Genomic DNA, 72,089 nt, shown 5'->3' with positions numbered 1-72,089 from the left:
GGGTTAAGTGACTTGCCCAGGGTCACACAGCTAGTAAGTGTCAAGTGTCTGAGGCCGGATTTGAACTCAGGTACTCCTGAATCCAGGGCCGGTGCTTTACCACTGTGCTATCTAGCTGCCCCGAAAACATACTTTCTAAGGGGTCAAAGCATAGAAACCTCCTGAGGAAAGGAATGATAATGGAAACTTGATGCTTAAAGGAGTAGAGATAGCTTTGGGGTTCAGAGGGGGAAGGCAAAGGAGATGGGAAACAGAATAAATGTATACAGAATAGCAAACAGGATAGTACAGCTAGATCACAGACATGAAGACCAGAAAGGTAAGAAGGGGCCATGTTGTGAAGGGCTTTAAGTGTTAAACAAAGGACTTTATATTTGATACTGTAGCCCCTACAAAACTTCAGAGCATGTACGTGTGTGTGAGTGAGAGACAGAGACAGAGAGAGACAGAGAGAGAGACAAAGTGAGAGACACACAGAGACAGAGACAGAGAGACAGAGACAGAGACAGAGAGAGACAGAGACAGAGACAGAGAGACAGAGAGAGAGTGAGAAGGGATTGACATGTCAGACCGATGCTTTGGCAGATGTGTGGAAGATGGATTATAGTGGAGGAGAGAGTCTTGAGGTCTGAAGATTTAATAGAAAGCTGCTGTAAAAGTCCAGGCAAGAAGTGATGGTGAGAGGGGCAGTTAGGTGGTGCAGTGGATAAAGCACCAGCCCTGGATTCAGGAGCACCTGAGTTCAAAACTGGTCTCAGGCACTTGGATACTTACAAGCTGTGTGACCCTGGGCAAGTCACTTAACCCTCATTGCCCTGCAAAATAAAACAAAAACAAACAAACAAACAAAACTGATGGTGAGCTTGAGCTAGTGTGATGGCTGAGTAATGTAATTCCTGGTATGCTGCCTTATAGTCATTATATAGTGAATAAATATAGCTGTTGATGATATGAAAAACAAGGGGGGAATGATGCATCATTATTAATTTCTATGGAACTATTACTGAGTAACAGAGAAAATGCTATGAAATCACCTACAATTGTAATATCGGTTGGGACATTTATTATATATTCCCAAAGGATGGCAACTCTGTGTGTGTGTGTGTGTGTGTGTGTGTATACATGTACAGGGAAGATAAAATAATGTGAATAACTTTCTGATAATCAAAATTCCATGTTCAGTCCTGATCTCTCCCTCCCCCTATCTTGAACCACATTTCTCAGGACTGTTTTTAAAATATGATTGCCAAGCTGATAGCTTTCTTGTGAAAGGAATGGTGGAGGAGTAGAGTCTGTTTTTCAAGATGATTCCTCCAGGGTTCCAATAGTGAGTGATTCAGGGCTAAGTATGATGAAAAGCTTCTTCAGTCCAAAGAATTAAAAACATCTGGGAGACGAGTATAATTCTGGAGAGAGGGGCTTCCCTAGAACATGAATATTCACACTCAGTTTCCTGGAATAAGCAAAATGTGAGCAAGCTCATTTTGATAGCCCGAGTGAAGATGAATCAAACATAAACATGAATAGCACTTATTTTTAATCAAATGTGCACAACCCAAAAAGGGATGATGATGAAGTGAGGGGAATCCTTGTTATTTCTCATCATTTCCTCCTAAATCAGCTAACTCCAAGGGACATTTTTCTCACTTTTTCATACAAGTACAAGAATAGAAGACAGCTATAATAATCAGGTTTTTAAGGGGCTACAATTTCAGCCAAACATACAAATGAAAGGTCTCTGAAAGCAAGATCCTTCTCTGGCATGAAGACCTCAAGAGACACCAAAATCACAAATCCAAACATGCACAAAATCCATTAAGACGCCATGGTTTATCTGAGAATTATTATTTTAAAATATGAAATTTAAATTGTTTTTATTTGAAACTACTTAACAAACACCAAATAAAATGAGCATCACCCTATATAAAGTAGAGCAGAAAGAGGGTCGTACATGAAATGATGATTCTGTTACAGACAACTTGTCCCCCACCCTTTTTTTTTTTTAGCAATATAAGAAATTCAACATTTAATTTTCAAAGCTCTTCATTTTCTTCTGGTCTCCCTTCTGTATTCTTCTGCACTTTAAAATAAAAAGAATGTTTCGGTGATCCTCTTTTCTTCCTTTGCAATCCTATTGCTAGGGCTTTAAGCTGCTTTAAAGGTTACTACAGACCAAGAAAGGACTTCTCAGACCATTAGGGAGATGCCCAGTATGAATCTAAGAACCTTGGAAATAGCACTGCCCCCTAGACCACTGGTCCTGCAAATAGCACAGACCCCACAGTCATCACTGAGTGGGGGAATTACTGTGGTCCTATCTTCCTTGCCACCACAACAACCACTGCATGGATGAGCCTAAGAGCCCTGAGACTGGCCAACCCCTTCCATACTCTGGTCCTGCTTCTAAGCCAACTCTGTCAGCTGTCCATCCTAGGAAGTAACTCCCATGGAGATGCCGCCTGGCCACTGCTTCTTCAGTTGAGATGGTCACAGCTACTCAAGTCTTGTCAAAGTACTTGTCAAGTACTGTCAAATAGTTTAGCATCAGAAATGGATAAGATTTTACTAATGAAAACGACATTAAAGAAGATGCATTATCATACACTTTGCAGCTACACCCTAAGGACCAAAGAACCTTTCCATTTAACTTGTAGCCAAAACATCCTATACATGGTGTCTCTCTGTATTAGAATGTGATCTCCCTGAGAGGAAAGACTGTCTTATTGAACTATTTGTATTGCTGGTGCTTAGAACAGTGCTTTGAACATAGTAAACACTTGATAAATTGCTTTTTCAACAATCAATCATTTCTCACCATTTTGTTTTCTCCCTTGCTACTTTTTAAACCAGAAACAATCTCCACAAATTTTGCCAGTTGGACCATATAGCTGTTGGCTTTTGTTTTGGTCTCTGTGTCTATAAGACTCATGTTCAATCACCTGAATTTTGTAAAGACGTACAAATTTTATCTGCTCTCACTCTGGAACCACTTCTCCTGGCATCCTCCCTCTGTATTGGGTTTTACTTTGATGATTTGCTCATGTAGAATAAATTAGACTTGAATGAGATTGCTCTAAAGGAGACATGGGCATGTGCCCAGTGGCCTGTAATATTACCCTCTGTGCTATATGCTGTTCTAGGGTTGGGAAGAAAGTACTGTTAGGCTTCTGGAAATTGCCCATAAGTCTGGCATCCTAGGAATCTGTCCAGTCTGCTTAATGGAGAGTTTCATCTTGACATAAAATAAGGAAATTCAAAGGATCTGCAGGCCAAGCTAATTCTAGGAAGCCAGTACTATAGATGGTGGTGCAATTACATAAGTTTCTGTGATGGTGCCTACTATTTCAGGCAGCAAACATTTATTAAGCTTCTAGTATGTTCGAGGAACTGTACTAGGCAGCAGAGGTACAAATACAAAGATGACCCCTCCTCACAAGGAACTTACAGAAGGTGACTATAGTGGAGTTTATAGCTTGGCAACTGTGATATAGTGGTGGTGATAGCTTTGGATCCCCAGTTCCTTGAAACATCATTTTCTATAGAAGGAAGGCAATGACAAAAGGACTTAGACTAAAGTGGGGGTTCTTAACTCCTAGAGGTTTGTAAACTTGTATTCTGGAAATATCCATGTAAAACAAACAATAGTTAGATAGATAAATAGATGAATAGATAGGTAAATGAATAAATGATGAAATAAATTACTAAATAAGTGAATAAGTAAATGAATAAAGGAACAAACAAATAAATAAATGGATGAATGGATGAACAAACAAATAAATTAGAGGATAAACAAACAAATAAATGGGTGGGTGAATGCGCAGATAGACAAATAAATAAATGAATGAATAAATTGATGGGAGGTTAAATAAATACATGAATGAATGAATATTCAAATAAATAAATAAATAGATGTATGTGTGCACACATGTATGTGTACATGTACACACATATTTAAATGTATATATACAAATATATATTTAAGAGATAGACATTGATAACCATTTAAATATGTTGAATTCCCTTTGTAATCCTATGAATTATATTTTATACATTTAAAACCACTATTATTAGGAGTGTGTAGGCTTCTGTAGATAGCCAAAGGGGTGGATGACACAAAGAAGGTTAAGAACTGCTGGACTAGAGGAATTTTCAAGTGTTAGATGGTAATGCATGATAGGAAGAGTGACTAATTTGAATGTAAGATCACAGATCCAGAGTAAGAAGAGACCTCAGAGTCCATGGACTAAAAAGACTAGGGTTCAAATCTCAGATCTAACCCTGACTATCTGCCTGGTAAATCACATGACCTTGTTAACCCTTAGTTTCCTCACTTGTAAAAAGAGGAGGTTGGATCTCTACAATAATCTTTAATATTCCTTCCACTTTGAAATCTATGATCCCATTCTTCTACATATAAACAGGGAGCAGCTTTAGTTCTCTCACATCATGGCCCATAACATCTGGCCTTGGTGAGTGATTCGCCAGAGATAAGTATTCTTGGTGCCTTGTCCTTGTGTTTGGCTAAGGCAGGGGATTTATGACTGCAACTTGGGTTAATGGGCTGTTCTGCATTGTGGTAATAGCTTATTGCATGTGTTATTAGGAATGATGTCATGTCCAAACCCTGAGGAATCAATAAGGCCGCCAGGACATCTGTGTGATTAAGCCAGTAATAAGTTGCCCTGTACTGGGTTGCCTGTAGATGGGCTTTCAAGACCATTTTGCAAAACCCTCTTTCATGAGCTATCACTTGTGGATGGATTTTGATAACTAGTATTGATCTACCATGTTTATGAAGTGCAGTGAGCACAGGGTAAATTGTGTAACTGCACCAGCAGTGGCAAAATAAATAATGCTCTTATCTATGGTATTGACTGTCTGGGATTAGCTTGGATATATAGTATTTCTCTGAAAGAGTCAATGTAATGTTGACTTTTGCTCTTTCCCAGGCTTAGATTCCAAGTTCAGGTTGTCTTTGGGTAAGATAACTCAGTGGCAAAAGATCAACTTTAAAATCTGCTTCTAATTTCCACGCTCCAACCCCACCCCCAGGAGGAATTTAACACACAGTTATCTTTAGCTGATGGATAGGTCATCCAGCTTCACATGATCCCTATGATACTACATTAGCTAACACCAAACACCACTAAGATATGTGCAGGGATGTTGAAGGGTAAAATCTCTTTCTCCTGTGCCTAGGACTAGGTTATCTCAGAGGACAGTTTGGCTGATGACCAGGGGCCCATAGGAAAATCTGTGTTTTGTACTTTTTAAAGGCAGTAGGGGTAGGGAGGGGGAGGAGTATCTGCTAAGAATTCTGCCAAACATCATGGGAATTTTCTCAGCCTACTTAATGAAGAATGTCTAGCCCTGATTGTAAAAGACATCAAATCACTAGAGAATCAACAGGTTCTATGGTCATTGAATGCCATTTCCAATGCACCGGGAGAGGTGTGTTCAGAATACAATAAATGTACAGTTCCCACATTCCCCTCTCAGACTGACACTAACTCCCCAACATGATCTTCATTTCCTCATTTGCATAAAGGGACAAAAGGCCAATTCAGATCCTCCAAGAGTTGAAAGTTCACAACTCTAAGGAACTTCAGGGAACTGGAAATAGTTCGATGACGCTGTAATTGTTACTATAATTTAACACTTAGGGAACACCAGCCATCTCTGATAAGTTTTCTGGAGCAGGGACTGTTAGATGTATTCATTCCCAATGGACTCATAACTTAAGTAAGAGCTTCTCCTTTACAGAGATGTTACATGGATGAATTAATGAATGTTTGTCTTTTAGAAGCAGAAAGTACAATCTAAAGACTTAAGAATTATTATTAGATGATTAAATGAGATCCATTGCTATAGGCATCAGGTCAGTTCAGCCACAATAAAGCACATATGGTGCATTATGAGTTTTCCCCAAAGGGCAATTAGCCTCTACTTTTCTCAGTTGTAAATAACAGAATTTGATCCTTTACACAGCTGCCAAAGTGATTTTCCCAAAGCCCAGATCTGCCTATGTCACACACATACCCGTGGCCCCCAATTAAAACCAAATCTTTTCCAATGGCTCCCTATTACCCCCTAGGATCAACTACAAACTCTAATATTTAAAGCTCACCAAACCTCACTATTCTTTTAATACACTACTTGCCTTTATGTACTTTATGGTCCACCCATACTGACCCACTTGCTGTTCCTCACACATGAGACTCTACTTTCTAAGGTAGGGTCCTAGGCTTCAGGTCAGGAATTAGAATTTGAATCTGAGTTCAAATGTGGCCTCAGACACTTGCTAGCCTGTGTACCTGGGTAAGTCATTTAGCCTCTGTCTGCCTCAGTTTCCTCAACTGGGTAAAATAGGCATCATAATGGCATCTACCTTACAGGGTTGTTATGAGGATCCAATGAAATAGTATTTTTTTAAAGCACTTAGCACTGTGCTTGGAACATAGTTACCTTTTATCCTTCGTATTAGATTTCCCTTCCAAGGACACTTTGTATCTGTTTTTTTGTGTATTTCTTATATGTGTACATGTTGCTTCCACTAATAGTCATCAACAAGCATTTATTAAGTTATGGGCCATGCACTGTGCTAAGAATTGAGGATATAAATGTGGGCAGAAAGGCAGTTCTTGGGGGCAGCTAGGTGGCACAGTGGATAGAGCACCGGCCCTGTAGTCAGGAGGACCTGAGTTCAAATCCGGCCTCAGACACATAACACTTACTAGCTGTGTGACCCTGGGCAAGTCACTTAACCCCAATTGCCTCACTTAAAAAAAAAAGGCAGTTCTTGCTTACAAGGAGCTTACATTCAAATAGGGGATAATAACACATAGAAGGATGCTGAAAAGTGGGGGATGGGAGAAGGCCGGACATGGTAAAGAAAGTGTTTGGAGAATCAGGAGTATAGCCTGGAGAAGAAGACAAGGCTGGCCTGGGCTTCCTCCTTAAAACAGAGGGTCTGGGAGCAACCGGCCAATCAGAGGGAGAGAATGAAGGGTAGAGGGTACTGCTAACATGAGAAGTAGTCCAGGAGCAGAGTGAGCTTCTCCGGTGAAGAAGTTTCTATGGCACAGTATATTCTTTATGAGATCACATGATATAAAATACATATATCAAGTGTAACATTTTCATTTTATCACTCTAAAATTTTCTTTCATTTTTATAATTGACAAGATGATAGAATATAAGTTCTCTGTAGACAGAGATTATTTCATTTTTGTCTAGATCCACAGTGCTTAGGACAATGTCTGACACTTGGTTAGAACAAAATAAGTGTTTGTTGTTTGACTGATGGACTGTTGGTATGATGGAAAGGCTTTCTGTGGATGAAAGTCATATGGAAAAAATTGATTGGTTAGAGGGAAGGACAAATGAAATGAACCCAACTTGACCTTGCCTTTTTTGATGTTCACTGATACCCTGCTACTTGTGTCTGACATGGATAAGCATAAAACTGAGTGAATTCATCAATCAACATATCTTTCGGACTGAGCCACACAGTCCAGTTCTTCCTACTGGTTTGGTCTGGAGAACGCTCTAGATATGGTTTATTTGATAGATTCACAGTATCAAGACTGTCTCTCTTAGCATGGGCTGGAGTGATCCAATCTCATGGGGTTGTAGATGGAAAACCTACAAGTCTCTTAGCTATTGGGTTAGTTAGTCCGACAAGAAGTCTGTCAGAGGATCTGCCAATTTTCTTCTTCAGCCCTTTTCTTGTGGAAGATATATTCATGGTCTTACCCTCCTGAAGCTGCTATTGGAGCATTTAATCCATGCATTAATCCATTCTGGGAATAGGTACACTGACAACAAACAGCTTGACAGTGATGGGGGGAAATAGAAAACCATTTTAAAAAAGCAGGTATAAGCTAAAAAAAAAAAGAGAGAGGCTATAGATATGAATGTTTTTAATATTTCTATCATTTCTATTTTTTTTGGTGGAAAGAGGCAAACCCTGTGATTCTGTCCTCAGAGGGAATTCCTTATGGGCAAACTTCTCCACTGAGGCAAATGCGGAACTTCTCTTTAAGGTAGAATCTTACCGAACTGTCTGGTACACTGAGAGATTACATGACCTGTCCATCCAAGGTTACAGAATCAGCACGTGTCAGAGGCAGGACCTCAACTCAGGTCTTTCTGACTTCTGTGCCGAACAGGTTCTTGGTTTGCTTACAGCCCAATGGCATAGTCTATAATGACCTTGAGTCATAAAGATAATGTAAAATTCTATTTAATATGTTGTTGAAGTAGAGGGAAATCTATTTTTAATGCATTTTAGGAAGATTTATATTCAAAATGATTTAACTAAGCTTAAGCTCTCAAAGGGTTAAGTGTCAGCCAAAAAACCCCACAAAACCCTCAGGTAAAATAACCTTCTCCCTAACAATGCTGCCCTAAAGAATTGTTAATGTATGTACTATTTCAAATGTATAATATTATTTCTTTTTATACCTTATGGCGTCTTATATTCCTGATTTAAAATTGCTTTAAATCAAGTCTAGAGCTTAATCTTATAGCTGTAAGCAATTATGACAATGAATGTATTTAATAAGTTTCTTGTTTTCCTGGACTATGAAAAGAGATAGAAAGAGCGAGAGAGAGCGAGAGAGAGCGAGAGAGAGAGAGCGAGAGAGCGAGAGAGCGAGAGAGAGAGAGAGAGAGAGAGAGAGAGAGAGAGAGAAGCTCAGTGGTTAGAGTGCTGAGGCTGGAATCAGAAAAAGCTGGTTTCAGATTCTGTGGCTGATACTTAGAAATCTATGTGGGCAAACTGCTTTTCCTCTCTGAACCTCGGGCAATTCTCTAATACTTGAAGTTGGAAAGACCAGTCAAATGGCAAGTTCTTGACATATCCATGTCTAAAGCTAAGAAATAAAGTTGACTTGACAATAGATAGTTGAATCTCAGGCTCTTTTAATTCTTAGTGCTTCCTCGCTAACATGACTATGTATTTACTTTGCATATATTTTGGTATTTACTTATCTGTATACATTTTGTATAAGCACAATGTAAGTGTCTATAAAGCAGTGGCAGCTTTTTTCTCTTCTTTTTTTTTGTGAGGCAATTGGGGTTAAGTGACTTGCCCCGGGTCACACAGCTAGTAGGGGTCAAGTGTCTAAGGCTAGATTTGAACTCAGGTCCTCCTGAATCCAGGGCCAGTGCTCTATCCACTGCGCCACCTAGCTGCCCCTCTTTTTCTATTTTTAATGCCTTGCAAAGTACCTTGCACCGAGAAGATGCTTAAATGTCCAAATGCCCAGTGTTCTTACTCCTCAATCCCCACCATGTATTCCTTCTTCAGTAACATTAGCCTCCTAGCTCATTCACCAACAAGATTCTCCATCTCCCCACTCCAGGAATTCTCTGTGGCTGCCTCCCTGCCTGGAATGTTTTCCCTCCTCTGTTCTAATGACCTCCTTTGCCTTCCTTTAAATCCCAATTAAAATCTCACCTTTTACAGGAAGCCTTCTCTCAACTCCTCTTAATTGTAGTGCCTTCCCCCCTATTCCTTGTCTCCTATTTATCCTGCATATAGTTTGCTTTCTATATATTAGTGTCCATGTTGTATCCTCTATTCGATTGTAAACTCCTTGAAGTCAGGAACTCCCTTTTGCCTTTTTTTGTATCCCTAGCTCTTAGCACAGTACCTGGAACATTATAGGAATGTAATAAATGTTCAGCAGTCACTTAATCAAACCTAGTGGGTATTTAATAAATGTTTCCTTTTTTAAGACCAATTTATTGCTTGTTGAATTTGCTGAAATAGAATCCTCTTCTTCAATGGAAGGCTTGCTTGGATGGTACTAGTGCTTTTATTTTTCAGAGTCTATATTATGTTCTAAACCAGAAATTCTTTTGGCTTCATAGGTCCCTTTTGCAGTGTGGTAAAACCAATGCACTCCTCAGAATATTGATATTAAATGCTTAGAGTAAAATACATAGGCTTACAAAGGAAAACTAAATACAGTGAAATACACTTTTCACAATATTTTTAAAAGTTTGTGAACCTCCATATTTTTTGAAAGTTACACGACACCTTTATTATACATCTAAAAAGAATAGCAAGTTGCACACATTTAAAAAAAGTTTCTGGATATCTTCTTTACTAAAGTAATTTTTCAGAAACTAAAGCAATATAATATTTGGCTGAAGTAACTGAAATATTTTCACACAGAAGAGAGATTAGGCTTCTTCTGCTTGACTCTAGAACTAGGACCTATAGTAGATGGAATTTACAGGGAAACAGCTTTACTTCTAAGGAGGAAAATTCTCCCCAAATGGCTTGGAAGGTAGTGAGTTTTCTATAAATAGAAGTCAGAAGTCAGACTTTAAAAAGTTAAGAAGGGAATGAGGGGAAAGGAAGTGGAGTACATAAAGCCTCTTCAAGAAGTTTAGTCACAAAATGGAGGGGACTCATGGAATGATAGGTAGGGGAGATGGATGGATCAAGTATTTTTTTTAATCATAAAAGTATTTTTGTTATTTTCCAGTTACATGTAAAGATAGTTTCCCACATTTGTTTTCATAGGACTTTTAATTCCAAATTTTTCTCCTACACTTCCTTCCCTTCCCCCTCCCCAAGATGGAAAGCAATCTGATATAGGTTATATATATAACAAGTGAGTGTTTCTTAATAATAATAATATCAAAGGAGTAAAATAAGTGTTTATTGACTAGGATTGGGGGGAACATGGGCATGGATATTTGTAGGCAATAGGGTAGAAACTGATAGAGAGGGAAAGTTTGAAGTGAGAGAGGAGGGATTGAAAAGGGGACAATGTGCTGGAAAAGACAGGATGGCATGGGATCACTTCTGCATGTAAAGGGGCTTTCTTTGGCAAGGAGAAAAGTCACCTCTTCTAATGAGACAGGGGTGAAGGAGGAAATAGTGGCAGAAGGCATATGAATAATGAGATAAAGAGGAGGGGAGAAAATAGAGCACTCAGTGAATGGCCTCATTTTTTTTTCAAAGAAATATGGGTCAAAGTTCTCAGAAAGGGTTGGAGGAGGAGGAGGGGCTATGAGAATTTTGAGGTGGAATGAAAAGATCTGGAAAAGCTGCTGTGAGGTGTAGTATAGTAAATCAGTTAGGGAAATGTAAAAGGATTGCCTTGCTGTAGTGAGGGTTCATTTTTATTATTATTATTATTTTGCATGGGGCAATGAGGGTTAAGTGACTTGCCCAGGGTCACACAGCTAGTTAGTGTGAAGTGTCCAAGACCAATTTGAACTCAGGTCCTCCTGAATCCAGGGCCAATGCTTTATTCACTGCACCACCCAGCTGCCCCCCATTTAAGATTATTTAACAAGTTTGTTATGGGCAGCTAGGTGGCAGAGTGGATAGAGTGCTGGGCCTGAAGTCAGGAAGACTCTCCTTTGTGAGTTCAAATCTGGCCTCAGACACTTACTAGCTGGGTAACCTTGGGCAAGTCTCTTAGCCCTGTTTGCCTCAGTTTCCTCATCTGTAAAATGAGAAGGGAATGGCAAACTGCTCTAGTGTCTGCCAAGAAAACCCCAAATGGAGTCACAAAGAGTTGGCCATGACTGAAAATGACTGAACAACAAGTTTGTAGTGGACCCATTCAGCAGTTTTGTGATTTTTCTTTAGCTTCAGTTAGCTAGGAACCAAGCCAGGAGATGGTGGGAGTTACCTGAGGCTGAGGTTTGGTAGGGCAAGATTAGTGAGAGGGTAAGGAGGCAAAGGACTAGAGAGAAGAGGAAAATGTAATGCTGACTTGGTTCACCAAGGGGTCAAGATGGGGAAGAAAGGAAAGTGTAGTCAGTATGGAGGTGATGGCCTAGAAATAAACTGAGTTGTGGAAGGATTGAATGTCATAGTAAGGATGCAGAAGAGGATTTGGGGTTAGAAGGCAGAGGAAGAAGTGTAATGACAGCAGACTGTAATCAGATAAGGGAATTTTCAGAGTTCATGAACATGGAAGTAGTGCATTTGTGGGTGATGGTAAAGTTAAGAGTCTAGCCATTATCTGTATTTAGCTAAGGTGGAATGGAAGAGTAAGTCTTGTGAAACTAGTAAACTGAGGAACTGGGAAGTAAGTGTTTGAAGGAGGGAGGTTAGAGCTAGATTGTGGTGCTTATTAAATGCCAGCAGTTTGTATATTGATCTGTAGGTTAATGAGGAGCCATTGAAGATTTCTGAGTGTGGAAATGACACAGAAACACAGATTTTTTGGGGGGGAAGGGACCTCAAAGGCCATCTATTTCAACTCTTTCATTTTGCTGAAACCCAGGGGAGGTTAAGTCACTTGCCCATGGTCATGAAAGTATTAAGCATCATTGGTGGTATTTGAACCCTGGTTCTCTGACTTCAGTCATTATTCCACATGAATCATTCCACTAGGAAAGACATTGTGGAGACTAAATAGTTCAACCCCTTTGTTTTATAAATGAGAACACTTAGGCTAAGAGAGGTTAAATTGCTTGCCCAAGGCCATGGAAGTAGGATTCATACTTGATTCCTCTCACTACAAATCCAGTGCTTTTCCCAGAATACCACCTTGCCAGACCAGAGTAGTTGAGAGAAAAAAAAAATTCCTGCAAATGTCTTTAAATCCCTGATCTCACATTTAGGGCTGCTATATTGGGTCTGTGACTGTATGTGTATGTGTGTGTGTGCTCATGCTCACAGATACACGTGTGCCATTTCTATTCATAAGCCTATTGGCATGGCCTCTCAGTAAACTACAGCCAGATAGCCCAGAAGTGATGACAGCTAATTATGAAATGCCATGTCTGATGTCTCCCTTTTATCTCATCTTGCAAGAGCCACGGAATCCAACAAAGCCCTCCAGTGGCTCTTCGTGATACGGGACAGGAAGTGTCAATATGGCAACAGCTGTTCTTGAGATAGTAGGATGACAACCTAAGGAGTATATTATGGGTTGAGAGAGGAAAAAAAGAGACTAATAGGAACCTGATGCAAATTTTCATCCAAGACAATTAAGCTCAGGTGGGAGAGCCTGTGGGCACTTTGGCAGCAAAAGGCAGGATTGTGTGGAAGAGAAGGTTCTGTAAATGTCAAACTGCTGATGGCTTTGATCCTTTCACACTTCACGGAACATCTAGGGCTCTGTTTTTTGTACTTCCCTTGAAGGTCACTCTTTCCCTCAACTATAGGTAGGGTTGGTGGTGGCAGAAGGAAAGGAATTCTGCTTATTAAGCTTCACAGTTGTAGATATAGATATCATGACACATGTGGGAATAAGGAAGAAGATGTTCACAGGCTGACTCGGTTCAGATGAGGCAATAGGACCTAGATCACATTCAGAAGTCTAGAGCTGGAAGGGACTTCAGAGTTTGGCTCATCCACCCCTTTCATTCCATAGATAAGGCAATTTATTTCAATGGAGGTGTACACAGGGAGTGAGTTTCAGGGATAGGTCTATATGGCCCTGTCAGTTCACTGGGTGGAAAACAATCAATAAAAATCTGAATTGTAAATCCCTCAAAGTGGTATAGTGAATTGAGCACTGGATTTGAATCTAGGCTCAGCTATTCACAAGCTGTGTGACCTTTAGACAAGTCAAGATACCCTTTGATGCTCAGTTTCTTGATCTGTAGAATTGGGATAAGAATTTGTATACCACCTATCTTTTTTTTTTAATTTAAAAAAAATTTTTTTTGCAGGCAATGGGGGTTAAGTGACTTACCCAGGGTCACACAGCTAGTAAGTGTCATGTGTCTGAGGCTGGGTTTGAACTCAGGAACTCCTGAATTCAGGGCTGGTGCTTTATCCACTGCGCCACCTAGCTGCCCCATATACCATGTATCTTAAAAGGTTGTTGTAAGGATAACATTTTGCAAACTGCAAAGCACCAAATAATTATAAGCTCACTTTTGTGAGTTATTATTTATCACTCAATTTTTTTCATTCATGGATGTAAGAAAGAAGGGACACTAAAAAGTTTGCTGATTAAAATTTTGACTTTTCAGCAGTATGATGCTGATATAAAATGTCAGTGACTATCATAGGAACCTCGTAAATTGCTGCATTTTCTTCATAGGGATCCCTTACTTTTAGACCCTTAATTTCTTTTTAAAAATCACTCAATCTATAAATATTCCTTAGCACCTGCTGTGTATTCGGTGCTGTGTTAGTTGTTGGGGAGGGGGGAATATAGTGGAAAATAATACCTAGCATTTATATAGCACTTTAAGGTTTATAAAACATTTCAATCAATAAGCATTTATTAAGCACCTACTATGTACCAGGCCCTGTGCAAACCTTTACAAATATCTCATTTTATCTTTGATGAGGAAACTGAAGCAAACAGAGGTTAAGTGACTTGCCTAGGATTATAAAGGTAGTAAGTGTCTGAGGCAGAATCTGAACTCAGTTCTTCTTGATTCCACATCCTTGGCTCTATTCACCATATCCCCCCTACTGCTTAACACAGCTGCCAAATACAGTTTTCCCTTCCACATGGCGACTTTCCCCATTGAGGTTTCACTATATCACCAGTTGGCATAAGAAATTAAATGGGAATTTTTGGATGCCACAGATGACACTCAAAGGGCAGCAGATGCTACAAAAAGTTTAGAAACTCAGAAATGCATAAAATATGTGTATAGTACTGTATAACATCAACCAAAATTTTACAATAAGGTACTGTAAAACACCCCATAAGTGAAAAAAAATTCAGACTTCTTCCCTGGTATGAAGAGAGGGCCAAAAAATTTTATGTGGATTTTCCAGATCATGGGGGTGCCAGTCTCCTAACCCCTGCAATGTGGAAGGGATAACTGTAGTGAAGTACAGAACATCATTATTGCTTTTTAAGGATTTGCAATAAAGCTTTGGACCAGACATAAAGAGATTAAAAGTTAACCAACAACATAAGGCAATATATTATTAAGGCTTAAAAGAAAGCTGCAGACCATGAGAGCTATAGAAGCTCAGAGAAGGGAGAAATTACTATGGCCTGTAGTCAATAGGAAAGGCTTCCCAGATTTGAATGGGGACCTGAAGACTGAGTAGATTTCAGATTGTTGTATAGGAAAATAAGGTAAATAATCCTGTGAATGCAGAAAAATACAAGGAGTGTTGGGGGACAATAATGTACAGTAAAGTGGCTGAACTTCAGTTCAGGTTCTGTGTTTGTCACATTAGCCTTGATGTAATGGGAGATAAGCCTTAGAAGAGAGGTTGGGGCCAGATCATGAAGAACTTTGACTCTTTTTTTTTTTTTTAAATTTTTAAATTTTTTTTAGTAAGGCAATTGGGGCTAAGTGATTTGCCCAGGGTCACACAGCTAGTAAGTGTTAAGTGTCTGAGGCCGGATTTGAACTCAGGTACTCCTGAATCTAGGGCCAGTGCTCTATCCACTGCGCCATCTAGCTGCCCCTGAACTTTGACTCTTAAACCAAGACTTTACCCAGTAGGCAATGAGAACCTAATGGAGATTATTTAGTAGGACAGTGATAAGATGAAAGCATAATTTGATTTTTATGTAAATATGCAAATGACCTGTGTGTGGATTTTTGTCAGTGAGGAGAAATTTCTGTTGCAAGAACTGTCCTGGAAATGAAGATTTCATCTGACCTATGACTTTTGTAGGCTAAGATTTAGAGCTCAAAGGGACCATAGACACCATTAAGTACAAGTGACTTATTTTACAGAGGAGGGTATTGAAGCACTGAAAAGGTAGAAGACCGGTCCATGGTCACGCAGCTAGTAAGTATGTAGGGCAGGATTTGAACCCAGTTCTTCTTGCCTTCAAGTCCAGTACTCTATCTCCTTTTTTAAAAAAAAATTAAAAATTTTTTTTTTCAGTATTCAGTTTCCTCAACCATACTGCCTAAATCACAAAGAAATTAAATTACACCCCCATGTCAAAGAGAGACTGTCAGAGGCAGGATTTAAATTTAAATTTAAATTCAGTTCTTCATGAATTCAAGTTTATTTATATATAATATATAAACATATATATAATATATTTAGATATAAACCTTATACCTATTCATATACATATATGTATATATATATATATATATATATATATATATATATATAGAGAGAGAGAGAGAGAGAGAGAGAGAGAGAGAGAGAGAGGGCTTGCTGCCTCCAGTATTTTATTTTTTTAATGCCTTATTGATGCTTTTTCATGGTTCAATCATCCTTCTCTTCCAATAAATCTTCTGTTGGAAGAGAAAACAAAGTGATCAAAGAAAACATCTATGTCTTACAAAGTTTATAATAATCCACACGCGATTTCCCTACTTCCCTCCAAGTTGAGGGGAATGCATTTTACTATTTATTTACTGGAAATAAGATTGGTCATTGCAATTGCTATGAGTTTAGTTGCCTTTTGGTGTTGTTTTTATTAATAGCATTGTGGTCATTGTGTATATTGTTCTGATTCTATTTTTTTTTCACTCAGCATTAATCCATACACAGCTTTCCATGTGTCTCTCAATTCCTTATATTTGTATTTCTTACAGCACCATAAAAATCCATTATATTTACATAAAGTTTACTCAGCCATTTCCCAAATCAATGGGCACTCCTTTTGTTTTCAGGTTGTTGAATATTTTGGTACATATGGGACCTGAAAGCAGTTTTAGGAAGATTAATTTGACAGTGATGTGTGGAACGGATTAGAGTGGGGTCGAGAGAGACCAGAGTTATGGGTACAAGTTACTAGGCTACAAATGCTATTTGGGCATGAGGTAATAAGGTATTGGCCCACAGGCTTTAAGTCCATATTGTATATAGCACCTGAGGCTGGTCATAACTTATATCAGTCCTTGACTTGCACAGGTTTTATTCTAGGGTACAAGCACAATTAAAGTTACTCAAAAGATACTTATTCAATGCACCCATGCATGAAATCTCTCCAAGGATCCTCTTGGGGGTGTCTTAAATCTTAATAGCTAATGACCACAGGAACATGGGAGGCTGACTCACAAATCCTCTGTGATACAGGGAGAAAGAGCACCAGATTTGTTGTTAGAAGGCAATCAAATCCTGGCTATACATTTAAAACAGTGACCCTGGACAAGTCACTTCACTTCTTGGAGCCTGTTTCCTCATCCATGAAATGAGAGGGTTAATTAGCACATCATAGGTGCTTAATAAATGCTAGGTGATGTACTAAATTAGATACTAAATTAGTGTAATCCCTTCATTTTACAGATGAGGAAAATGAGGCCTAAAGAAGTCAATCAGTTGAACCGAGGTCATAGATGTAATTAATAGAACTGCGCTAGGTGGCGCAGTGGATAGAGCACTGGCCCTGGATTCAGGAGGACCTGAGTTAAAATCCGGCCTCAGACACTTGACACTTACTAGCTGTGTGACCCTAGGCAAGTCACTTAACCCCAACTGCCTCTCACCAAAAAAAAAAGTTCCTTACCACCGAAGTCAATATTTTTCCCAATACTTTATGCTTTCTCCCTCTATGATGCTAGGTCCCCATTCCCCTCATTCCTATCCCTAACATTACATATTCCTAGTGGCAAACTGCGACTACCTCTTGCCATCCACCGGCGTCCCAAGTGGGCCAATAATATCAATTTATTATTGTTTAAAGCCTAGCTTCTTAAATTGTGGGTTGTGACCCCATATGGGGTTGTGAAACTGAATGTGGGGGTTACAAAAATTTGGCAACAGTTAAAAGTTATGTATATCTATTTTATATACCTATATACCCAGGGCTGCATAAACATTTCTCGGGTGAAAAGGGGTGGCCAGTGGAAGAAGTTTAAGAAGCCCTGCTCTGCTCTAAAGACCCTGGAAGTGTCCTTTCCTTCTTGGGCAGGCTTCTTTGGGGAGGCAGGGGTTGGGGGGGACAACTCAAGCACATTTATCAAGGCTGAATGAGATTCAAGCAGCTGACCATCACTGCCCACAGTCACAAAAAGAATGATGACCTTTAAGGGTGTTAACTGAGGAGTTCTTGCCAGCACAAACATGGATTCAACTTAAAGACAAATTATAAATTAATAAAGACAGAAAAGGCCCAGACTTATATAGCTGCCAAAATATACTATTCCCTGAAAAGATTCCTGAAAAGGATCTCAATTATCCAGCAAAAAATATCCTTCCAAATCTCTTTCCAAAGCTGAGATTCAGACTGGCTTAAATTCAAAATGTAAATCATTTCCCTTGCCTTGGCCAGGCCTATGTATTTCTTGGAATATGGATACCATTCTGCTATATTGCCACCTGCATTTTTCACACAGACTGCATTTTTCCATATTATCAATAATAGTGATAATTTAATAGACCCATCATCTACAGAAAACTGAGAAAATACAGGAGAGAGAGGGTGTTTTGGGGTGGGGATAAATAGAGTTTACTGCAAATATGATGGTATACAAACTTACTTTATAAAGACGCTCTCTTCAAAAGTACAATGTATTCCTATGGGCTGCTTTAAATAATACAACACATCCACATAAACACAAACACACACATCCACACAAAGGAAAAACAAAGAAAAAAAAAAAACTCCACCATAATGCCACCTGGAACCTATTTGTGGAGAAGCCTTAGCAATCTCACACCTATCAAAAGATGACAGGGACATTGGCACTTGAGGCTGCTGAGGAATGTTGAAGCATTCTGTCATCCTGGCTCTCAGACACTCTCTACTTACAAAAGGAACCTCTTGTGGTATTTTGACCCATTCTGTCTGGAAGCAACACTTGTTGCCTTAAATAGAGATTGAGTTTATCCAATGAATGTAAAACAACTTTTGCTTCTGAAGCATTTCCCCACCTATCTCCTGGTGCATTTTATATTCCCTACCTAATATAGATAGGCTTGACTTTACCTAAAGCCTGAACACTGCCTCTGAATTTGCATGTTGTACTCCCTGATCCCCTCTCACCCCCAAGCCAGAATTTAGCATTGTTCCTCATGGTATACGTGAGAGTTGAGTATTAGTATCTCTGGAGACTTGGACGATGGCAGACATAAGTTAGAATCATGGATGAGGGCAGGGTATCAGACATGGTACTCTTACATTTCTTCCAAGAAAAAACAACCCACCACCTGGATCATCTATGTCATTTTGAATATGAAATTGCTCTCTACTTACAAACACATCCATGAGCAGGTGTTCGAGAGTCACTTCAAAGTCTTCCAGTTTGGCTGCCAAAGTCATGATGGCTCAGATTGTCTCTCAGGCCCAGCTGGCAGCCTCAACCTTGAATGCACCTCAACCCTGAAGACTTATGTGGGCAAATGGACTCAATCTGGTTTCAAAGCAAAGCTGCTCCTAATGGACAGCGGAGATCACTGAGACAACACGGAGCATTTCAGGCTAAGGAGCTCAGGACTCTGTAGCCAGAAAACAAAACTAATGGAACAAAAAACTTGATTTCAATAGCACTGAGGGGCCAGCCTGCCTGAAATCACTGGGCTTGAGCATCAAGGACCTGTCTGCCCAGCCTTTCCAACTTTGTGGTCTGAGGCACTGTGGTTAAATGCAAGAAACCACACCAGGGGTGAAATGGAGAGAGGGAGATGGGGAAAAGAACAGGAATGGGGGGATAAATGGAATGAACCGTCTGACTCTGACTGGTATTTATAGGGCCACATGTTTTTGACTCAAGCCTATTTCTCAGTTCATTTCTGACCTTTCATAAATGACTACACACACAGGAGCGTATTGTGGAAGGAGGGCAGTGGGTCCCACAGAAGTTGGCTGTGACCAATGCTAGGGCAATTCACACAGATACACCATCAATAGTTCTTTGTGAAAAAAACATATCGGACCTTGTTCTAGACATGATGACAGAAAAGCTCATGGTCTTGTAAAAAACAAGGAAATGAACGTTGTGGGGGTACTAATTTTTTCCTCCGAATATTATTAGATCCCTTACACTCTCCCGCTCCCTATCTCATTCCCTTCCTACCCCACCCCCCAGTAGGAAAACATGATAAAAAATAAAATCTCATGTCAATTGCACGGGCTTTGCTGCAGTCAGAAGAGAATGAACTCAAATCACACACACACACACACACACACGCACATGCACACGCACACACACATCCTTTGCTTTTTCTATGCTTAAAGTTTGCTATTTATATTCTGAGAAAAAAATGGTGCTCAGATAGTCTGGGAAAATCTCTGAGAAAACACAAGGTTGTCATATCTAGAGTAGCAAACATGGTGACTGTAGTGATGATAATATTCTACCATCTATTACTCGTGACCTTGAGCAAAATACAACCTCTCTGGGTTACTTCCTCATCTATAAAATGAGGGGGTTGGACTAGTTGGCCTCTGAAGTTCCCTCCAGATTTAGGTATATGATCCTAAACTTGCTTCTGAATTCTGTGGAAATAGGTTTGTATTCTTACAGCACTTTACTCTTACAAAACATCTGTCAGAGAAGAAAGTCCTTCTGTTCTGTAGAGTCAGCAAATACTTCATGGACTTCAGAAAAAGTATAGATTCCTCTTGATTCTACAAAGTTAGGGGAAGATAAGACTGCTTCTGGACCAGATCAGTGATGAGTTATTAGTGAGGTGACATGTGAAAATGGGGGAAGACTTAAAGCAGGTGAAATTCCATCCCCTAAAATGACATGTATCCTGTACCCTGCCAATCAACAAAAAAGAATTGATTAAGTCACTATTAGGGGCTGTTTGATAGGTTCTAGAAGTCCAGATTTGAGGATCCAGTCAGTGTCTTCTGCCACAAAAGCTGTTTAAATGAGTAGCCTTAGGGTATAACAGTAAACCCTAAGCACTTAATTCATTTAAACACAAAAATGTGAAAATGGTTAATTCAATATCTTTATTTTGGTTGTTGATTGATTCCTTTTTATTTTCAAAGATATAGATTGACTCTGTCCTAGAATCAAAAATTTAAAAACTTCATGAGAGACAAGGAGAGAGAGAGAGAGAGAGAGAGAGAGAGAGAGAGAGAGAGAGAGAGAGAGAGAGAGAGAGAGAGAGAGATTTTGAGATTTGGTGGAGGATAGAAATGTAGCATTTGGGATAAAGTAACACCTTATTTATAAAAGTAGATTTGGTATCTGTCAAGGAGGTCCAAAAAAACAACCAGTGATAAACTTTACCTAAATATTCTTCAAGTTGTAGTTTTTAGTCTACTTTCAAACATCTAGTCCAAAAATCAGACCAGGCCCATGACAGGTGTCTCTCATTAGGCAAAAGCACTAGGGAGTGGACAAGCTGTGCTGTGATGAAAGGTTTCAATAGCCATGGATATACAGAAAATATATTTCCCCAATGGGCAAGTTCACACACACAGACATCCATGTAAGTTAATTGTTTTGCCAAGCTAGAAACAGACTCAGCAAACAGAGGAACAACTTCACCATTGATGACTCCAGTGCAAAAAGACTGCTTGCTGTGTGCTTACTGACATGTGCTAAACCTTAGACTATTGAAGGTCCTGAAAATGGCTGGTATAATCTCCAAAACTCCAAGGAAGTGAGGGAGTGATTTGTGAGCACAATCTTCTGTCTGCCTGTCTCTGTCTCTGTCTCTATCTCTCTGTCTCTCTCTTTCTTTTACTGTCTCTCTTTCCACTTAAGTGCAGTACAGTTATTCCTCCCACATCACAACTTTCCCCATCACAGTTTCAATATATTGCAGGTCAGCGTAAGAAATTAAATGAGAATTTTCGGGGAGTTTGCACATGCTGCAGATGACACTCAAAGGTCAGTTTAGAAACTCAGAAATGCATCAAATATTTGTATATTATTGTAAAGTACCAACACATTTTTTATCTTTTAATATCATAATAATTCAGACTTCTTCTCTGGTATGATGAGAGGGCCAAAAAGTTTTATAGGGATTTTCCAGGTTGGGGTGGGGGTGGGGAGGGGTGGTACCAATGCCCTTAACCACAGTGACATGGAAGGCATAACTGTATTATTTCTCTATTCCTATAAGTCTCAGTGAAACCTTTAAGATGTCAGGTCTCTTTACTGCTTTATTAATTCAACTTAAAAGAAATTTAAAAATATTAAGGTACCGAGGATTTTTTCAAACTTTTTGTTTTCATGAAACATGTCTGGGGCAGGCAAAGGACTATACTGAGAAGAACCTTTCTATTAGTCATCACTGAAGTGTTCTTGGCTCTCTGGAGAAAACAGTCTCACATCAGAGACAACAGATAAGTACTCCACCAATTTTGATGATCTTCTTTGAGAGATTTTCTTGAGTCACAAGACTGTTCAAAATACTCCACTTTCTTAGGATATAACTGCAAACTCTAACATATACTGCTTAAGTTCCAAGAAATGACAAAAAGACCTCTGCATGACCAAAGTTTATTCTCTCTCAGCTTGGTGGAAGCTTGAACAGTTGGTGGCAAAAGCTTTGGATTTGGGGCCGAAGGAGCTGGTTTTGAGTCTTAGCAAGTTACTGCTGGTGAGGCCCTGGGCAAGTGATTTTATATATCTGGGCCCCAGTTTCTTCATCTGTAATGTTAAGGAGTTAGGCTCAATGCTCTTTCAGTGTTCTCCTCATTCTCAATCGATGAGTATATGATTTTTCTCATCGCCTATTTCCTTTACTCCTAGCACATTCTACCGGATGCTAGTTTTCTATTTATACATCCTGTAGCCCTCTTCTTCACCTCTCTCAACAAAGGGTAAGTTTTTTGAGAGCAGAGTTTGCGTTGTTTTTATTCATCTCTTTAGCCTCAGCACCTATAGAGTGCCTTGAACACAGGAGATACTTAGTAAATGTCTATGGAATTGAATTAAATTGGAATACAAGACTTTGGTGGCAGGGAAGAGGATATATCCAAAACATCCCTTGATTAGAAGGTGATGTCACTTAAAGCACTTTCAATTGGAGGACTGCTGGGACAGACAAGAGGCTCAGTCTGAGAAGAGGGCACTGCAGGTGCCTGGGGTCAGTGACAGGAAATGTCTGTGAGTTTGGAAATATGGCTCAGAGTATAAGATGAATGCGAGTCAGATGCACTAAGTTGCTCCTTGAGGACAAGGACTAGGTTGCTGACTGTGGGGCAAGAAAATTAATGTAAAACAAGCTAGCAGCAGATCACATCTTTGGAGTCATACAGTTGACTAAAAGGTCTAGAGACTATAGGTTCGGGGGCAGCCAAATGGTGCAGTGGATAGAGCATCGGCCCTGGAGTCAGGAGGACCTGAGTTCAAATCTGGCATCAGACACTTAACACTTACTGGCTGTGTGACCCTGGGCAAGTCACTTAACCCCAATTGTCTCACAAAAAAAAGAAAAAAAAGAAAAAAAAGAGAATGTAGGTTCTTTACTGTCAGTTCATTTTTTTAAAAAACACATTTTATTTAATTGAGCCAAATATAGACCAAAAAGTATCTCTCTGAAAAAAAAGTAAGTCCCATGCAAATGTTAAAATTCTATAGGGGCAGCTAGGTGGTGCAGTGGATAGAGCACTGGCCCTGGATTCAGGAGGACCTAAGTTCAAATTCAGCCTCAGACACTTGACACTTACTAGCTGTGTGACTCTGGGCAAGTCACTTAACCCTCATTTCCCCACAAAAAAAAAAAAAGTAGATAGAAGATTCTATAGGTAGCTTTTATAGAAAACTTCACAATCCTCTGATTATTACTATCAATCAGGGCAAAAATGAGTAAATCCTACAAAAAAATCCAAATGGTGGAGAGATTCCATATAGATGATTTTGTTCCCCAGGTGGTCCTATTGGTATCATATAGATTGCCCCACAATACAACTTCTTCAAGGAGATCTGTCTGTTATTGTTGTTCGGATGTTTTTCAGTCATGTCCAACTCTTCATGACACCCCATTTGGCGTTTTCTTGGCAAAGATACTGGAATGGTGAGCCATTTCCTTCTCCAGATCATTTTACAGATGAAGAAACTAAGGCCAACAGGCTTAAGTGACTTGTCCAGGGTCACATAGCGAATAAGTATCTGAGGCTGGATTTGAACTCAGGAAAATGAGTTTTCCTGATTCTAGGCACAGCACTTTATCTACTGTGCCATCCAGTTGCCCAAGGAGATCTACAGTCACTCAAAAGAGATGTGCCTAAAAATCCACCTAAGAAAATCTGGGTGAATGGAAAGTATCACTTTTTTCCCCATAGCACATATCCAGTTAGTCGCAGATCCTGGTCATTTCTTCCTCCAAACATCCCTAGCATCCGTTTCCGATTCTCCACTTGCACAGTTCACACTTTGGTTCAGGCTCTCATTACTTCTTGCTTGTACTATTGCAGTATCCTCTAATTGGTCTCTTAGCCTTGTGTATCTAATCTATCTTTCACAAAGTGATAGACCTAAAGCGCAGGTCTAACCATTATTCCCCTGCTCAATAACTCCCTATGACTTCTAGGATTAACTATAAAAATTGACTGTTAGGAATTTAAGCTATTCACCACCTGGCTTTAATCCACCTAACAGTCTTATTATGTATTACTCTCTTCATGACTCTACAATCCAACAGAACTGGCTTTCTTGCTATTCATAGACAATATTCCTTTTCTCTTTTCCATGTCTTTGCATCCCTTCCACCTAATCTTTACCTCTTAGAATCTCTAGATTTCTTTAAAACTGTCTCTCAAACAATGTTGATGCTGTTGCTGTTCAGTTGTGTCCACTTCCACATGACCCCATGGACTTGTCCACTGAGTTTTCTTGCCAAAGATATTGGAGTAGTTTGTTGTTTCCTTCCCCAGTATGTTCCCATTTTATAGTTGAGGAACTGAGGTAAATAAGGTCTTCCTGATTCCAATCCCAGTGTCTAGCACTGGAACATGGTAGGCACCTAATAAATGCTTGTTGAATTTCCCTACTGTACTATAAGTTCTGTGAAGGCAGAGATGGAGTTTTGTCTAAACTTTGTTCCTAGCACCCAGCACAGTGATCTGCATGTACCAGGTGCTTAATCAGTGTTTTCTCAGTTGAACAGAAAACTCAACTCTCAAGATGACTAGAATAGTCAAGATAATTTCATAATTTGGTCTGAGTAAATATAGAAATCAAATGGTGAGTAGTGGACATGCTGTCACTCTGTAGGCCCTACTGTACAATGAGAAAGGAATGGGATTTTAAAAGCTTCAGGCTGGTCCTAGTAAAACAAGCCCTTTTGATGGCTGTATAGATGGATGCCTGTCTTCCATTCTTGATAATGCTTCCACTGTCTGCCTTAGCTCTCTCTAGGAGCACAGACATGTTAATTTAAAGGTTCATTTCTATAGAGCCCCTGACAGGCTGGCACTGCAGCTTACTGAGGGTAGTGGCTGTCAGCAGACCATGGAAGCTGCTTCTTGCATCTTGAACTGCCCATGTCTGTGGTCTAACACTGGCCAAATAGCTTGAACAACCAAACTTGTCTTCCTCTGCTCACAATGAATTTTAGATTTGACAGGGGCCCTGACAAGCACGTGGGGGACGTCCTCACGACAACTCCTTCAGTGGATTCTGATCCTTCCTCTCCCCCACTGACTCGGAGTCCCCTGCCCATTCATAAGGATGAATTCCAAGACTATTTCAAAATTAACAGACAGTGAAAATAGTGTCAGGCACTTGTACAGACGCTTTGGGCCCAGGATGAAGTGGAATACATAATGATTGGCCTGATCTTCTCTCCATCTTGCCACCTGTCACATGCTTTATCACTTGGAGCAAAAGAGCCTCAAAGGGGCCTCGGCGCTCACATCTACAACAGGACATGTGGTACGTGCCCAGAATTCCCACCTGGTTATTACGCTGCTCTATTGTACCTCGTTTCCAAGAAGTGAAAATAAGTCCATGGATGGCCACTCTATTTTCCTAAGAAAAATATAATGTCTATTTACAGAGGTTTCATGAGGCTTCCCAATGTGAAAAAAATAATCCCTAGCTGCCTAGAGTAAATTCTTTGATCCCTTTCAGAGTAGTTGGGAGAGGGAAGGAGATCTATGGGTAAAACACTTATTTGTAGTGGCTCAGATTGGAAGGACCTTCGGAAACTGGAGATACTGATGTTGTTATTTTATATTTGCTGTTTACAAGATGTTTTCCAATATGAGACCCTTTCCTAATGGATGGCCAGCGGCTGAAAATTTGGATGAAAGATAAAGTTTTCTCAGTTACTTTATTGCAAAGAAGGGGATGAAGCTGAAAACCATAGGGGAGGAGACAGGAACCCAAAGAGAGGACTACCTTTGTTGTTGTCATTGTTGTTGTTGTTGAGTCGTGTCTGACTCTTTGTTACCCCATTTGGGGCTTTCTTGGCAAAGATACTGGAGTGGTTTGTCATTTCCTTCTCCAGCTGCTTTTACAGATGAGGAAACTGAGGCAAACAGGGTTAAATGACTTAGCCAGGATTGCATAGCCAGTAAGTGTCTGAGGCCAGATATGCATTCAGGAAGAGGAGTTTTCCTAACTCCAGGCCCTGCATGCACCATCCATTGTGCTAGCTAGCTGCCCTGTGAAATCCATGTTACTTGGTCCCAAGTCCAGCATTCTTTCTGTTATATCACACGGCCAAAAAAATGATGCAGAACCATTCAGAAGACTGTGATCACTAAGCAAGTCAGCACAAGAATTCAATTCTGATCTCAGTTCTATTGACCAGTTTAATAACAGGCTGTTGAGAGACACAATGTTTCCTCACAAGTAGAATTCTTAGTGTATTGAGATTTAGAACTAAAAGAATAACCCTTAGAAAAGGGGTTCTTAGCTTTTTTGTGTCTTGAATCCCTAACCCCTTCAGCAGTTAGTTGAAGCCTTGGGACCCCCTTCTCCGAATAACATTTATAGATGCAGAAACTAAGATACATAAGATTACAAGGGAAGGCAGCTATATGGAAATGCGATTACTGAAATTAAAAAAAAATTCATGGACTCCAGGTTAAGAACTCCTCCTACAACAATTATTGCCTAGTTCAAACCCTTTCATTTTACACATGAGATAATTATGTCCCAGGAAAGGGAAAAGATTTGCCAGACGACCCAAATAGAAGAGCAAGGATTGAGAGGCAGCTAGGCAGCATAGCAGATGGAGCACTGGCACTGGAGTCAGGAGGACTTGAGTTCAAATCTGACCTCAGACACTCATTAGCTGTGTGTCCCTGGGCAAGTCACTTAACCATGAATGCCTCCAAAAAAAAAATAAAAAGAGCAAGGATCCCAATCCATGTTCTTTCACTCCAAATACAGTGTTGTTTCCTTTACTACATGTTGCTTCTCTATTTAAACTTCAGTTCTGGTCTTTCAAGGACACAGCAAACTTCACTGGATAGAGGCTGTCAGCCTTTGGCAACTTAAGTACTCATTTTTTCCCATGAACATCAAAATTAACTTTTACAAATTTAATCATCTTTATTCCTAGTTAGGCCTTACACTTTTAGGCTGTAGAGATGCACGGCTGCAAAGGCCTACTCTGGGTGACTTATTGGCATAAGTAAAATGCAACCCTTCAAGAGTTTAAAGAGAGTATCACAGTCCAACACAACTGGTGATGACCCACTTCAATCTCCAGCTGGCAGAGTACTCCATCTTTCACACAAGAGCATCAGAGCTTGGAAAAAATTTCACAGTACAGAGAGCTGAAGAATGATTGTGGGAGTCTGGCTCTTGGCCTTTAACCTTCAGTGGGATTAATGTAATTCCATCTCTGAGAAAAGTGCGACTTCTTCAAGACAATAATATAAATGTTTGCATAAGAATTACTCCAAATGGGAAATAATGGAAGACTGTCTGGATATGACAAGAGAGCCCTTCCTCCTTTAAAAAAAAGAAGAACCTGAGCTTCTTCCACCATTTCAAATCCCTGATCAAGTTTAGCTAGACGGATAACAGCAAAGAGGGAATTCAGAACTGGGGACACAGGATTTTCTTTGCACATCTAAGCAAAGTCAACCAGACAAGTTTCTCTATCTGCCACTTTCACTTCTAGGAGAGAAAAATCAGAGAATTACAGAATTTTAGAGTTCAGTAGGACCTTACAAACCTTCTTTGTTGTTATTGTTCAGTTGTTTTCAGTTGGGTTCAACACTTTGTAACCCTGTTTGAGGTTTTTTGGCAAAAATACTGGAGTGGTGTCAATGCCAGCTCCACCTCTAATTTAGCACATCATTTAACCTCTTACTTTCCTTATAAGCTTAGGGGTTGGAAAGACAGCATTATAAGATACAGAAGGAAATAGACTTGGATTCACCAGACCTGAGTTTGAATCATGCCTCAGTCATTAATTAGTTATGATTTGAGGGGCAGGTGAATGACCCTCAGAGCTTTAATTCTTTATATATAAAATAGGTAAAATAATTATTATTCCCCCTACTTTACAGTGCTGCTGTGAAGAAAGGGTTTTATAAACCTTAATGCATCCTATGCATATGTTATTAAAGTCATATCCAGTTCTAAATTTTCTTTTGGTCAATGGCTTTTAACTTGGTCATAGATGAACTGTATACATATTTCACAGTGTTAATAAATCTCTGAAGAAATAATGACTTCATCATGGTGGTCAATGTGAATATTCAGTCCATCAATTAAAATCCCTCCATCCCTTCTCATCTTATGTAATTTTTGTTCATGTTTTCCAATTCAATTAAAATAAATTCAGCAAAACTCTTACTTCATACAAGGAACTATGTAAGATATTGGGTATACAAATGTAGCCTGTATGTGTGGGAACTTCATCAGGCCAGTTACTGCCCAAGTGATTCCTACCCCATTGTTACCACCCCCCCACCCCCCACCCCCACTCAGTTGATGTAATCACAGAACATAAGGAGAAGATAATAGAGGTAAGAAGGTGTTAATATGTGCTTATTCTCTGCTATCCCTTTACAGAGTATAAAGATGCTTCCCTGTTTGAATCAAAAGGGGAGCTTGGCATTGGATGGAACAATATTGGTCATTCTCTTAGTTGTCCTCAAAAGGAGCAAATTTGTCAGACTTGATTTTCAATCAAGCAGGAATCTACCTTCCCCCAAAACACGTAAGAGAGCCATGGAACTAGGAAGAAGATGGTAAATGATAAAGGAATGTGGACCTTGACAACCAAAGGTGCAAGTAGAGGCATTAGGGATTAGGCTGCATGGGCCCACTAGACTTGAGCATGTTGGGATGGATACTATGCCACTGAAACTTCACAGGTCTCCTCCCAGTGATTATTTATTTACCTTCTCCCTTTGAACTTTTTCATGGAAGTCTAGAGCTTTTTCTTCTGGGCATGGAGAAAGTCTTTCTCAGAATTTTTTGGTCTTTGTTTTCAATTTTTATTTTTTCTTGTAAGCCCACGATTGCAATTAAATGTGCAAACCCTAGGCATGGGTGTATTTACAGGGAACACAGTTGGGAGGAGGCTGTTAAGTGGATCATCCAAGGAAAGGAGAAGGAGATCTAAAACTGTGGTGTTTTGCCAGAGTTCTATCTCAGGCTGTGTTCTCAGAGCAGGAAAAAAAATTGGAGAATTACAGAATCATTTGTTATAATTGCCCAAAGCAGAAAGAGAATGTTTATACCAAAAAAATCCATCTAGGAAATGAGTCAGTAGAAGGGTGGGGATGAAAAAGAATGGCTGAACAGCCCTGTTGTCCATCTCTCCACCTCTCTCCCTCCACTGCTCCACTAAAGATAAAAATGACAATCTCTCTCTTCAAAGGGTTCACATTCTCTTAGATAATATTACAGCATGTACACGTATCAGCTTAATGGAACTTAGGAAGTGATACGGGGCAAAAGATAGATCCAGATAAATTGCTATAGGAATATCTGGGGAGGGAGAGAATGTGTTCATTTGGAGAAATCAGAGAATTCTGCATGAGGAGGTGTCAGATGACTTGAGCACTGAAGGAAGGTAAAGGTTCTGGGAGGTGAGGAGGAAGGAGAACATTCTACCCATGGGGGACAGTTCTTGCTATGTATATATTCCCACAGGTCCTTCATGGAAGATTTATCCAAACACGATGGAAACAATCCTCTTATTCTTTCAATATATCATGAAAAAACCAAGCATTTATTAAGTGTTGATTATATGCCAGACACTGTATTCAGAACTTTACAAATATTATCTCATCTGATCCTGATAACAATCTAGCAGGTAGGTACTGTTATTTCCCCCATTTTACATTTAAGGAAACTAAGGCAGACAGAGGGGCGAGTGGTTAACTCAAGGTCACACAGCTAGTGTGTCTGAAGTGGGATATTAACCCAGATCTTTCTGTCTCTAGGTCCACTGCCCACCTAGCCATCACCATATGTACCCATGTACCCTTTAGATTGTCTGTCCTTTTAGACTGCTTTTCCCAGTCCTTCTCTACCTGGTCTCAATAGCTTCTTGTGTATAAGCTGTCATTCATGTCAATAAGCCAGCGAAAATGTTCAGAAAGTAAATGAGCAGCAGGAACCAAAGGAAAAGAAATGACATTCTTTAGCTATCTGTTTTGTTTTTTAAAATTAAATGGCATGGGGCAGCTAGGTGGCGCAGTGGATGGAGCACTGGCCCTGGAGTCAGGAGTACCTGAGTTCAAATCTGGCCTCAGACACTTAACACTTACTAGCTGTGTGACCCTGGGCAAGTCACTTAACCCCAATTGCCTCACTAAAAAAAAAAAAAAAAAAAAAAAAATTAAATGGCATCTACCACTATAAGCATCGACACCAAGGGAAAACAAGGAGGAACAAATCAACCAAACAACAGAACAGAATGCATTTTAATATTAGTAAAGGTAGTCAGGAGAAAAAAAGGTAATGAGAACCACCTGGTTAGGGTCTCTAGAATGGTTATCGAATCATCGATCTAGAGCTGGACCAGATCCCAAAGGCTAGCTGGTCCAACCTCCTCATTTTATAGATAAGGAAACTGAGGCCCAGGGAGGTTAAGTGACCCAAGGTCACATCAGCAGAACTTGAACCCAGAACTATCAACTCTTGAACCAATGCCCTTTTCATTATACTACAAGTAATCCTTCTTGGACTATTTCAATTATATCCAATTGTGCTCTAGTAATGGCTTCTGGTTTATATTTCTTACCAAATCTTTGTCAATGCTAGTCTTAAAAATAATTTTCTTTCAGAAAGTCTGGTTGAAGGCCTATCTTTATTACGGACTAAGTCCCATTCATTTGAAAACAACTCTTCCTTCAAAAGAAAGATTTCTTTCCAATAATAGGCACTATTATTTCCTTTAACAACAACAATATTCCTTAGAGGTAGCTTAGTAAAATGTCATTTGGCTTCTTAAACAGTGGTGGATTACCTGTTAAACCAAAAATTTATTGATCCAAGTGGTTTTAGCTTTACATTGCAAATTTCCAATTGGAACATAAACAAACCATTCATGGAGAGATGGTTGAACCATTTACTAACTGAAGAACAGATTGAAAGGCAATTTGAAAGAATCCTTATTAATGGTTCCCTTATGCACCTCCATATTATTTACACTGAACACACCTGTTCAGATGCATAACAATGAAAAGCAGATCTAAGCAGAAAGAAATTGGCCATTCATCCAAATCTCACCCTTAACCAATTTTCCCTTTGGCCTTGAATATGGATATCAAAGCAGAGAAAATATCTTGAAAGGCTTTGGACTTTGACACCTGATCAGATGTGGATTGTATGAAATTAACAACATTTGTCAGCTCCTCAATTTCAAATCTACCAAGCTCATAAAAAAGTCTTATAAACGATCAACAGTATAGGCAGTAAGCATTCTCAGAATCTCCACTGTAAGCCAAGATATACGAGACCATCAGCTCTAAGTATGGCTCTAGATTCCCTCGTGTCTTTGTTGAGCAAAGCTTGTTACTAATGGTTTTTTATCAGGAATCCTGATCCTAGAGCCTTACTGAATTTATGATTGGGTATCTGTTTGATTTTGTTACTAATCTCTGTTTATGTTTCCCATCTGTTCTCAAGGTCACCAGCTGTGTTTGGACACACAATCATAACACCAACATTTAGGCCACACATTTTGATCATATATGAGAGATACCATGGACATAGCAAATTTTGAACACTTATGGAAAATTACCAATTATCAACGAAAGGGTACAGTTAGCCTTTTTGAACTTAAAAAATTCCTCTGTAGAGAAATGAAACACACTACTAAATAAATTAAATATTTGTTGATCTTGTTTTACACTGTAATTATAGTAGGTTGAGATTATCCTTTACTGCAAACTGTGAATTCTTTATCATGAAATGTTCAAAATTATGCATTGTATGGGGCCCTTTTTGTTAGAATGTGTCCTGGTGCTTAAATGATTGAGTATTATTGCTTTATAAGTCCTATGCCCCACAATGATAGGGTCAGTAGATGACAAACATGTGAGATAGTTGTTGCTATTTATGGAAAAAGAATGTTGGACCTAGAGTCAAGGGACCAGGGTCAAACTCTGTCTCTAACACACTACCTTTTATGACCTCGTGTAAGTAACTTACCTCCTTAGGTTTCAATTTGCTCACCTGTAAAATGAGGGGATTGGACAAAATGGCCTGTGAGGTACTTTCTAAATTTGAATCTTTGATCCTATGAAGAAATGTTGTCTCTAATACTTACTAGCTACGTGATCCTGGGCAAGACACTTCTCCAAGACTCAAATTGCCTATCTCCTAAGGTTGTTTTGGCAGAAAAATATTCTGCAATATGAAAAATGAATGAATGAAAAAGAATTTAATGAGTTCTTTTTATTTGCCAAGCATTATGTTAATTTCTGGTCATACAAACAGAAAAAGAAGAAAATGCTCCCTCAAGGAAGAAGTCAATACATCTGGGAGAGAGTCCAGCTACAGGGTAAATGGTGTGTTTTTTTCAGTCATGTCCAACTCTTCATGGGTTTTCTCATCGAAAATATTGGAATGGTTTGCCATTTCCTCCTCCAGTTCATTTTGCAGATGAGGAAATTGAGGCAAATGGGGTGAAATGACTTGCCTAGGGTCACACAGCTAGGAAGTGTCTGAGGCTAGATTTGAACTCAGGAAGATTAGTCTTTCTGACTCCAGGCCTGGCACTCTATCTACTCTGCCAAAATGGTGAGGTCCAGGAAATCCTAGGCTTCTAAGGAGCACATGGTATGTCTTACCCACAGGAGTGTTCTACCACTACTGGGAAGATTGGAGTGGGTGTAAAAGTCAATGTGAGGAGGGGATTCTATTCTGTCCTGCAAATAGATACTTGCTCTTACACCCACTACCAAATAATTTTCTCTTGGGTGAGAAGGAAGAATTATAATTTTGTTCATTCTTAGGGAATGGTTAAAAGTAAGTGGTACTTACAAAACAACTATTTTAAAACTGTATCCTACTTTATAGATGGGGGAATCCAACATATGTATTAAAGGGAAATGACTGAACTTCTATCCTATAACTGAGGTCACAAATTCATACACTTATTAGAAATAAAAGTAGGGGTGCACTAGCACTAGCACCAGAACTGGTTCAAGAGAGATGACTGTTAAATTTTCAATGTGAGCATTTACATATCAGAAATCAGCAAACCACAAAGCAGGGATTGACTGATTGTTTTGTTGATTGCCTAGCCTGAAGAAAGTGATGAAGAAAATGTGCATAACTATATTTTATGTCCCTTGTTCTCCCTTCATGTGCTGATTGTTAACTATCAACACAACCCTGGTTGAAAGGGACCTTAGAATCAGATGACCTAGTTCCTTTGAACTCATTTTGAGGATGAGGAAACTATGGGCCAGACAAGTCAAACAACTTGACTTCACCAGAACAAAGATGAGACCTGAGTTCTGAGGTTTTTTCTATCCTACCATGCCATATACTAGTTCAGGTTTCTACTTTTCATGGTCCTGAAATAAAGTCTCATGGTATAATAAAATGGAGTGGAGAATAGGATGAAGCCCAGTGGTTTCAGTGTTCATGCACAGAGGTGTTCAATTTCACGAAGTGTTGATAGGGTGGTAGAGGAACAAAAATAGCCTGAAGAATGGTTAGTGAGGCGAAGTCGTGGGGAGATGTCTGTTATCAACAAGCGAAAATATCTTTTTCTTTGCTTCAGTCAGCTGCAGAAGGTCTTGTGTATGGAATTACTGTTCTACTTTCTCTTAATTAAAGGAATTATATGACTCCCTTGTGAGAAACCAAAATGACTTATTTTATCATAATGGAGCTTTTTAAAGGAAGACCTGCAGTATTTTGTGAAAATCATGGAGAATGCGTAGTTACACTCGATCCTTTCTTATTTTTTATTATTTCGGCTAAAATGGGCCAGTAAGGACAAATGCATAACACTTCTGCTTTCTACAAATAAAACAGAGCTCTTTCTGTCTTCCACATTCTTCAAAGATATTTTTATTTAGGACAGTTCAGCTTAGCCTTTTTCTCATGCCACACAATTCAGAAAGTCTTGCTTCATTCTCGTGTTTGAAATTTATGTCCTCCAGACAATTTAGAATCATTGGAAGTTCAACCAAGCTAACTGCTGCTTCTTTGAAAGGGTTTTGATTGAGATGTATACAGATATTATTAAGATATTCTCCTGTATTATTTTAAGGCAGGGTAAGTAAATATATCCTCTGTGACTTCTACAACTTTAGGACAAAATAATTTTGGTCAAGCCCCTGGTTTTGATTAAAAAACCCAAACCAACAATACTGGAGGACAGTAGGAAGGTGGGGGAGGTATGCTGATACAATTCTATCTATTATTTAATCATTTCTTTCCCAATTTCAAAATGATTGGAGGGGCATCAAAAACATTTTATTGATTTTTTCCCCTGAAATGTTCTGAGATCCCTGACAAAAGCAGTATTGTGCTAGTCTGGGTAGAATCAGAAAATGAAACTATTTTCATTCTCCAAAAGGAGGGAAATGAAAAGTACTGCCAGTAAGATGTACTTCGGGTTCTTAGGAATGTTTTCCTTTTAAAGATGAGGGTCCAGTTAAATATCAGGGAAGGGTGAATATAATCCTTTAGAGATTCAATACCAATCAATTGAATGAGGCTCTGATAGCAGGGCAGACCAAGCACTGTTTCCGTTTTGGCACTGAGTATTAATAATACACACAGGTGTCCTATGTTTGCAGGTGGGGATGGGCGGCATGTAGTACAACAAGAACCACAAACTCTGAATGCTGAAGCCCCACTGTCACTTAGAATAACTACAGAAGACAGGGCACTAGACCTCCAAGAGCAGAACATTTCTGGAACAAAGGCAAAAAGTTAACAATGAGGACAATGGCTGTGGGAAATAATCCTGTTCTTATCCAATTTGATGTTTCTGGGTTATTGCTGTACAAATTCAATTTCAACTAAAGTAACCAGAAAACCTTGCCTATGTCTTCTCCATCTGCTTTGCTAATCCATGCTCGTTGTCTTCTTCCTTTTTTTTTTTTTTTTTTTTTTGCGGGGCAATGAGGGTCAAGTGACTTGCCCAGCGTCACACAGCTAGTGTCAAGTGTCTGAGGCTGGATTTGAACTCAGGTCCTCCTGAATCCAAGGCCAGTGCTTTATCCATTGCACCACCTGGCTGCTCCCCTCATTGTCTTCTTTAGAATTCTTTCCCCAAGTCTGCTTCCCCCAGGAAGCCTTTCCTGATAAACCCACTAAAGTTACTTCTTTGACTTTCTTCAGCTTGCCCTCAGGACTTCCATTGGCAATGTTCATTTCTATGTATTAATAATATTTTATAAATGTTCTCAAACTATTTTCTTTCTTTCTTTCTTTCTTTTTTTTTGGTGAGGCAATTGGGGTTAAGTGACTTGCCCAGGATCACACAGCTAGTAAGTGTCAAGTGTCTGAGGCTGGATTTGAACTCAGGTCCTTCTGAATCCAGGGCCAATACTCTATCTACTGTGCCGCCTAGCTGCCCCAAACTATTTTCTTGTCTGTATGATGTCTTCCCAATTCAATATTCAGCTTCTAAAGGCCAGAGAGTATACATTCTGTCAAATTTCACCTTCCTCTTCCTCTCACTATTAGCATTCAATGATTATTGTTTGATAGATTTGGTGGGAAAGAAAGTCTGCCAATAACAATTGAGAGAGACTACAAAGACAAAGGCAATCTACCGTATGTCTCTATTGGTTGCCTTGATTTTTTTCCTGCCTTTGCTAAATCCATTTTCGTGCCTCATATTTCAAGTACATTTCCCTCTTTTCAGCCCACCACCTGGTTATCACACCATTCTCTGACCCACCTCTACCCCAGTTTAGTTGACACTGTGCTACTTGCTCTAGAAGCTGCTAATCACCCATCCCCCCACCCCTTCCTAACCCATCTCCCATCTGAAAATGGTCCACCATCTGGTACTGTATATTCATGTGTAGCGATTCAGACATTGCAAATGTACCTCGTGCATCTCTGCTTTTTGCCTCCTCTTTGTCTTCCTCAAGCAAGAGGGGGGGGAAAGCCAGTATTATAATTCATGCTTTCTTTGTAAATCCAACAGAAAAATAAAACATAGTGCTTGGAGGGCTATTAGAGGCAGGAGTGGTCAAGACATTCTCTCCCCCATCCCCCAAGTAGCAAGTGAATTCTTTATACTCTTATTTAGTCATGCTAAATCCATCAGACTGTGTTTTGTTGTAAAACCCTTAAGCCTCAGTTAGTGAACTGACATCTTCCATATCTCTTCTGGCTTGAAATCGCTCGACACTGGAAGCCACAAACAATAAAAATGGCAATTGTCTCCCCTGGCCAGCTTTAGGAGATGAAGCATCGGAGATCTTTATAATTAAGACATTTCGGTTTGTAGGTCAGAAGGGCTTATGTAATGAATTGTCAACTCAGATGCTAGACTCTCAGTTTCTGCCTCAGTGGTGGCGAATGAAGCTGAGGGCCCACTGCTAAATCTGTGTGCAAATTCCAATAAAAGCAGGCACATTCTTAATTAAGTGAACCTGATAGAGGAGTGCTTTATTTCCCCAGAATAAGCTGAGTATCTTCAGACATTGTATGTTGCTCGTGTAATGGCTTTATGAGAAAATGTCATGTTGACAAATACGAACTAATAATAAATAATGGGAACTTAACTGCTCTTCTTTATCACTTCAGCTCAAGAAATTGAATAGGGAAGGGTATAACAGAGAAGGAACCAAAAAAGAAAGCAAAACAAAATAAACATATCCAAGTGAGTTGTCAGCTGGAAAGGCAAATGTTCTTCTCTTAATACACTATGGATTTCTTTTGCACTTTTTCCACAAACAAATTCTCTGGACAAATTCAGGACATTATTTGCAGAGGTGGAGGACAATGGACGTAGGCTATTGCTTATAGTCATACTTGTCTTGATTTGTTGAGCTTATTTTTTTTCTTATCTTTTCTCCCCACTGTTACAGGGAATGTTGTTACAAGAACTGTTTCACTTTTGTATTTGTACCTGATCGGTCAATTGAAGGGATAGCCTGATGGATGAGAAAGGATTGCAGATACATTTGGAAATTAGATGATATTAAAAACAAAAGATATCAATAATTTATTTAGAGGAAAGAAAGAAATGAAATAAAGGCTGCTTATATGGATGTGATAAAACAACCACCACCAACAACAAAACCCCAACCCTGCCCTTTAGGAATAAAATTTCATCTGTTCTTGAGAAGCAGTATTCAGTATTCTACAAGTGAATTCATCCCTTCAAGCTTACTTAGGAGCAGATCATTTCATTCTGATTTTTTTTCCCATTAGGTTCAACTGAGGAGAAGAGATTGGCAAAGACCTGGCTTGGGGGTGGGGGGTGATATCTCTTAACACCTCTCCTCCCTTTCCCCCTGTTTTTTCCAAACATATGCACACACATACACACTTAGGAATGGTGGAAATAGTGAAGAATTCTGATGGTTTTCATGGGGAACATATGTAGAACACATGGAAACAGTATGTTTATGTTCAATCTGAGATTTGAACTTGCATGGTGCTCAGTCCGCCTATAAAATTTACTTATGCCCTTTGATTTTACATCACAATGATTTTTGGAAACACTCCTTTGGACCCCCAGGTCCGAGAAGAACCCTCCCTTTTAATAAAGAAAAGCAGTGTAGCAAAACACTCAGTACAGTAATGGGGACTGACAATGTATACAACATTCTTTCCTACTAATCCCTCACCTCTTTGCTAAGAAGCTATGTTTTATTATCCAATACCATGACCAGTTTTTCAATTTTTGACTCCTTTTTCATGGGTCAGTTGAAAGAACATGCAGTTTGAAAACCATATCCTCAAAACCTTAAGTTTCTTATTATGGAAAATAATTTCCTGTAGTTTTTTTTGGGGGGGGATGTTATTAGAATAAATGAGAGATGGGCAAAGAGCACAGAAGTCCAAGAGAGAAAATATTAAAACCCTTTCCCTCCAAAAAATCTCCAAGCTTACTTTCCAAAAATTTGAGCTCCCATTTTTAAATAGTGATAGAAACTAGAAAAACCATATAATTACATTTAATCAAGTTCCAAAGATGGAAGTCAAAACACCATTCAGCATTGTCCACAAACTTTAGCTGGGTCACCACAGAATGTATCCTGTATCCTCTCTGTCTGTCTTTCTGTGTTCCTCTCTGAGTCTGCCTCTCTTTTTGTCTGTCTCTCTCTGTGTCTGTCTCTTCATCTCTGTCTGTTTCTCTGTGTCTGTCTCTCTCTGCCTGTCTGTGTCTGTCTCTCTCTGCCTGTCTGTCTCTGTATCTCTCTCTCTCTCTCTCTCTCTCTCTCTCTCTCTCTTTCTGTGTCTGTCTGTCTCTATCTCTCTGTTTCTGTCTGTCTCCCTGTCTCCATCTCTCTCTCTCCAGAATAAGAAAGCTCTTAAAAGAATTCTGTAGGCTCTATGGCATCGAAATAAGCAAAAGTTTAGCACTGAGTCTTTTTGGTGAAGGAACATATGCTTTGGAGCCCCCCTCCTGAATGTAACGTCACCAGGGAGCTGTCTGCCTGCATATGATTATATATATCTAGCAGCTAAATCATAGATCCCAATGCAACATTCAGTACTCAGAGACCACATGTGGATTTTTAGCTTCCAAAGTAATTATGTAAAATGTCTTTCCTTTAGTTTAGAAGGTAGGGGGTAGGGAAGGTGCTTTGGCCTAATAATATGGGGGGCAGTATGTGTGGCAGAGAGGCTTCTAATTTTAGTTTCAAAGGATTACAGAATCTTAGGTCTGGAAAAGGATCTTTGAGATGATCTGGCCCATCTTCAGGTTATGAATCAAGAAACGGAGGCTCAAAGAGATCACACGTCTTGACCAAAGTTATAACTGGTAAGCAACAGAGCTGGGATTTGGTCCCAGGACATTTGAATCCAAAGCTAATACTCTTTCCACCAGGCCATGTTGTAGCCAAGGCACAGGGGAGATTATTTAATATGTCATCATTTTTTGATGAACAAAACAGAACCCAATTTATCAAAAGAAAAAACCAACAACCTACTAAATATGTGTGGATTGAGAGTGAGAGCAAGCTCAAGTAGGCTGTAGCAAGAGTAATGAAAACGTAATTTGGCTCCATATGCTCATTTTTGAGCTAATACCAGTCTAGAGAGAAGACAAGCGCATATTTGAATGTCTCTGAGAAATGACTTTTTGGGGGAAGTGGAGTCGGTGCTTCAGGACTCAACGTCAGGACAACGGTAATAACAGTTTACCTTTCTATAATTGGTGTCTCTGCCACCAGTCTTTTCTGTCAGTAAGTCAGGCAGTAAACATTTTTTTAAGGGCCTGCTATGTGCTTGGTTCTATCTTAAGCTCTAAAGATACAAAGAAAGGCAAAAGATAATTCTTGTTCTTACAGAGTCCACAGTCTAATAGGGGAGACAACATGCCAACAACTACGTGTGAACAAGCTGCATACAGGATAAATTAGAGATAATTAACAGGGGGAAGGCATGGCTGCCAAAGTGCTATTTTAAAAGCATGGTTCTGACTCGACCATGTAACTTCCCTGCTGTGGGAACCCCCAATGACTCCCAATGAGCTTGGGGGTATAGTGGGACCTTGGATGCATCTCCTCTGTTTGGCATTTTAAAGTCCTTTATAATGTGCCTCCTCCTTACCTTTTCAGGCTTACGCACATTCGTCTCCCTCACTCATTTTTTTTTTTTTTTTTGGACAGGGCAATGAGGGTTAAGTGACTTGCCCAGAGTCACACAGCTAGTAAGTTTCAAGTGTCTGAGGCTGGATTTGAACTCAGGTTCTCCTGACTCCAGGGCTGGTGCTTTATCCACTGCACCACCTAGCTGCCCCTCTCTCACTCATTTTTATCACAGCTAAAATGCTGTTCCCAGCATGCAATATTCCATCTCCTGTCCCTCCATCTGTGCCCAGGTTGTTCCTCCATGCCTGAGGCCTCGCTTCTCTCCTCTACCTGGTAGGAACCCCAAGTTCCCTTTAAGGCCGAGCTCCAGGGCCACTTCCCCTGAGAGGCCAATGTGATTTCCTAGCTGCTAGTGCCACCTAAAAAGTATGGTGTATCTACTTTGTCAGGCAGTCAGGAAATCAGTAGGCATTTATTAAATGCCTACCCCTGTGCTAAGTGCTGGGGATAACCAGAAAAACAGTAACAGGCCCTGCCCTGAAGGAGCTCACAGTCTAATGAAGGAAATAACAACTTTAAATAACTAGGTCCCCATGAGATTACATGCAGGGGAAAGGGAAGGTCATCTGAGAAGAGTAGGCACCAGCAGCCCCTGCACTAGGAAAGACCTCTTACAAGAGGTAGAAAGTGTGAGTGAGGAAGGACAACATTCCAGGTTTGTGGGATAGATGGGAGCAAAGGTAGAGAGGAGTGTACAACTATGTGAGAAAGGTGTTGTGTATATTACTGTCCCCACTTTATAGGTTAAAAAAAAACCCTGAGGCTCAGAGAAGTTATATGACTTGTCAGTGGTCACCCTGTTAGTATCAAGGGCAGGATTCAAAACTGATTCTTTCTGAAGCCAAGTCAAGACCATTACTCTCCCAACAGCTAGAGAGCTTAAGTGGCAGTTAGTTGGCACAGAGCATTGGGCCTGGAGTCAGGAAGGACTGAGTTCAAAACTAACCTCAGGCACTTTCTAGATGTGTGACCCTAGGCAAGTCATTTAACCTCTGTCTGCCTCAGTTTCCTCAACCATATATAATGGGGTTAATAATAGCACAGACCAGCCAATGTTATTGTGAGGATCAAATGAGATAATATTTTTGAAACTCTTAGCAGAGTGGTGGCACACAGTATCACTTAATAAAAGCTCTTGCCCAGTCACTCAGCTAGCAAGTGGTAGAGTCAGAATTGCAAACTAGTTCTGTTCACTTAATGCAAATGCTCTTTTTATTAGTCCACACTGTTTCTTAAGCAGGGAAGGCCACACAATTAGGCAATAGGATGCCTCCAAATTGGTGGAGGTGACATGGGTTAGCATCGGCAAGGGCCAGAAGGAAGCAAATGGCAGATCATGACATTGACTGAACAAGGTATCCACAGGGTGATATGGCATCAGATCTTAGTGCTCCAGGCAGGAACTCTCAAAATTTATGCCAGGGGGCGGCTAGGTGGCACAGTGGATAAAGCATTGGCCCTGGATTCAGGAGGACCTGAGTTCAAATCCTGCCTCAGAAATTTGACACTTACTAGTTGTGTGACACTGGGCAAGTCACTTAACCCCCATTGCCCTACAAAAAAAAATTAATTAAAAAAATCAAAAACTTGTGCCAGAGTATGAGCATGCAATAAAGACAGAGGAACAATGGTGTGCAGGGGCACGAAGTGCTAGGCTTACTGACAGGAAGATCAGGGTTCAAATTCTCTTTGTAACATTTACTAGCTATGTGACTCTGGGCAAAGCATTTAACCTCTGCGGGGCTCATCATTCTTGAATGTAAGAAGGGGTTAGGTGGTTCCAGCCATTTATTCTAGGGAGATTTTAGAGAACTACAGGAAAATGGCACCAAGCCAATCAGGTCAATATGTATATTGGGGTCATATGGCCAACATAATGTAACAGAGCTGACTGAAATGTCGGAACTCCTAATAATTCTTGTGCATTTTCTGTCATACCATCGAATAAATCTTTGTTTTACAACATCTTGGAGTGTTTCTCACTATCTCAAAGGTGTCATGAAATTATTTTTTTTCTCAAAAACATGGCATTTCTTTTAATTTTCCAGAAGAGATGTCACTATATACCATCTTATTTTGGTGATGAGGGAGATAAGGAGGAAAGGGAAGAGAACCTTGGTCTTTCAAGACCTCATGATACCTAGCCAGTCTTCATCTTTCACCATTTTTGAGCATGATATTTTTGGTTTGAGTTAGGCTACTTTCATTCATGCTGCCTTTCTTTGCTCATGATGTTTCCTACTCTGAAGTACACTCACCTTTTTTTCAGTGTCAAGTCCAGTGGCTGTGTTAGGCCTTGCTCAATTGTTTTCCTTGACCACTTGGACCTACGTGAATTTTTCCTTGTTGAAGAGCCATTACATTTCCTGTCAACATCCTATTATTTGTGGCATCCAAGTGAAGTGGAGAGAATACTGGTCTTAGAGCTAGGAAGATCTGTGCTCACGTTGGGCCTTTGACACAGGCTCTCTGGGATACTGTGGCTAAGTCACCCTACCTCGAAGTGCCCTAGGCAACTCTCTAACACTATCAGGCTACCTTCCTCAGTGGAGAAAGTTGCTTATTTGAGAATTCCTTGGATCAATGGATTCCTTCTCCCTCTCCCTCTTGCAGTTTACAATTTTATTTTTCCTTAATTGATTCGGGTTGTGTGCATCAGCAATTCCCAACTAGAAGCTCAGCTCCTTATGTTTCTTTTCTTTTTTTTTTTTTTGGTGAGGCAATTGGGGTTAAGTGACTTGCCTAAGGTCACATCGTCCTTATGCTTCTTTTGTATTCAACCACCAACCTTACCACCTCCCACTCTCAGCACTGTGCTAAGCACATAGTAGGTAGTTAATAAAATTTTTTGACTGACTGCCAGATCAAATATCCCAATTCCAAAAAGGCTAGGGATCCCTGCACTAAGCAATTCCAAACATTTGCCTGGATTAGCCGTTTACCATCTGGTATTTATTCTACTACCAGAGCATTTTAAACTCCTCCCAGTGTTAATGAGGGTTTCCTGCCTGTCACAGTGGGATGAGGAGAAGGCTCCAGTATCAAGACAAGGGTATTAGCACACCTGCTCAATTTATTTATGGCATGGAAAATGGTCCACAAAGCAAAGTGATGCTCCAGACAAAGAGCCAGCAAAAGGAATTTTTATTGTCTTCCTGAGGCTTTGGAGCTCAATCGACTGGTTCAGCTGCTTAAGAGATGATGCTTTGAACCAATGCACTGGTCTCACCCTGGGACCTGGAAAATCAAACCATACTCTTCCTGCTGCTTCAGTCAGTGTGAATGGTAAAGATTTTACAGTCAAGATTTCACTAGCAATTTCATTGCTAAGTGCTTAGAGACAGAGTTTGACTCATCTCTTGGGCAGCTGTAGGCCATCCAAAACCTGGTAGCTATGATTATTAATTTTTTCATGGCTTAAAACATTCACAGCTACAAGATATTGAAATCTTAAGAAGGGGCCATTTTTGCACTGGTCTTTTCCCTTGATGATAATCTTATCTCACTGAAAGAATTTATATTTCTATAGTTCAAATATGCTTTTTTTTTTGCTTGTTTGTTTTTTGTTTTTGTTTTTCGGGGCAATGAGGGTTAAGTGACTTTCCCAGGGTCACACAGCTAGTAAGTGTCAAGGGTCTGAGTCCAGATTTGAACTCAGGTCCTCCTGAATCCAGGGCCAGTGCTTTATCCACTGCACCACCTAGCTGTCTCCCAAATATGCTTTTTTTCCTTTTTTTTCCCAGGGCAACGGGGGTTAAGTGACCTGCCCAGGGTCACACAGCTAGTAAGTGTCAAGTATCTGAGGCTGGATTTGAACTCAGGTACTCCTGAATCCAGGGCTGGTGCTTTATCCACTGTGCCACCCAGCTGCCCCCACCAAATATGCTTTTTAAAAAATTGTTCTTTTCCAAATTCTCTGCCCTTCCATTTCCACTGACAGGGACAAGGAGTTTTGTTTATCCTTTAGAGCACAACAAACATGTTTCACTTACAAGTATAGATCCTTCTGAGTGAGCTTAAGAAAGTACACAAATGGGTTTAAGCATTTTGACTTTACAGAACTATCTACTACAAAAGAAACAGCATCCTTATTTTATTACTGAAGAAACCAGAGGTCATCAGTTGGGCAAAGAAGTACCTGAAGAGAGAAGATTAGATTTTGAGCTGAGTGATGATAACTACAACATAGAGATGGCATGATGCATAAAATGCTGGGTCTGGAGTCAGGAAGATCTAAGTTCAAATCTGGCCTTAGGCACTTACTAGCTATGTGAACCTGGGTAATCCATTTAACCTCTGTTTGCCTCAGTTTCCTCATCTGTAAAATGGGGATAGTAACAGTATCTTCCTCCTAGGGTTAGGATAATTGAATAAGATAATATTTATAAAATGCTTAGCACTGTGCTTGGCACTTAGTAGTCTCTATAAATGCTATTCTTACCATCATTATTATTATATAGAAAGATTGATCCAGGATGTTAAAGTGAGAATAAAAAAGAACCGCTCTTTAAATTCCCTAGCAAAATAAATGAACAAAAATAACATCAAGGAGAGGATAAAAAGCCATTATAATACATGCACATACACGTGAAAATAAAGTCAAGATCAAAATTAAAAATCAGTAAAGAAAAATTTCACCATTATTTAAAAATAATATTGTAGAGCATCTGAATAAGTTACCAGAAGCAATGGAAATGAAAAAAAAATGACTGTTCCAGATATCTCCAGTTGTTGTTCAGTTGTGTTTGACTCTGTGATCCTATTTGGAGTTTCCTTGGCAAAGACACTGGAGTGGTTCACCACTTCCCTCTCTAGCTCATTTCACAGATGAGGAAACTGAGGCAGAGTCAAGTGACTTGCCCAGGGTTACACATACAGAAAGTGTCTGAGGCTGGATTTGAACTCAGGAAGATGACTCTTCCTGACTCCAGGACTGGCACTTTATATACTGTTCCACCTACCTGCTTCCTGACATCTCCAGAGGCATGTTCAAATGAAAGTACAAGTGGATGGATAATGGCCCATTTAAACAAAGTATGTATTGACAATCCTAAAACAATTATGAAACCAAATACAAGATCTTGAAGAAAGTGTAAAATCAGATTAAAAAAACATAATAACCATAAAAATGAGAGGAAATCATAAAGAACATTACCAATATAAAAAATGTGATATGAAACCTTTAAAAATCCTTAGAAACAAACTACAGACTTATAGAAGAAAATTGTTCACAGTGCAAAGCAACTAGAAATAGATGCTCAAAGAATTGATGGGTTATTCAAACTATTCAAAAACATGAAGGCCTGAGTGTCAGACCCTTATCACAACACAAGAATCTCAGGAAGTCTGAAATCATATAGATCTAAATTGTCACAGCATTTTTCTGAGATTTGGCTATTACAAAAACAATAAAATCTAAATAGAAAGAGGACACAGGATCCTCCAAAGAAAGTTTCCAAATTTAGGATACCTAGACACATCATAGTTAAACCTCCATAGTATAATGATAAAGGGGGAAAAGTACAAGATGCAAGAAGTGAAGACATTTAAATAGGAACACAGATTAGAATTACAGCAATCTTGGCAAAAAGGATTCTACAGCATTGCAGAAATTATAATTTTTGTTGTTGTTCAGTCTTGTCCAATTCTTCTTGACCCCACGGCATAATAGACCAGAAGGTCTCCTCCACTATCTCTCAAAGTCTGTCCAAGCTCATATTCGTTGTTTCCATGACACTATGTACCCATCTTATTCTCTGCCATATCCTTCTCCTTTTGCCTTTAATCTTTCCCAGTATCAGGGGCTTTTCCAATAAATCCTGTCTTCTCATTATGTGGCCAAAGTATTTAATTTTAATGACAGGCAGGAAACTATAACATAATGTTCATAAAAATAAGAAGGGCCACAAACCTAGAATCTTCTACTTAACAGAACTCAACATGATCTCTAATGATGTATATTTGAGAAGTAAAGAGACCCTGGGAAGTTTACAAAGAGACACATAAATCTAGTCCCATTCAAACAATTCAATTCAATGTGCACTTACTAAGTGCCCCCAATCAGCTGTGTGCTGAGCTATCCACAAGGCATGCAATGACAAAAATGAAACAGTCCAAGGAAATATTTATTCCAAGGAAATCTTCTAGCAACAAATAAACTTTCCTGTCACAAAGATAAGTGTTCAAAACAACTGAGATAAAATAGTTGCTAACAAAATGTGAGAAGCCTTAGGATATTGTTATCTGTTAAAGGGCTAAAGGTTTCAGAGGTATGTTTACAAGAATTGGGGGAAAACCAAAGGAGGAAGGGAAGAAGGGCAGGATAATTCCTAAGGCAAGCTCCTATCTTTAATAAATGGGAAATCTATATTACAGTAACCCAGAAAATTGTTTAGTATAAGAAATACTTTGTTTATAAAACGAAAATAATATTGATAATAATAATAACAGCTTATTTATATAGCACTTCAAGGTTTGCAAAGTGCTTTAAAAATATTAACTCATTTCATCCTTATAAAAATTCTGGAAGCTCACTACTAATATTGTCTACATTTTACAAATGAGGAAACTGAGACACAGAGAAGTTAAGTAACTAGCCCAGGGTCACACAGCTGGTAAGTGTCTGTGGTTGCATTTGAACTCAGGTTTTCCTGGTGGTGTTCTGGTAAATGTTTAACAACTGGCTCTCCTAGGGGAAAATAATGTACATATGACACACTTTTAATTTTAACCTGCATTATTAACATCTTCATTGCTTTCTTAAGTCTAGACAATTAACAAAACAATAAATAAAATCCTAATTTGTAGATTTGCAGATTTCTGAGGCATAAAAATGCACATTACAAATTTAACATTCAGCTCTTAAGAGCCAGTATTATTAAGTAGTTCCAACACACTACTCTTGGTCCTGTGCTACTTCTACCTAGTCATAGACCCCTTTGGCAATCTATTAAAGCCTACACATCTCTTCTCAGATTAATGCTTTTAAATGCAAAAATAAAATACATAGGATTATAAAGGAAAACAACTATATTGAAATAGTTAGCGAAATAATTATATTTTTTAAAAAACCCTAGAAAGGGACTTTTACCATTTCAGAATTTTCCCCTAAAGTAAACCCTGACCTCCCTTATCAATACAGTATTGTCTATATGGACTAATTAGGAAGGTTTAAAAAGTATCCTGATCTAAGTTTAGTACCTGGAAGTTGCATAATTTTCCTAAATCATAGATATCCCTCTTCTTTTTTAAAATTTTGATTCATATCTCAACATACACATGGGGGGGGCAGCTAGGTGGCGCAGTGGATAAAGCATTGGCCCTGGATTCAGGAGGACATGAGTTCAAATTCGGCCTCAGACACTTGACACTTACTAGCTGTGTGACCCTGGGCAAGTCACTTAACCCTCATTGCCCCACAAAACAAAACAAAAAACCCAAAACACACACATACACATGCCCTCACATTTATTTGTACACATACAGGCATCTACTTTCCTCAACACACTCTTCAGAATATTCCAAGTAACAACTAGAGAAGCATGACTATAACAATGCAAATGGACATACCAGGAACAACAAAATAACCTATATTAAATGTGAGATTATAAAGACCAGGCTTGGTCCTAAAGAAAGCCATTAGAAGACACTCTCCTCTATAGGCCCCCACCCCACCCCGCCATCTTTTGTAAAAATGTATCTGGAGGGGCAGCTAGGTGGCATAGTGGATAGAACACGACCCTGGAGTCAGGAGGACTTGAGTTCAAATCCGGCCTCAGACACTTAAAACTTACTAGCTGTGTGACCCTGGGCAAGTCACTTAACCCCAGTTGCCTCACCAAAAAAAAAAATGTATCTGGAACACAATATTTAATGTCAACCCATTGGTTAGTTTTACTGAACTGTACCGACCTGCCCCCCCTCCCCCTTTTTTTCTACTCTTTGTAATAAGGGACAGCTCTTTGGGAAAAGGCACCAATAAAACATATATTTTAAAAAGAACTAGAAAAGCTTTACATAGAATTCTTAGCTTGTGTTACATGAGGTACAGCTTTTTAGGGAAAAGCATTTTCCCAGCAGCACTGAGAATGTTTATAGCGCAATATACTGTACAGTAGCTGACCTTGGAATATTCACCTCTCTGAGACATAAACTTTTATTGGGGTTAATTGGGGAGTAGTTTCCGGCTTCTTTCAAGGCTGATGAGAATAAAATAAGCTTGCCTTACTAAGTCAGTAGCCTTTTTGATATATTGTTTTCATGATTTGTGGGATTATTATTCCCTTGACCCAAAACACATCACTTCTGTTCTATTAGGCTGGCATCCATATTACCAAGGATTTCTGGCGCCCAGGGGCAGAAGGTCACTGATTTGCTTGTCTATGTTTGCTGAAGAAGGAAATGATATTAAGCATTATTCCCTGCTTTGTATCCTCAGGATATTATATAATTTGGCAAAAACATGGTTACAGGTCTAGGGCTTGGACATTTTATTTCTACTTCTGCAATTAATTACTTGGTAATTGAGCATATTACTGAACCTTTTACTGCCTCAGTTTCCTCAGCTGTAAAATGGAAATAATGATGTCTGTCTACTAAAGACTTGTGAAAGATTCTCAATAACCTAATACAAAACATTCTAAATGGCTAAATCTCCATCATTCCAATATTTTCTCTAGCTGACTTAGTGAATAATTTTCTCATCCACTTAACTAAGCCCAGGAATTAAATGTATCTTCAGCCAGCAGATTCTTTAGATCATTTATTTCAGACAAGATGCAGTATGATGGGATGGAAAGAGCCCTGGAAATGGAATTAGAAGGTCTAGGGTTGAGTCCTTACTTGGATACTTACTAGCTTGGTGACCTTGGGCAAGTCAATCACTTTGAGCTTTTACTGACACATAAAATGGGTGAATGTAGAATGAACAGCCGGGTATAATGGATAAATGGATCAAGAAGATTTGAGTTTGAGTCTTGAACACATACTTACTAGCTGTGTGAACATAGACAACTTACTTACCATCTCAACACCCCAGTCCATTTCTTTGTTTGTTTTTGTTGGGAAACGAGGGTTAAGTGACTTGCCCAGGGTCACACAGCTAGTAAGTGTCAAGTGTCTGAGGCAGGATTTGAACTCAGATCCTCCTGAATCTAGGACTGGTGCTTTATCCACTGTGCCACCTAGCTACCCCCAGTCCATTTTCTAAGACTAAGTTACTTGTTGCTTAGTCGTGTCTGACTCTTCATGATCCCATGGACCACAGCATGCCAGGCCCTTCTAACCTCTACTTCTCTGCATGTCTGTGCAAGTTCATGTTCATTGTTTCCATGACCCTTATCTAAACATCTCATATTCTGTTGTCCCCTTTTCCTTTTGCCTTCTATCTTTCCCAACAGTTGTACTTTGCATGGAAGAAAGGAGTTTCCCTGCCTGAAATCTACTCACAACCCTGAAATCACAAGTCTGGACAAAACCCAAAAATGATGATTAACAATAATTAAGTCTTAGGGGTTTTACAAAAATAAAATAAAATCATACATGTAAAGAAGCCCTGTAAACCATGAATTGCTAGGGAATTACAGAATTTCCAAGATGGAAATTAGCGTTCCCTTCTCTGAGAGCTGAATTTTAATCCACAGACTGGATCACTAGCTGCAGAATAAGGGAGAATTATTTGTACCTACAATATGAAAATACTGCATTTCCCCCCAGTTCCCGAGAGGGTTCAAGCTTCTTTCAGTGGGCATCCATTTTGTAGTATCTCTTTCCTGCTTTTCTGTTAATTTCCAATCTAACACAGAGTCAGACTGATGCAGGAAGAAGAATGTGTAAGGGTAGGGGGATGGTGGTCATTGAATTGAGAGATTGATTGCTGGAGCCAGTTTCATTCACCTTCTTTGATTTCAAGACAAGATCTGTACCTAGTACTCTACAGTAATTACTCTGCAGGGAAAAGAAGCAAACCCAGCATGCACCAGAGTGAGCTGCTCTTACTAGGAAAAGAGCTGAGATACCTGAATGGCAGCATGTGATAACCCACCAGTCTGATTTGACTTTCCATGTTCCATGCATGGAAATACTGAGTGTGTGGGCTCTTCCAGACTGGTTTGAGTGAAGCCAGTCAAAAGAAGAGATGTATCCAAAGCTGAACAGAGCTCTGCTGGTGACTGCAAGCCACACTCAGAACGGAAACCAATTCTCCTTGAGAAAAATCATAAATCAGGTCTGTAACTTAAGACGGCTGAAGGGGAAGTCTATCTGATGTACTTGACCTGTATCCAGAGTTCAACTTAACACTGGTCTCTATACAGAATCTGCTTTCTCAGCTGGAATGGTTAAATTCACCCGTCATACATCATTCCTTAGTTTCATAAACACACAAGGAAACCTGGGTGAAGAATCAACCTTGTTTCTGAGGAAAGAACACTTTGTTTTCCTTTTAAAAATTAATTATACTTTATTTATTTTGACATTTATTTTTTTAAAATTTGAGTTTCAAATGCTCTTCATTCCTCTCTGCCCCTGCTCCCACCCAATGAGAAGGTAAGAAATAGAATATCAATTATAAATGTGAAGTCATGCAAAACAAATAAGGAACACTTTTGAAATGCTTTTTGAAAGGTTAAAAATGCCTTAAATATTTTGTTGTTTATCATTTCATTGACAGCATTTTTTTAACCTTTTGAAAATATTTATTTCAAAGATATTCCTGATTTTAGAAAGTAAAACAAAATTTTAGAGTAGGCGAAGTTTCCAGATTGGAGAGAAAACTGGTAGTGTATTACTGTGGGAAAGAATATTGTGACTACTGCAGTTACAAGACCTGGATTCAGATCCTTTCTCTGAAGCTTCCTACCTGTGTGACTTTAGGGAACCCATTTGATTTTTCTTGGCCTGCTTCCTCATTTGTAGAAGGAGGGGTTAGACTAGATGACTGTTGACATTCCCTCTAGCTTTGAATCTATGAGGCTATGAATTAGTATTTGTTGTTCTTCAATCATATCTGACTCTTTGTGACCTAATTTGGTATTTTCTTGGCAAAGATACTGGAGTAGTTTGTCATTTTCTTCTCTGGCTCATTTTACAGACGAGGAAATTGAGGCAGGGTTAAGTGACTTGCCCAGGTTCACACAGCTAGTAAGTTATCTGAGGCTGGATTTGAACCCAGGAAGATGAGTCTCCCTGACTTCAGACCCAGCACTCTAACCACTGTGCCACCTAGCTGTCCCGTTTGAATTAGTATTAGAATAATGATATTTATGATTCTGAGTGGCCAGAATTAGAGACAGGGCAGTCAATGGGTTTGAGAACTGAGAGCAGAGTCTGACAGAAGAGGAAGAAGGAAGCAAGGGAGGTCTAGTAGGCTCCTGCTCTTAACAGACAACTCCGGGCCAGGGATTGATAGTAGGACAATGAAGGCCTATGACTGGCAATGAGCAAATTGACTCCTTTAGGGAATGAGTCAACCTGATCATCATACGATAACTGACTTTGCCAAGACACTTTTCTTTCTGCAAAGCTAGGGAAAGGGATCCACTTATTCAAAGTTGCATCTTTATTGACAAAAATCATTGTAAGGTCTGATTGGGAGCAATGGTGAAACTGAGGCATAGAGAACATGCAAAAGGTGTTTCTAGAGATGGGGCTAGAGAGGGCTCTCTTTTCTTTTCTTTTTTTTTTTTTTTTTAGTGAGGCAATTGGGGTTAAGTGACTTGCCCAGGGTCACACAGCTAGTAAGTGTTAAGTGTCTGAGGCCGGATTTGAACTCAGGTACTCCTGACTCCAGGACCGGTACTCTATCCACTGGGCCACCTAGCTGCCCCGAGGGCTCTCTTTTCCATAAAGCTACCTCTTTCACACTGTCTGAAGCTATTTTCTTCACTCTGTCACACTCGCCCAACATGAGTTCTCAACAAATTCTTAATGATGACAATCATGCTTAAAATTTCACCAATAAGACATTTATTTGGATCAACAATTGTATCGCTTAAAATGTAATTCAGCTAAGTTCATTTAATGTAGGGAGATAGGTGTTTTGGGTGCAACCATTAATGGAAGACAAAGGTCACTAACTCCATCCTGCTCATGAGGCTGTCTAAAGTAGAGTTCTAGGGACCATCTGTATGGTCAGTACTGGATTGATGGGAATGTCAGGTAAAATTAATTTTTTTACCCCAAACAAAAGAGGGGATAGACCTAACAGAATGATGCAGAAGCAGAGACTTAAATAATAGTCTTGATTGGGGCGGGGGTTCTACTGTTTGGATGGGTATGGCAGTAGGTCTGACTCATAGAAGAGCTCAAATAGCCCTGAGGTTAGGGCTACCCTACAAAAGACTCAGATTATTTCCCTTTTGGGAAGAGGTTGAACAACAGCTACAATTTAGTGCACAACTAGCAGAAGATACCACAGTAGAGAAAACTATCCAACAGATGACATCAGCAGCTTGTGGGAGAGTAAGAAACCACAGTTTCAGGGGCAGAGAACTAGTTCGGCTGGGACAAAAATCTAGAGCCACAACTTGTACAGGATATGTGTTTTTCCTTTCCCACTTGTGTTTCCTTAGTTTATTCTCTAAAGGGGTTATTGTGCTCAGCTTTCTCATTTATGATCTCTAGATCTGCTCTGCTTCTTTCTGGTGATGGATATATGGGAGTAGCTGGTACAATGAATAGAGCCTAGGATGTGGAATCAAGAAAAGCTGAATTCAAATCCTGCCTCGGACATTTACTAGCTGTGTAAACCTGGGAAGATCACTTGACATCTCTTAGTCCCAGTTTCGTCTGAAAAATGAGGATAATAGCAGCACTTACCCTACAGGGTTATTGTGAGGATCAAATGAGCTAATATGTATTAAGCAATCTGTATATCTTAATGTACTTTATAAATTCTATTATTACTATTATCATTATTATTGTTCTAGCATATGTTGTCTATTCTCTTTTATGAACTCATAATCTCCTTTACCACCTCAGCTTCTGCTAGAGAACTTCAGTATACATGTTAATCTTCCCCCATACTACACTAGATTTCCCGATTCTTAATTTCCCCTATTCCTCCTTTCTACTTCTAGTACGTATGGGATGGTAACACCCTTTGTTTTGCCATCATTTGCAATTGTTCTACTTGCACAATTAAACAATTAAATATTTTACCTAAATATGACCTTCTATAATTCCATTTCAAGAGCACCTAGGTGGCACAGTGGATAGAATGCCAGGCCTGGAGAGAGGAAGACTCACCTTCCTAAGTACAAATCCAGCCATAAGACATTTACTAACTGTGTGACCTGGAAAAGCCACTTAATCTTTTTTTTTTGGCCTCAGTTTCCTCATCTGTAAAATGGTCTGGAGAAGGAAATGGAAAATCACTCCAGGAACTTTCCCAGGAAAATCCCAAATGGGGTCACGAAAAGTCAGACATGACTGAAAATGATTGAACAGCAAAAAATCAATCCATCTCTTTCATTCCTGCTACACTTATTTTTCATCCTCACTAATATCTCAAATTGTCCCCCCTGTAATGAGTTATTATCAGGTCATTACTGTTGCTGTGAATTCACTTTCCTCCCTTCCAATTTTGACAATTTAGTTAATCAGTTCAACTTTATGCTATCCTCTCCTCTGCTCTTGAATACTCTGTTCCCCTGTCCTATCTCTGTGCAAAACTTCCCAAAACAAATACTTGGATTACTACCATCATTTGCCTCCTTCACTCTTATTCACATGTTTCTGAACAATGTGGGAGAAAGTAGAACAATCATGTTGAGAGGACCCTCACTACAGCAAGGTGATGCTTTTACACTTCCCCAATTCATTCTTTTTTTTTTATGAGGCAATTGGGGGTCAAGTGACTTGCCCAGGGTCACACAGCTAGTAAGTGTTAAGTGTCTGAGGCCGGATCTGAACCCAGGTACTCCTGACTCCAGGGCCGGTGCTTTATCCACTGCGCCACCTAACTGCCCCCCTAATTCATTCTTTATCCTACTCCTATAGTGGCTGTTCCAAACTTTCTCTCCTCTCCAAGCCTCCCATTCTATCCCTATCCCACATCCCACACACAGAGTAGAAAACTTGCTTTTTACTCTACTGAGAAAATACAGACTATTCATTATGAGCTCCCTCTTCTCCCCTTCTCTAGGGCAGCTAGGTGGTGCAGTGGATAGAGCACTGGCCCTGAAGTTGAGAAGACCTGAGTTCAAATTTGACCACAGATATTTACTACCTGTGTGGCCCTGGGCAAGCCACTTAACCCCAATTGCCTTAAGCATCCAGGGCCATCTCCAATCATCCTGATAACATATCTTGCCACTGGACCCAGACGGCTCTGGAGGAGAAAGTGAGGCTAGTGACTTTGCACAGTCCTTCCTCACTTAAATCCAATTCATTGCAAGTCATGGCATCTGTCATGGTCCTTTTCAAGAAGAAAGGACAAACAACAACCCCTTTTCTAAATCTTATAAACCCTTGACATAATCCCAGTTCTGCCCTTTATTACTTTAATCACTGATGAAGGGGTGGCCCCTCCCCCTGAAAAGGTCAACCATTCTACAAATACCTTTGATCCTCTTCCTGACTTTTATATCAGCTTACCCCTATAATCACCACCCCTCTAATTCTTCAATATTTCCCAATTTACCAGTTCTTTCTCTGCTGCCTCCAAACATAGCCAGATATCACCCAACCATAAAAAAATCCTCAGTAGATGCTACAATAATTTCAATTGGTCAGTCTCTATATCTTCTTTCTTTTTCACCCAAAAGCCTAGGGGAAAATACTTTCTTTACTTGTTTCAGCACTGCCTCTCCTTCCTTAAACCTTTGCCATCGATAACTCTCTCCTAAATCAGTGGAGATCTCTCAATTACCAAACTGGATAGCTATTCTCAGCCCTCATTCTGCCTGCTCTTTGTAGCCTCTGATACTGTTAAACACTCTTTCCTTCAGTCCAAAGAGCAGTTGTAGATCCATTGGCTTTGGTCAGTTATCTCAGCTTACTCAGCCCAAAGCAGCTGACCAAATCCTCCACCATTCTTCTACTCTGCTCAGTTAAAGCCACAGGGGCTGGGCTCTGCCAAGTGCTTCTCTCTTCAGGTGGCTGAGTTGTCTTGTCAGTCTTCTGATCTTTGGTTTCTCATCTTCTGTCTTCCTCTGGTTATCTCTGGCTCCTTATGCCTTGAATCAGGGCCTCCTTTTGAGGAAGATCTTTAATTCACTTTAAAAAACCCAATGTCCATATTTCCGTTGCACTTAACACAAATAATAAACACTTGTCCCATAGTCCCCAAGCAGTTCTGTGATTTAAAGTTTCTCAGCTTTATTCTTCAAAACCCTGAAAATAGTCACAAATAGACTTGTGCCTTGCAGCTACTTTCAGACAGGTCCTCTCAGTAACGTTTTTTTTTTTCCCGAGGGGGAGTTTTCTTTCAGATTCTCAAAATTGTCTCAAGGTGCTTTTCTCAGAGGAATGTTGCCTTTTCTGCCCCTTTTGGCAAATAACTCGTACCGTCTTCACCTTACATTTTTATTGATGTCTGCTTATGAGGTGTCTGTCTTTTGGGCAATCTTACTATCTCTATTTTACAGATGAAGAAACTGAGGTTGAGAAATGTGGTAATCTTGCCCAGGGTTACACAGCCAATTAAGTGTCAGAGGCAGGATTCAAACTCAGGCCTTCCTGACTCTAATTACTGCACCCCCTCCCCGTTCTCATCTCAGGTGGGGTCATCATGAGGCAGAGTCCCTTTACTTTGAGGTCAGGATCCCCTAGGACATAAACCTGCCCTATAGCTAGTGTTCTCTGGTAGAAGAGGGTATCTCCCATCTGGGGCCACAGATGACATAGAATTATGCATTTTTCACGAATCAGAGAGTTTTCAGAAAACTCATTTCCCCTTCCAATTTGAATTCTCTGTAAATTAAAAAAAGATATTTCCTTATTTGTATTCCCCTTCTCCAAATACCTAGATTTTCTCTTCACAGTTGAAAACACACAGTCTAATTTTCAACATTGTTAACAGCAGCAGCAGCAGCAGCATCCTTAGTACAAAGGGCTATTTATCAGCTATTTTGGGAAAGGGGAGGGGATTTTATTTTAAAGAACAGAGGAAATCATGCCAATAACTTAGTTGTCTGTGCTCCTTCCCTGCTGAGATTCCATATCACTGTCTCAGATCGCTACATATTCATCTTTTTTTTAAAGAGGTGATAGAGATAACTGAGATATTTTGAATAATGAAATTTACTTGTGGAAAATAACTTTTTCCCTCCACTTGCCCTGTGCAACTCCCAGTGAGACATATTTTGTCAGAGTGGAGCTAGGAGCGCTGCATTGGGGGGGGGGGGCGGGGAGGGAAATGAAGAGGGAAAGAGGAGGGGGAAAGATGACAGCTAGGTAAAATAAAGTAATGAGGAAAGAGATAATGATAAAGAAGCAGGAGGGAAAACAGTAAAAAAGAGAAGCAGTTTGGAATGTTAGCCAAATGTATGGTGATAGATATGAAGATGAGATTTTAGGCTTAAGCTTTTAGTCAGTGTGACTCATCTTAGCCTTATACTGTCAGACCTTTTTCTGAGTATTTTTGAAAACGTTAGGTATGTAAGAAGGGCTGCCTTCCTCTACACATGGAGTATAAGATTTGAAACACATGGGAAAGGCACTCACCCCACCTCAAATCCAAAAAGTACTTTCTCAATCAACTACACATGACACCTAAAATACCATCGAGAGCCCTAGACCCACAGACTCATAGAATTTTAGAATCAACAGGGACTTCATGAATCATCTAGCCCAAATGTCTCATTTTACAAATGAAGTAACAAGGTTAAATCACTTGCCAAGCTCAGTCATAAAGATATTGGTTCATCCCATTGAGTTAAGATATTATTTCCAGAGAGATCCTATAAAAATACAAATGTCTTACTTAGGAGAGAGTGTTTGTCTTTTGTCTTTTGCAGGGGTGGGGTAGGGGAAGAGTCTGAACCTTTGCTTTCATTTGTATAGGGAACTGCTAGCAAGGAAACTCCTACCAAAGCAAGTCAGTAGATGCATCAATAAACAGCTATGAAGCACTAGTACACATGCCAGCTAAGGCTGAGGATAATAAAAAAGGCAAAAGACAACCCCTGCCTTCAAGAGGCTAACAATCTAATGGAGCTCAGCCTATAGCTGAGTTGTGCAACTTAGAATCTTTAGGGAGTTGCCTGGGACACTGAGAAATTAAATGACTTGTCCAGAATCATACAGCTACTAGCATAACAGCAGTGGGTCTTGAGTCTAGGTTAACTTGTTTCTAAGGCCCAATCTCTATGGTGCTTCTCAATAACACCTAATGGAAAATAAGCTCATCCGGTTAATAGATTGTATTAGGGAAGCAGGTTAATCCAAGCAAGTCATTTGAGGCAGAAAGTTTAGTCATTGGGGGCAGTTAGGTGGTGCAGTGGATAAAGCACTGGACCTGGATTCAGGAGGATGTGAGTTCAAATCTGGCCTCAGACACTTGATGCATTAGCTGTGTGACCCACGGCAAGTCACTTAACCCTCATTGCCCCACAAAAAAAGAATGTTAGAAAGTTTAGTCATTAGTATATGGACAGGCAGGGGCCAGAGACAAGAAGGCCATTCAGGATCTGCAAGTACAGGTTGTACCATGATGACATCAGGGCTTAAAGGGCAAAATAGGCTGCCAAGGTCCAAAGTCCTGCAAGAATAAAAAAAATGGGCGTGCAAATTATTTTGCACTTATCCAAAACGTACATTTCCAATTTGATTCAATATCAAGAACATAATTTTTTTTTTTTTTTAGTGAGGCAATTGGGGTTAAGTGACTTGCCCAGGGTCACACAGCTAGTAAGTGTTAAGTGTCTGAGGCTGGATTTGAACTCAGGTACTCCTGACTCCAGGGTCGGTGCTCTATCCACTGTGCCACCTAGCTGCCCCAAGAACATAATTTTGAACCTGGGTTTGAGAATATCCCGCCCCACCCCCCCCCACACCCCTGGTCTTCTGAATAAACTTCACTGGAGAAAAGCACCTTGACTCGTTATGGGAGGAAGGGGAAAGGAAGGGAATAAGTATTTTTATATAGCACCTACTATGCACCAAGGATCATATTAAGTACTATCTAAGTGTGATCTCATTTGATCCTTATAACAATCCTGGGAGGTAGATGGTGGTATTAGAGGGAAATGAGGTGAATGGAAGTGAAGTAACTTTCTCAGGCTTGCACAGCTACTAAATATCTGAGGTTGAATTTGAACGCAAATCTTCCTGACTCAAGGTCCCCCTCCCTCCCCCATGCTTTATGCAACACTTAGCTACCTATGGTTTGCCACACGGGAAATCATTGCTCATTAGTTTGAGCACATTTTTTTTTGGTAGAAGAGGCAATGTCTGAGGTTTATGGGGATTGTCATAAGATTGTTGCTGATCAGAGAGGTGGGAGGACAATTTACCATTTTGTCCAATACTAGTCCTTGCTGCTCAACTGTAGGTGGGGGAGGGCAAAAGGGAGTTTTTCCTTCTGCTGCAAGGCATAGAAATATGTGACTCAAGTGATGAAATCTCAGGAGAATTTGAAATCAAATCATTGATGTCTCGGGGATATGGAAAATCATGCTTGGAAGTTCTGTGTAATTTGTGAATCTAATATAGATTTTCCTTAGCTTGTTTGCTCTTCAGCCTATCACTTCCTCTGGTGACAACACTAGGTATATCTCTCTAGAGTTTGCAAAGCACTTTTCCAGACATTATCTCAAATGTCCTCAAACATTTGAAAGAGCGTCCCAGGGAAGATGGATTACACTTGTTCTGCTTAGTTCCTGAGGGAGCTATTAGACTTTGGCTCAACATATACAACTTCCTAACAATTTGAATTGTCCAAAAATAGAATGCAATACCTTGGTCAGTAGTGAGTTTTCCATCAATGGAGGTCTTTCAACAGAATAAAAAAATGATGAATGGCCAATTATTAGGGATGCTACAGAGGGAGTTCATTATCATTGCTTTATGATATTGGACTAGATTATTTCCAAGGTTCATTTCAATATACAGGGAATCCTAACAATAACCCTATAAAACAAGCAACACTGATATTACCTCTCCTTGCCCCCCAAACCTTTTCCACAGGAGAAAACTAAAATACAAAGTGATTAAGTGATTTGCCCAAAGTTACAAGGCTAGAGGTAAGAGAAGACCTTCTTTCAGAAATAAAGTAGCTCTGAATTATCCAAGCCCATAGACCTGAGGAGTAGAAGCCTAGCAGAGAGGATAGAGATTCTTCCTTGAAACCATTAATACATGCCTTTGACACATACTGACACTAGTGACCCTTGATGAGTCACTTAACTTCTCCATGCACCTGGCAAAGCTTTAAGACTCTAAGTTGCAAAGAAGGCAAAAATCTTCAATGTATGAGGAAATTTTCTCACCTGGGAGTGCCGTAAACTAAGAGAATCACAGTTCCAGTCCTTATGCCTATCCATAGAATAAATAAAGAGAAAAAAGGCAACTTCAGTCTGGATCAAGTTATACTATCACAAAATCCACTTTAGAGGAACAGGTTTCATTCAATTGAATGAGCATTTTTGTGTGTTAAGTGCTGGGAAGACAAAGACAAAAACGAAACAGTTCCTGCCCTCATCGATCTTATAGTCTAAAAAAAATGTTTTTTTTTCTAGGACGGACGATGGCAAACATGTACACAGAAAATTAAATACAAAATAATTGTATGGGGGATGGAAAACCAGTGGAGGCCTCTATGGAGGAAGTGGCAATGAGTCTGATCTTTTATGGGAGTCATCATTTCCAAAAAGTGAGCACTGAATGAATAATTATTGAATGTTGTTGATTGAGTTTCACCTTTTTTTTTTGCTTTCCCCCCATGGAGGGAAGGAGGGGGAGATCAGTGAAATGACCAAAAAAAGGAGTGGGGGGAGGAGCAGCAGCAGGAAAAATGAGAGACCTGGATAATTGCTAAACAGGATAACAAGCCACTGAATAACTTTAAGCGACCTTAAGCAGAAAATAGCCACGGCCACAGCAAACCAAATAAACAGGAGAAATGGATTCACAGCAAATCTGTAGAACATAAAATCCTATGTGGAACAAAAGGATTTCTGAGTCCTGTCACAATGCCCACAGGGATTAATACATTGACAGCCTGTGCCTAATGAACCTAAAGAAACTGAAATTCTTCATTCAATTCTGAGCATCAATTTAATCAGCATCAGGTATTGCCAATGCCTAGTGGGCCTTTTTCTCCTTTGCTCTTTGACCTCACTATGAGCCCTCTCATTTTCTCCTGCTGAAGTTTTCTCAGGAATTAGTCTATTCTGCTTGCTTGTGATTTATATAGAGCCAACCAGGAGATGGCCCCTAGGAGAGTGGAGGCCTGGGGGAAGGTGTGGAGGAAATCATATGTAGGGATGCCATGGACCTTTTAATCAAGTCAAAAGGATTACTATGTACCGGGCACTGTGCTAAGTACTGGGGATACAAAGAATTAAAAAAAAACCAAGCAGAATAAAACAAAATTCACAGTCTCTTTCTTCAAGGAACTCACATTCTAATGAGGAAGACAATAAGTAAATATGCCTATCTTATAGGCATATATATATCTTACAGGAAAATATATATTTATGTAATATATATATATGCATATGTATATATTTGTGTGTGTGTGTACACACAAATATACACATACAAACACAAATTCAAAATTGTAAAAAAGCCAACAAGGAAAGTAACACCTTACATAAATTGTTCAGTGAGCATGTCTCTAGCATACCTAAGAGCCTTCACACATTTCCTTCAAGGCTCTTATAATTTAATTTGGATATAAGAACAAGGGGAGGCATGGCAAAGTAGACAGGGAGCAAGCTTCACAGTTAGGAAGATTTGGCAAGTTCAAGTCCCTTTGAACTCTCAGCCTCTTGAGAGCATGGAGTCAGTCAAAACTTGCATTGTGTAGCCATTATAGTAGCCATCATCACACCCCACAGTGAATGACAATTCCAGAAATGTTTGATGAAATGAGGTGATTTTTGGAAATTAAGAAGTGTTAAATTATACAGTTGGTGGTCTGGTTGTTTCCACTTTGTTGTTTTTTAGTTGTGCATGACCCTATGTGACCCCATTTTTGGTAGAAAGTGGTTTGCCATTTCAATCTCCAACTCATTTTGCAGATGAGGAAAGTGAGGCAAACAGGGTTAAGTGACTTGCCCAGTGTCACACAGTTAATAACTGTCTGAGGTCAGATTTGAACTCAGGATGATGTGAGGGCTGGGCACTCCATCCACTGCACTATCTAGAGTAACTATTTAAAGAACAGATAAAGGAAGTAGAGCAGTATCTGATCAAATTAAAGAGTTCTACAAACTTACAACAAAGTATGAACAAGTTCCTCAACTTTCCTGATAGAAGTAGAAGGCCTTCGGCATTGGATGAAGGTGACTAGGTAATGTGGGCTTGAAAAAAACAAGACAGCCAGCTCTGACTAAAAACCCTGAATCAGGAATGGGATCTTATAACAAAAAGAACATGGCAGTGTCCAGGGGAACAGTGAGTCCAACAGAGATATCCAATCCAGTTGGGTAAAGGAGATGAGAGTGCTGAAACATGCTGTCCCCATGCAGATGAAGAGCTCATGGACTCAGGGGAAGGAACTGGGCATATTTCCTTTTCTTTAAAATTATTTTTTTTTCTAGTTCTGAATTTTCTCCCTCCCTCCTCCCCTCCCCCACACTTTGAGCAGGAAAAAAGAAAAACCCAAACTCAAAACCCATTACAAATATGTGTGTTTGTGTATATAGTCACATAAAACAAATTTCAATATTGACCTTGTCCAAAAAAATGCTTTGCATATTTTCCTTCCTTCCTTCCTTCCTTCCTTCCTTCCTTCCTTCCTTCCTTCCTTCCTTCCTTCCTTCCTTCCTTCCTCTAACGTGGAAATTTGTTTTGCTTGTCTATACATATTTCTAATGGTTTTTTGTCTTCTCAATGGGTGGGAAAGGGGGATATGGGATTGAGAGAATTTGGAAATGAAAATAAAATTGAATTTTAAAAAGATGTGAGTCTGGTGTGCACAAATGTTCTATCTTTACTCTCCCATAAACCCAAAAATACAGAAGAAAAATTGAAAGCCTTTTATTCACTTCTTTTTAGATCCAACCTATCTTTTCCTAGATCTAATATTACATTCTTTTTCTATGCCTTAAAGGGATTCATCTGGATTTATCCCATAACCAAAAATAGTGAATTCTGTCATTAGGGAATGAATTTTTTTTTACCCTGAAATATCAATCCACTTCTTCCTCCTAATCTTCCCATTTTCCTTCTATATCTTTTGTTCATTAGGTTCTTTAACCCAGTGAGGACCCCTCATTGGTTATGTCTATAAATTAACAAGCATTTATTAAGAGCCTACTATGTGCCAGGAACTGTAAAGATAATGAAAATCCTACGCTTTATTGGACAATGAGTTCTTCCTGGTGAATCATTTTTGGTCTACTCTTCTCAATTTTTACTTAGAATAAATCTATGATTTATTCAGAAATATTTAATCAATTATTCATTGGAATGTAAGCTCCTTGAGGGTAGTAGCTGTTTTTATCTTCCTTCATATATTCAGCCCTTAGCACAGGGCCTGACACACAGTAAGTTCTTAATAAGTGCTTGTTGAGTGATGCTGTCCACAATATCCAAATTATGGAGGAATTGTTTCACCGTGGTACAATAGGCACTGAAGGATGAGTCTAAAAGCCATCTTACTGATTTTACTTGCCAGTCTCCAAAAGGTTTATTTTTTAAATGGTGACAATAGGATGAATGGGGGGGGTGATGAGGAAAGGAGAAAAAGGCCAATAGAATGAAACTAATTGTGCAAAATATTGCATCACGGTGAGTAATTTGATCCTCAGTCCACCTGGTGATTATCCTGGTGGCAAGAATTAATGATCCCTGTCATTTGAGTTGTGTGGCAGACGGTATCTCATCACAGACACCATTTCTATGCCTAACTGTAATGAACAGCAACCCCTAGCTAGATGATAACAGACCTTCATCCTCTTGCTGTCTGCTTAGTGTGAACCAGTATGACTTTGGAGATGATCCAAGAACAGCCTTTCATATTCTTTCCTGAGTTATTTTATAGAATTGCCAGGTCCCCAGAAAGATCACCTAGTTCTTCTTCCAGTCTTCAAGCAGGATAACATCAGGCCATCCCAATAGGAATGAAAAGAAGAATCTGTAATCCATCCAGGTAACCCACTCCTAGTTCTGGCAAACCATCCTTTAGAGGAGTTCTCTTGCTTCATGGCAAATTTATTTTCTTTACCTGTAAACCTGGCAAAATGGCACCAGCTGGTAATGGGGCATTTATCACCCTAAGTGAATGATCTTTGTGGAAAGAAATAGGATTGTCACCATTCCTCCTTCCCCATCCTGTCCCCTCCCGCACTTCTCTCACAATCCAGGAATGTACTGGACCTACTGTGTGAAGATAGGCTTGGTCTTCCTTCAGGGTAGCTCGGTGAGTACAGTGGATGGGGCACTGTACTGGAGTCAGGAGGACCTGAGTTCAAATCTGACTAGATATTTGACACTTACTAGCTGGATGACTCCGGGCAAATCATTTAACCCCAATTGTCTCAAATATCATCCAGTCTTGCCACTGGACACAGATGGTTCTGGAGGAGAAAGTGAGGCTAGTGACTTTGCACAGCTCTCGTTCACTTACATTTAATTCACTGCAAGTCATGACATCACCTCCTGATGTCACAGTCCAATTCGAGAACAAAAGGACAAAACAACAACAACAAGATCTTTCTTCAAGGCTGCCTAATTTTCTTCCTCCTCCTCCTCCTCCTCCTCCTTCTCCTTGGCAATGAAGGTTAAGTGACTTGCCCACAGTCACAGAGCTAGTAAGTGTCAAGTGTCTGAGACCGGATTTGAACTCAGGTCCTCCTGAATCCAAGGCTGGTGCTTTATCCATTGTGTCACCTAGCTGCGCCCCCTAATTTGCTTCTAAAATTCAATAAAGCATTTATAGAATGCCTACTAGGTACCAGGCACTGTGCCTAGATAGTCAGTTGGTCAACAAGAAATTATCAAATGTTTCATAGATACCAGGAATTGAGTGCTAAGGGTAAGGCAAAAATCAAGTGCACCACCTAGCTGCCCCTCCATATCCTATTAAAAGCTCTTGAACAATGAACACCCCAAAACTGATCTGCTAAGGAAAGGGTTCAAAAAAATCTGTGAAGAACTCAGTCACTCAGGTGCTTTATATAGCATCAGTCCAGGCCAGATAGAGAATAATTACTCCTCCTGGCAGAGGGTTGAATAAATACTGTTGTTTCAAGTGCCTGGCTGCCTGTAGTACTTCCTCCCATCTGTTGGAAGAGAACAAATGTAGTGGTTAGCCATAAACTACTTTCTCTGTGCTTCTAGAGTATGGAAGGATTCTGGGTGAACGTCTGATGCATCTTCAAGGCTTCAGGCTCTATCACAGCAAAACTACCTCACATAGCCAAAGATCCACTCATTTTTTTAAGGTCTGATCTCCCATTCCCCTCTCTTTTCCATTGAAATTACTCTGCATAATGTTGTATATACTTTGTACTTAATTATCTGTGTGTTTGTTGTACCTCAACAAAAGTGAAGTGGACAAATAAAAAAAATTACTAGGCATTTACCCTGTGATAAGTACTAGGGTGACAGATAGAAAAATTAGACGGTCCCTGTTCTCAATGAGCTGACAGTTGAATAGAAGAAGAGAACACATACAGAAAGGTTCAGCTACAGGGTAGATGGGATGACCAAGTGGTTTTTCACTGTCCTCACCAAAGTTACCCATCATCTCTCAGCTGCAAAATCTAATGGCCTTTCCTCATTCCTCATCCTTTGTGAACTCTCTTTAGCCTTTTGCACCACTGATCACCTCTTCTCGTTATTCTCCTTTTTCTAGGTTTCATGCGATTTTTTCTCTTCATTCTACCTGTCTCATCACTCCTCAGTTTTCTTTGCTTATTATTCATCCAGATAGAGCCTGGATGTCCTCCATCAGTGTCCTCCAGGTCTCTGTCCTGGCCCTACTTCCCTTTTGTTTATGTATTATTTCACTTGGTAATCCATCAGTTTCCATGCATTCTATTATCATCTCTATGCACATGATTCTAACATCTATTTATCTAGTCCTAACCTCTCTCCCAAACTCTAGTCCTGAATCTCCATTACCAAAAACTGGATGTTGTATAGACGTCTTTTTTTTTTTAAGTGAGGCAATTGGGGTTAAGTGACTTGCCCAGGGTCACACAGCTAGTAAGTGTTAAGTGTCTGAGGCCGGATTTGAACTCAGGTCCTCCTGACTCCAGGGCCGGTGCTCTATCCACTGCGCCACCCAGCTGCCTCGTATAGACATCTTAAACTCAACATATCCAAAATGGAACACATCTTCCTCCAAGCTTCAATTACTGCCAAAGGTATCACCATCCTTGAAGTCACCCAAACTCATAACCTGGGCATCACCCTCTTCTCTCTCGTCCCCCACAGCCAATCTATTACCAAGTCCTGTCGATTCTGCATCTGCAACATCTCTTGTACCCATTCTCCTCTCCTCTGAAACTGCCACCATCTTATCATAAACCCTCATCATCTCTACTACAATAGCCTGCCGATTTGGGCTCCCTATCAGTCTCTCCCCATTCTACCTTGGATCAAATGTAAATCCCCCTCTTTGGCTTCTAAAATTCTTTCTAACCCAGCCCCTTCCAACTTCTCCAGTCTTTTGATACCTTGCTTTTTCTCCACATTCTCTGTGGTCCAGTTGTACTGGCTTCCTTGCTGTTCCTCCCAGAAGACTTCTGAATTTGTGTACTTTCCCTAGCTGTCCCCTGTGCCTTTCGCCTTCCCTTGACTTGCTCCAAATCTCAGCTAAAATCACACCTTCTTCAAGCAAACCTTCCTGATTCCCCTTAATGATAGTACTTTTTTCCCTGAGATTATCTTTTCAATTTACACTGTATATATCTTGTTTGTAAACTCTGCCTCAGTAAAATCCAATTCATGAGCAAGACATCATCACGTGATGTTATTGGTCCTCTTTGAAAATGGACAAACAACAACAGTACTAAGCACAGTGCTTGAAACATTTTAGGTATTCAAAAATGCTCTTTGACTTAACTTTACTCCATAGGATGCTATGGCAAGTTGAATGGTAATTCACCTTCTTTTATTTCCACTGAAAAAACCATCTCTGTTGTTGATTATGAACCTTTTCATTGTGCCAAAGACTTTCTTTTCTTGTCTTCAATAGCTATGGCTATGAAAGAAGCATAGGACTGCAGTGGGTCTCCCCTGGCTAACAGGTTTTGGGGCCTGCTACAACCAGGGACCAAGGGACACTACTTTTCTTGGAGTTCTTGTATGCCACTGGTGTTCTGGTCTTCCTCCATCCACTCCTTGAGGACACAGATTATTTCTTTGTGTTTTTTTAAATTTCCATCCCCAGTACATTGTACATAGTAGGTGCTTAATAATTTTGTGCTGAATTAAAGTAAAATGTAAAAAAAATAGTTTTAAAAAATAAAGAACTATTATCTTTGGAGATTTGGCATTTCAGGTAGAAATGTTTCCAAATCCTAAACTAGTGATGTTTGTTGGAATTGCAACAAAATCCTCATGGTAATACAATCATTAGCCTACTTCTAAAGGATCATAGGCCTACAGCTGGATGATCCATCTAGTCCAAATTCTTTATTTTACATATAAAGAAACTGAAGCCCAGAGAGGTTAAATGATTTGCCCAAGGTTACACAGGAACAGATCTAGGATTTGAACTCAAACCCAAGTAATTGAACTCAATTGAACTCTAAATACAGGAGGACTCCAAACTGTGCCTTGGTGTTTCAATTACTGACCAATACTGCCTGCCTGAGGACTTTGAACATTTGATTTTAAGGGAAGTATGATAGAAGAGAATACAAATATACAGAGAGAAGACTTAGAGACAACCTTGCGATGATGGGTAGCTAGTTAAAATTTGGCTAGTTGTGTAGGACGGTCATTTGGCTTTAATTGGGGTTAAGTGACTTGCCCAGGGTCACACAGCTAGTAAGTGTTAAGTGTCTGAGGCCGGATTTGAACTCAGGTACTCCTGACTCCAGGGCCGGTGCTCTATCCACTGCGCCATCTAGCTGCCCCATTGGCTTTAATTTTTAAAATTGCAACCATCAATTAGTTTCAGTTTTGTTTACATAGCATGAACTCCAAGACCCCCAGACTCACCTAAAACCTTCACTTTACCATCCAACAGGAATAGGACCTAAAGACTCTCTTAGAACCTGGATTTGAAGTCTACCTCTGATGCTTATTACCTCACGGTCCCTGTACAAGTCACTTAAACTCTCTGAGCCCCTGCTTTCTATAATGTAAAGTGAAGGGGTTGGACTAATTCACCTTTGAGGTCCTTTTCATCTCCAAATCTATTATCCCATGTGTTTAGGCAGAGATATGTGCCTACCTATGCTATGAAGCAACCTAGACACACCCAGCTCCCAGCAGAACATGAAACACTAAATCTCCTTCCAGACAAATAAACCATCTACGAACATTTCCTGTTCTCCCTAACCCATCACTTCTAAAAAGGCTCACAGTGGAAAGACTTTGGTTCATTTGCCAAGCAAGATGCATTTCCCTTCTACTTCTGCTATTTCTTTCCTATTTCCTTATTTTTGTTCTTGGTATTTCACTAGTGGAAGGCTTAAATGTTGTTCTATTTCTCTTTTTTTTCTTCAATACCTATTATAGAATGTGGATATTTGAGCTGCCTCTTGTGCAAGGGATTAGTCTCAGAGGGGAAACTACCCAGGTTTTAATATCTTCTCTCACTCTGGACTCTTCCTTCATCCAAATTCATGGGGAGAAGCAATTTGGACAACAGTGAGTGCTCCTTATTGGGTGTCTTCTTGATTCATTTCATTCCACTGTAGCCTGACTAAAATGGCTGACACCCCTCCTGGGTCAAGACTTGGTTGCCAAACTTCTGCTGTAATAGATGACTTTCTTTACCAAAGTATTTCTAAAATCAAATAATAAGGGCAGCTAGGTGGCGCAGTGGATAAAGCACCAGCCCTGGATTCAGGAGTACCTGAGTTCAAATCCGGCCTCAGACACTTAACACTTACTAGCTGTGTGACCCTGGGCAAGTCACTTAACCCCAATTGCCTTACTGAAAAAAACAAAAAACAAAAAACAAATAAAATCAAATAATAGTGAAAGTAGCTTAGAGATCTAATAGGGCAGTCTTATTTCAAAGATGAGGAAATTAAAGCCCTAAATGGCTAAATAACTTGCCTAAGATGACATAACTAGTTAGTGGCAGAGCCAAGATGAGAACCTAAGTTTTCTACTGCCTAGTTCTTTGCTCTTTTTTAACAATTCATGCTACCTTCATGATTATGTGCCAGATTTTTAAATTATCAGCCTTAAGGACTGGATCCAAAGAGATGAAAGCTTAATGCAGGCAAATGACTGGAGGATTCAATTTAAGACATATTTACCAAGGAGAAATGGAATGGAAACTGGAAATGGGTGGAGGTAGAGGGTATATTATTAGCAAAACCAGAGACCAGGATATAGGTTCCATTCCCATGGGATCCTATCAGCTTTGATATGATCTATGGCCACAGACTGTATCTGCTAATCCCAGAAAATCCTCCCTCCTCCTCCTGCCCCCCAGCGAAAAAGGAGAACAGACTAGAGAAGATGGATGGATAAGCACAAATTCATGACCATTAATGAGGGAAAAACCCAGTCAAAGTACAAATTTTCATTAACAATAACTATTATTTTATCTCTTACATAGAGTTTTAAGGTTTTTAAATTTCTTCAGGTGATTATTTTCCCTATTTTTACAGATAGAGAAAATGACTTACCCATGATATCAGATCTCATCAATGTCATACATAGCTAAGCTTCAAACCCAACATTCTTTCCAATGAGTCATCTTTGTGTGCAGAAGACATCAGGACAATATCATATGTGAATAAGAACATGTCATAATTTTGATATGAGATTATTCACTTTGTAAAATGCCCCTAAAAAGCAATAAATTACATGAAGTTTATGGGTACCCTCTAGCTAAAATCATTTTAAATATCATTAAAAAAACAATAAGCTCTTGACTACTAATAATAGACCATTTTGGGGTATCCACTGACAAAATACTGTTTCTGATGTTTGAAATCCTTTCTGTCTGTGTGTATATTGAAAACAAAGTGCCCCAGACCTATAACAAACAAACAAAAAAATGGCCATGAGACATTTCTCAGCTCATTAAATTAGATAATTAGATTAAATCTAATGGATCTGCCTGAATACGCCAATACCATAGTTGGAGGCGCCATGTAAATCCCAAGACAGACAGAGAGGTAGTGCTTGGAGCAGTGAATAGAAAAGTTACTGTACTTTCTACCAGAAGGAAATAAAAATGTTTTTTAAAGGAGAAACTGCTCTGATGTAGTCAAATGCAAGATTATAAGCAAACCTCAAAGAGACAGATGGGTGAGAAATCTACATATTTTGGTAAAAAATTAGTTTGGTCTAAGCAATAGAGAGAACTGTCCCTGCTACTAACTGGTAGTATGATTTTAGACAAGTTATTTAATTACTTTATGCTAGGATTTCCTCATCTATAAATTGTTGGATAACAACACATCCCTTCTGCCTCACAAGGTTGTTATGAGGATAAGATAGAAAAAAAGAAATACAAAATCAGTGTCACATTCCACTATCATTGAAAATTTTAAAGTAAATACAAAGTGTGGCTATGGTAATTATTAAAGTCTTCCAGTGAGGTTGTTATATCTCAGGAGGAAGTAAGGTGGCTTAGTAAACAGAATGCTGGATGTGGATTCAGGGAGACCTGAGCTTGAATTCATTCTCAGATACTCACTAGCTGTGTGAGTCTGCAAAAGTGACTTAATCAGCTGTGTGAGTCTGCAAAAGTGACTTAATCTCTCTCAGACTCAGTTTCCTCAACCCTGAAATGGGGATGTGGGTGTATATGTATATGTGTGTAAATAAATACACACATACACATACTGATAGATAGATAGATAGATAGATATACATACACATACCTTAGCTTTGACACTGATGAGATCTGTTATCATGGGTATGAATATATTTGCGTGTATATACACATATTTACACAAAACACACACATATATGTATATGTGAATATATTATATATGCATGTATATTTGTGTGTGTATATGTATATACACATACATGGAAAATGTATAAATAGAGGGTAATTTCAGAAGGAAGGCACCAGAGGTGGATGAGGGTAAACCTGGAAAGGCTTCTTGCAGAAGGTAGGATTTGAACTGAGTCTTTTTTTTTTCTTTCTTTTTTTTTTTTGCAGGGCAATGAGGGTTAAGTGACTTGCCCAGGGTCACACAGCTAGTAAGTGTCAAGTATCTGAGGTCAGATTTGAACTCGGGTCTTCCTGAATCCAGGGCTGGTGCTTCATCCACTGCGCCACCTAGCTGCCCCTGAACTGAGTCTTAAAGGAGGTAGAAATGAGTAGGGAGAGCATTTCAGGTATTGGGGAGAGCCAGTGAAAAGGCACAGGGTCAGCTGATGGAGTGTGATAGTCAAAGAACAACAAGGAGGTCAAGTGTTATTGGCTAGCAGAAGATGTGGAAGAAAATGAAGTGTGTAAGAAATATGGAAATGTAGAACGGGTCAGATTCTAAAGGACTTTAAAAGCCAATTAGGGGCAGCTAGGTGGCACAGTGGATAGAGCACCATCCCTGGAGTCAGGGCGACCTGAATTCAAATCCGGCCCCAGAAACTTGACACTTGCTTGATGTGTGATCCTGGGCAAGTCACTTAACCCTCATTGCCCCATCCCCCCCCAAAAAGTGCTTTATTCTAGAGAGCCAATTGTTTGATAATTACCAGCACACCCATGAAAAGTTCAAAAGGTAATGTCAAGAATTGCCATTCTTCTTGACCTTATGACAGAAGCACAAGATTTTGACCCAAAGAAGCCTTGCCTGCTCTATAAATCTACAGCATAATGACAAATCTCTCCCACAAGGTGATGCCTCTTACACATTTTATGTACTAGCTGCCAGCCAACCCCGAATGAGAAAGGCACTGGTGTTCTCATTTCTCATTTCTCATCTCTTTGCTGGGCTTAAAGTTCAACTGCCCTAATCTTTCTTATTTTGGTAAAACTGTATTTCTTTTTGAATGCATACGAATGTGATCTCTGGCTTTTTTTTTTCTTTTTCTGGGCAATGAGGGTTAAGTGACTTGCCCAGGGTCACACAGCTAGTAAGTGTCAAGTGTCTGAGGCCAGATTTGAACTCAGGTCCTCCTGAATCCAGGGCCCATGCTTTATCCACTGTGCCACCTAGCTGCCCCATGATCTCTGGGAAGTTTTAAAGAGCAAAGTGACCAATAAAAAACAAAAACATAAAAAAACCCCAAACCCCAAACCTCAAAAAAAACAAAAAAACAAAACCAAAAACCCATTGATTTCAACTTTTATATGACACCAAGTAAGCTTTTCATCACCAAGTCACTGAAAAAGGTCCTTCACCACTGTTACAAAAAGTATGTATGTATGTAGCACACACGTACTTGTGTACCAATACAGTGTATATGTGCATGTATACATACATGTATATACACATACATACATGCACACATACATGCATGCATTATCTGTAATGTTATTAATGCAGACACTTACTCTACTGATATAGGCCATGCATAGCTTCTCTAGAGCCTAGCAGGGGTAAGAGAAAGGGAAGAGAGGAGGAGGAAACACATATTATTAAGCAACTATAATGTGCCAAGTACTGTGCTAAGCACTTTACAGATATTATCCTATTAGATTCTCATAACAACCTTGTGAGGTAGGTGCTATTATCATCCCCATTTTTTTTTTTTTTAGTGAGGCAATTGGGGTTAAGTGACTTGTTCAGGGTCACACAGCTAGTAAGTGTTAAGTGTCTGAGGCCAGATTTGAACTCAGGTACTCCTGAATCCAGGGCTGGTGCTTTATCCACTATGCCACCTAGCTGCCCCTCAACAGCTTTCTGA

This window comes from Dromiciops gliroides, chromosome 5 (genome assembly GCF_019393635.1).
Source record: "Dromiciops gliroides isolate mDroGli1 chromosome 5, mDroGli1.pri, whole genome shotgun sequence".
NCBI classification, from domain to species: Eukaryota; Metazoa; Chordata; class Mammalia; order Microbiotheria; family Microbiotheriidae; genus Dromiciops; species Dromiciops gliroides.
This window is presented reverse-complemented; position numbering follows the sequence as displayed.